This window comes from Pinus tabuliformis, chromosome 9, assembly GCF_031772625.1.
Source record: "Pinus tabuliformis cultivar Carrire ecotype Pingquan chromosome 9, CPIR1, whole genome shotgun sequence".
NCBI lineage: Eukaryota > Viridiplantae > Streptophyta > Pinopsida > Pinales > Pinaceae > Pinus > Pinus tabuliformis.
The window spans coordinates 184928175-185000263 of NC_142307.1; the positions used below are offsets into that span (position 1 = coordinate 184928175).

Here is a 72089-nt window from a genome sequence, read left to right on the forward strand (position 1 = left end):
GATGTATTCTACAATCTCTGTGTATGTATTTCCTGTTACTGCATCTGGTTATATTGCGTTTTGGGTTTAATTTACAATGTTTATGTGATGCGCGAATATATGTGATTATATTGGTTAATTGAACGCAAGTAAGAATATCAGTTTACATGGCACTAACTATGATTTTTTAGTAAGATAAGTAAAACACTTAAGATAACTTGGGAATCTATACAATAAACTGTCATAGGAGCGCGAAAGTACTTGGATTGCAGGTTAAGGTTGCGCGAAGGTCAATTGTACACCTTTGCAAAGGTATTGAAGGGCAGAACAAAGGGGTAGACTAACATAGCCCTAAAGCTTAGTGACCTGCATGAAAGTAGGAACAGCGGGTATAGACCGACATCACGACCATCTCAGGGTGTGGAAACTTGGTTCCAGCATCCCCCCATACTACTTCGAGTGAGACTTCGGTCTGCACTATGCTGGATGATGCTGAAAGGGCCAGTAGTGTAGGGATTTGTTTGGCTAACTAATGTTGAACCTAGGTCAGGCCCCACAAAGCCAATAGTATGTGTCGGTAATCTCAACCTCCACCCCTCTAATGTAATAATGGAAGCTAGATCCATAAAGGGTTTATTGCAAACTATGTATGGATGATGAACTAGGGGATCATCCTCTTGCATTTGATGATGCAACACAGTAAGTGGGTCTGTACTCTTAGTAATAAGTATAATTTTGGATTTTGGATCATTTAATCATCTACGAGAATTAACATAGACAGGGTTTTCTTGCTAAAATGTCATTTATGTGTCTCATTCTCTTTTTCTTGCAAGATGCATTATTAACTTATTTATAACAAAAAATGTGTACATACTTAATATATATCTATATCTATATCTATATATATATATATATATATATATATATATATATATATATATATATATATATATATATATATATATATATATATATATATATATATATATATATATATATATATATATACATATATATACATATATATATATGGTGTTTTTCCCAACGTTTCCATTTTGGGGAGGCCACGTTTCCATCTATACACGTTTCAGAAACTTCCAAATGTGTTGCATGCATATATTGACTCCTTTAATTTTGAAGGGATGGAATTCAATGAGGCATTAAATGCCTTCTTACAAGGCTTTAGATTCCCTAGAGAAGCACATAAATTTGTTTTTATGAAAGAAAAATTAGCAGAGCATTATTGTAAGTGCAACCTAAAGGTTTTCACTAGTGTAGACATAGTTTATGTGCTTGCATATTTTGCGATCATGTTCAACACTAATGCACATAATCCAATGGTGAAGAATAAGGTATTCCTTTTTCATCTGTGCAATTAGTTGGAAGTTCTCATGGATCATCATATTTCAAATTATTTTGGGATCATCCTTTGTCCAACTGCCTCTTTCCTAACTTGCAGTGTTATTGCAAATGTCAAAGGAAGATTTCATAGGGAATAACCGAGGTATATATGATGGAAAAGATTTACCAGATGACTATATGGGATCCTTGTATGATCATATTGTGAAAAATGAAATCAAGATGAAGATGATAATTTGATGCCACAAAATAAACTTCCCATAAATGCAAATAGAATCTTAGATCTAGATAGTATACTAAATATTTAAATTTGTAATAGGGGGAAGAAAAATCTCTCGAAATGAGTGCTGCACTTCTCATCTACTTCACCTGGTAATGGGCCCCCCTCGGATAGTTGGTTTCTAGGGCAAATCATTAGACCCACATCTATGAGCACTTATGTAAGTCATGGGCTCTCTTTTATGCATATTAGTGGTGATAGTCCCCTAATCTTGCACTGATCTAGGGGCAAGGGGCGTAATTTGAATGATCTGTCTCTGGAACATAGTCAAAAGATATTATTTTCAAGAAAAATATTGAAATGAATAGTTGTTGGTAAACCATTGATTTTTCAAAAATGGGAATGAATTTCTTGTTCCAGTGAGCATTCTTTATCTTATCTCTGATTCCATGTTGGCCTTGCATTTCTAGGTAGTTCCACAACATTGTTAGGCTTGGTGAAAGTCAACAGGATCTTGATGAGTGAATCCTGACTTAAATTGCCTTGAATAGTTTCATGAATCCTGACAAAAAGTATACAACATATATTTTGATTTCTATAAGACATAAATTAACAAAGTACTCAAAAAAAAGTAAAATCATGTGTTTTCAATCTTGACATATAACCCCAAGATTTAGCTACATATGATCAAATTTTTTCTCATTGTTTGTTTTGATTCCAAAATCAATAACTTGAACACCTTTATGTGACTCATAATTTATTTCCTACCAATGGCACTTGTGATTGTGAGCAATGACAAAGACTAATTGGTACAACTGTGATGTCATGAGCAGGAAATCAACCGTGAAACTTCTTAGAAGATTATAGTCTATAAAGACAGTTTTTGCCCCCCACTAATTATAAAATGTTATAGCATGAGAAACAAGAACTCTTTCTTGAAAATTCAACATGGAAACAAACTTTAGAGAAAATTGATATTGTTCACACCACCATAAATGGTAAACCCGATCCAATTGTGGTTCCTAGTTCTGGAATGCTTGTCTATAAAATACTCTGTGCTCTTCATGGTTGCAGGTGACATACTGGCTAGATGCAACATGTGTTCGAATGAAGCTCGATTATTTATCCAAGTCATGCGCAAGTCTTAACCTCATCATATATTTGAAACCCAACATTGTAGACACATGACTAACATTAGACACAATAAGTGAAAGCTCCACAGATTAGAATACAATTTATAGAAATGGAAATCTGATATTGAATATTCCCTTTATCCTAGTCATGACACATTATTCTTCATATTCATAAATCTAGGATTATTCTTGATATGAAAACTAAGAGGGCTATTGTGATTGAGCATACACAATATTTTATCATGAGGTGATTGATATGCACTGATCAACATATTTGGAGAAGAGAAATCTTAGAGCTAGAGGGAAGGCTTCAGAAAGGGCCACCAAGCCATTGACCACATTTTCACTTTACAAGCTATCATTGAAGAAGCTAGAAAAAAAACAATGCCAAGCCTTTTCCTTTGTTGTTGTTGTTTTCTTTTTTACTCTCGGTTTTAATGGATGGTCAAGATTGCTTGGAAATTGGAAGAAAAGAAAAGGAGAGAGATACTAAAATTTAGTATTGTGCTTCTTAGAGAACCCATTCTATTTGAAATAAATGTCTCTTGACAAAATGATAGTCATGTTTAGCTTAGAGCAATTCCTTTTTGTGGCCACATCTTATCACTTTTTCTCTCCAAACATTTCGGGTTGATTAATTTTCTCAGCAAAAATTACCATGAAAATCTAAAATTCTTATCTCTTTGGTTAAAATTTCCTACTGTGGTATGAGTTGTTTTGAAGAAATTGTAAAACTATGGTTTTGTGTATATAGATCTGGTGCTCTAATGTATAAATTTTATGATGCAAAAAAAATGTGCAATATGTCTTGATGCAATGAAACCAAGCCATGGTCATGCCTTATTTACTGCAGAGTGTTCCCACACTTTCCACTTTGCTTGCAGTGTTTCCAATGTGAAGCATGGAAATAGGGTATTTCCATTTTGTTGAGCCAAGTGGAAAGAAGTTCACTTACAAGGGATTTATTCAGAACCACTGTGTTGCAGAGCACGAATAAGTTCTTTGAATTGGCCACAAAAGCAAGATCATTGGACGACAATTTTACCCCATCTTCCACTTGCTCATCCTCCACATCCTGAAGCTACAAGTGTTACAAAGCCTGCTGTTTTTGCTGATGATGAGCCATTGGAGTATCAGTCAAGTGCAGATAATGGGTCAGGAAGGGAAAATGGGAATGAAACTACTTTGGTTGAAATTGAGATAGAAGTAGGAAATTCACAGGCTACAAATTTAAGAGGAAAATTGGCACAAGGAAGTGGAGGGCTTCAAGGCAAAGAAGTTGATAGTACATCTGTATAGTTAAAAATGTTTCCTAAGTTTTCTGCAATTCCATGCTTAGTTTCGTCAAAAGTTCAGTGTCCTAGTACATCTAAAAGCTCCATGCTCTAGTGCAAGACAACAAAAAATCCAAAGAACTTGGAATACTGGAAATCCATCCCAAATCCCTGATATACCCATAGATCGAGTCCCTATTGATCTTGTAATTGTTCTTGATGCTAGTGGAAGCATGGAAGGCATAAAACTGGCACTATTAAAGCATGCTATGGGCTTTGTGATTCATAATCTTGGCCCCATGGACCACCATTTAGTCATTGCCTTCTCATCAACTGCTAGGTGTTTGTTTCCCCTACGACGTATGTCTGAGGGGGGTCGATAGTTTTCTTTGCAAGTAGTGAATGGCCTAGTGTCCATCGGTGGAACCAGCATTGCTGAAGGATTAAAAAGGGTGCCAAAGTGCTGGAAGACTAGCATGAGCAAAATCCTAACTATAGTATCATTTTACTCTCAAATGGGCAGGACAGTTACAATGTGGGAAACCATATACAGGTTTCCATTTTGTCAAATTCTAGGAGGGTTTTTGATTATCAGTCCTTGTTGCCAAGATTAATAAGGCAACCTGCAGAGTAGCATAACATACAAATCCATGTACACACTTTTGGATTTGGGATGGATCATGATTCGACATCCATGCACTCCATATCAGAGACTTCTGGTGGCACATTTTCCTTCATTGAGATAGAAATTATCATTCAAGAATATTTTGCACAATGCATTGGTGGTTCACTCAGTGTGGTGATTCAAAATATCCAGGTTATTATCACATGTGCTAGTTCAGGAGTGAAATTGAGTGCCATAAAATCATGAAATTATGTAGGAAATATTCTAGATGATCAGCGGAAGGGATTGTAAAGATTGGAGACTTGTATGCAAAGGAGGAGAGGGACTTCTTGGTTCATGTTAAGATTCCTCTATTTAGAAAACTTGAGGAGAGAACTACTGTTATTGAAATGAAAATGTTAATGGTTATTTCTTCTTGCAGGGATCCTATTTCACACGAAACAATTCAGACACTAGTGACAAAACTATCTATTCGATGTCTTGAATATGTTAGCAACAATGAACAGGTTGTCTGTCTTGAGGTTGATGAGAAAAGAAACAAATTGTGCACTGTAGAATACATAGTAGAGCCTAGGGCACTGGCAGACATGGGTTATTTGACAAGTGCCCAACTTGTATTGGGGATCAGGAGAAGGGATTTGCAAGCATCCCAAGGCTTTATGGATCAGTTAGCAGCTGATTTTGTAAACTCGGTGGCTACTCTGACCTTATTCTAAGCGTTGAGGTGCTTAAACAAGGTTGCACACTTTTCCCCATCTTAATCAGGATTTACATTGAATCATGAGCCTGACTAGTTTCTAAAGGAGATGACACATGCCAATGAAGGGTGCATTTTACATCATGGTCTAATTACTTATTTTCATTGACTGATTTGGTCTTAATTACTTCCTATCTTGAGAGTCTTATGTCACAACTTGATTCATTGGCTTTCCCTTCGAAATTTGGGGTTGTTAATCTTAGTAAGGTTAGGAATACACTTTTTAGTGCAACCAAACATACTATGTCTTGGTTGCATTTCTCCAATAGAGGAGAACCAGTTAAGATCACCCCTACCTATTCTTATTAATTTATTTAGGTGTCCAGTTTTCAAGGCCACCTTTCAATTTGGGACCGGCTTCCCAAATGCGGCTATGCAAGGGATACACTTCCTTAGCTATTTTGGAAAATAAATTATTCCAATTTCATTTTCAAGACATACTTTAATGATGGCACTCTTTCACTATCTTGTTAGACCAATAGATCAAAGATATAATTAGCTCGAACTTGGGTGAGGCCAATTGAACACTTATTGAGAGATGATCATATGATGAATCAACCATCATGCACCACCATATTATTATATGTAAGAACATAGTCCCACATGCCATTATACAAGTTGATTTAGACCCCACACACTTCAACTAGAGACTTTGTTCAACTTACCTCTTACCTATAAAATCTTTGTAGTCTTGGTGATTTGGCCTTTGGAGAGGATAGGTACCCCTATATGGATCTTTTCTCTTCCAAGGAGATTGCTTCACATCCTTCTCAAAGCACATTGAGGAAAGAATGTTGTTATTTTAAAATTTTTGAGGTATCTACATTGTTGTAGTCTATAGTATTTTCACTGATCATCTTCCTCCCTACATGTCCTCTTTGAATCCCCCCCGTCTGCCTCCTTTGATGGTGGAACTCAATTGTGCAGTGGACAATATCTATAGGTAGTTAATTTAGGAAAAATGGACCTCCTTGTGCCACCCCCCCACTGAACAACCCTCTCATCCACTCAATCCTAAGTTGGGCTTCAAGGTTAATACCTTCATAAGAATCTTAGAGGTCATTCATATTCGACCAACATACCCACAATAGCATTGGTCTCATGAATTTAGAGATGAATTGGAAAATGAACAGGGAGAATTTACAAGAGTCCTAAAAGAAGCCTCTGATAGGTTGAGATAGTAGCCTGACTATTTAGTATGCACAAAAGACAATATGGAAGGATATTACAAAGCAAATCTAGGCTATAAATCAAAATGCTTTCCATCCTCATGATGTTGGAAGTGGAACCTTACGCTCCAAAAATAAAAATTTTCCTCTAGACGATCCTAGACTAATTTGGGATTACCTACAGAACGGGTCTTGACAAGGACCTGGTGTTTACTGTTCTTGTCCCTTTGGTGTTGCATATCATAGAATGATCATTGGTATTATCTCAGCAAGCTGGACCAAAAGTGGATGGTTAGTTGGAGGTTTAAAAGGCAGTGGAGTAGTGACTCGACACTCATCGGAGGGTTCCAAAGCCTAAATATAGTCTAAATCAGAGTTGCCTGAAGCGGGACCTATTCGGTTGAGCATCAAGGAGGGTTTCCAAGTTGCAGGGATTTGATTCTTGTCTCTGGATCCAAAGGAAACCATTGAGTTTGTCTTCCATTAAATCTGTGGAGAAGAAGTCATGTATAGGCTGGAAAAGACACTCCCTACAATTCATGATTGCCAACAATTCAAATCCTCCAATAAAAGGATGTAGTCTAGCAGGAGAAGACATATTGTGGTGAAGCCAACTCTGTAATAGGTTCAGAATTGACTTCTTAGACAGTGGAAAGCCCATGAATTGTAGGAAACATAACTAATTTAAGTTCTGACTCTTAGCTAGAGTAACTAATATTGTGTAATTTGGATTTACTTTGTGGTTTATAATTCTCATCAGTGAGGAACTGAAGTTGTTTGAATTGAATTTCATGTTATGACTCTGGGTTTTTATGATATTGAGTAGTGTATTGCCAAAAATTGTTGCACTGTTGTTTATTATTCCAGATACCTTTTTTCACTGTAATCACTGAAGGCAGTAGCAATTCAGAATTATAATTTACCCACTGTAATAGAAAAAGAAAGGTTAATTATCAAGAAATTCTAGGGTGAATTATCATAACACTGTATAGTAGTATCAGTGGTAGGGGTGCACTGTTGGATTTATTGTGTTAATATGTTGTACAAGAAGGAGAAATTTTGTTGAAAAGTAGGGAAAAATTACCCTAGCACATTACATAGAGGTAAAAAATTGAAATTTAAAATATGAAACCTGGAGGCCTGCAACATAAACTAGCTTAGATTATTTTGTGCTAGTATTCATGTAGATGGGGTTTCTTTTTATTAGCTTAATGTTGTTTTGTGCTAGTATTAATATAGATGGGGTTTCTTTGTATTAGCTTAATGTAAATATATAGAGATGTCTTTGAATTTCTATTTGTTTCTTTCTTTCTTGATGCTCCATAAGTTGCCTAAAGTCTTGATAGCTGTTTAGTTTTCCTTTTAACACTTATAAGTGATTTTATGCAATGGAATTCATGTTTTTCAAACATAGATACTAATATGAAGATCTTGTAATTTATTCAGGATATGAGAAGATGGCCTCTTCTTTAGGAAATGTGACAACAATTTCCATGTCTACCTCATTGGGCAACATTTGAAAGGAGAGGAAGTTGGGTGCAGTGTTTAATAATTATGGAATATAATTGTCTTCTTTTTCATTTTCTTTGCCCATTTCTTTCAATCACTTAAGAAAAATATGGAATTTGAGATTACACACCAGAGAGCATGTAGTTAATACAAGAGCCATGGAAAAGGAGTTGTACTTCAACTGGGATGGCTCATGACAAAAACTGCAGGTCAGAGAAAAATGCATGTTTAAAGGAAGGTCACCTGCACGTAAAACTTCATTGTGGATGATATTTCCTTTTCCACTTATATTTGATGTTAATGTGTGGTTTTAATTTTTCGTGGAGGGTTGTTTTGGCATATAATCCTACATTCAGTTGCACTCTTATTGAAATCCCATTCTAATTGTCTTGCAGGCAAGTGTGAACAAACTTGTTGATCTTGTTGGAGTCACCCTTGGACCGAAGGGCATAAATGTTGTTTTGGAGAGAAAGTATGGTTCTCCGAAAATAGTAAACAATGGCATGACAGTAGCTAAGTAGGTAATTTGTAGATGTGTGTTCTGGTTTTCTTTTTAATGTTGTATTAGTTTCCCCTTCCTAAATGTCTTAGATCTGGTAGGAAAAATTTGCAAACTAAAAGGTCAAAGACAATATATTTTTTACTCAGTGGTCTACTTGGCTTGTGGACTAGTCACATGAGAGTAATGAATAAATATTTTCACAACTGAAAACAAAGAGTTGTGGCTGAGTCAAGTTCTATTGTAATGGACAGTCTAATGAAATGTATTTCAATGCCATGGTTTCATCTTTTTGACAAGTTGAGTTAGAGGACCCAGTTGAAAATATTGGGGCCAAGTTGGTAAGACAAGCTACAACAAAGACAAATAATTTAGTTGGGGATGGAACTACCACATCTGTTGTTCTTTCATAGGGTTTGATAAGTGAAGGTGTATAGGTAACCTTTTTCCATTAGTATTGGTTTAAGACCTACTCATTTTTGTAGGGTTTTATGGTGATTTTTTCTTTAGTTTTAGTTTGCTATTTAATAAGTTTAAGATGGTATTTGAATGAAAAAAATTTCATCAGGTATTTGAAAATTTTGATCCTTTTATCAATTGTTATGCGCTTGTTAGGAAGGACCCAACAAACAAATATTGCATCCTAAATTTCTGAATGATAATTTGAAATGAAACATTTTTGTTTAAGCTGTTGCAGTAGGTGCAAATCCCATTCAAATTAATAGGGGCATTGGCATGACAGCAAAGGCCTTTCTTTCAGAACTCAAAAATCTATCAAAGGAGGTAAATCCTCATATTTTGAATCGGTTGGTTTTCTATTTTTCTCATCATTTGGTGTTGCATCTAATTGAATGAATTAGTTGCCTAATGTATTTTCGGTTGCAAAATATTTGTTCATTTTTCATACAATATTTATCTTTAGGAATACAATGTTTGGTTGTGTGGTTTTGTTAGATATTTAATAGTTGTAGACTTGTAGTTGTTTAGTCTTATGGTTGAGGTGCACTTTTATTATGGAAATAGTTGATGCAACATTATCATTTAATCCTTACTCTAGGGTATGTTGAGGAGTTTCTTGTGAAACATTTGTATTTTTGGAAATTTTGTTATGTGTGAATGGTTACACATGTTAACACTTTGTAATCTGTATTATTTTCTAGGTTGAAGACAATGAATTAGTAGATGTTGCTTCAATGAGTGTTATGAATAACTATGAAATAGGAAAAATGATAGTAGAGGCTATGAGAAAAGTTGGAAGGAAAGGTGTTGTGACACTTGAAGAGGGAAAAAGTGCATAAAATAATATGTATGTTGTGGAGGGAATGCAATTTGATCATGGTTATATTTCTCCACACTTTGTGACAGACAGTGAGAAGATGTTCGTGGAGTATGAGAATTGGAAGGTAATTGATGCAAAAGAAGTTTCTTCTTGTTTCTTTGTTGTGTTGTTATTCATTTGTTTTCTTCGTAATGTGAGAGAGAATAATTGAAAATCACACTCTTTTTTAAATAAAACCCTCAATCTTTCATCACCATACACACTTGGCATAAATGTAGGTGGAACTTTGATGTTTTGCTAGAACGTGGCATAAATGTAGGTGGAACTTTGGTGTTTTGTAAGGTTCCATCTAGGTAGAAACCCTGTTATATCAAGGTTCCAAGAAATTCTGTTTGGTTCTTAACCCTTGCTCTCATGAAACTGTGAAATGATTTCCTAGTCACTTCCATCTTACCAGTATGCATATCATACACCCTCGAGGTTGATTTTGGGTTGTGTTGGTTTGTATGAAATTGTATATTTTGTGCCCTAAGTATTTTTTTTGGTTTGTTTATTAAATTGAGAGTGTTGATTTAATGATTAAAAGAAAGATGAACATTGCTAAGCATAGGTTATGCTAAATATCTATTTGTTCATGTTTTCTTTTTCATTCTACTTATCAAGGACTGGAATTGAATCATTATTTATTGTAAATTACAACTTCTATTGGTTGATAAGAAGATCATGAATGCAAGAGACATGATCACAATATTAGAAGATTCCATCCGTGGGAGGTATCCCATTTTGATCATTGTGGAGGACATTGAACAAGAAGCTTTAGCTACTGTTATTGTCAACAAACTATAGGGTGCATTGAAGGTTGGTGCTTTGAAAGCTCATGGATTTGGAGAGAGGAAAATCCAATACTTGGATGGCATTGTCATATTGATGGGAGGTACTTTTTTATTTGAGCTACATTACTGAGATAACACATTATGACATTCTTTTTGTTTGATTTTTATCCTTTCTTATGGGGATGACACATTTCTTTAAAGGGTTCTACCTCAATGGAAGAGCACCTACTCTACAAGCACGAGATTACTGGTTCTATTCCATCACTCCCTAACATGATTTAGTCATTGAAGAAACAAAAGGATTCACATTTTATATATATTTTTTCTAAAGATAATTTTTTTATTGTCTCTAGAGAGACAATAACTGGGATTAAAGACATATTGTCCCTATATGTCTCTATCTTGTTTCTATAAAGACAATATGTCTTTAATCATAGTTATTGTCTCTTGAGAGACAAAAATGAATTCTATATTGTCTTTATAAAGACAAAATTTTAAGACAATATTTTGAGACACCTGCTTAAAGACAATATTTAAGACAATTTACAAGCCTTTTTTGTCTCAAGTTAAAATAATTTACTTATAAACCATATTAAATATTGTCTTAAAACCTCCTTCTGTAATAATGAGAATTATATAGATATATATATATATACACTAAGCTACATGACTCCCAACTCTCAACAAAATTTGTGTTACCTCATTCATACACAAAAAGGCAAACAGCGACCTCCTTACTCAGGGACTAATCATATAAAGCAGTTGAATACTAGTGTTAGAATATTTAGATTTATTTCTATTTTTCCAACCGTATCTAGCACAAGTCGCAAAACATTCGATGCATTCCAAGCCGACACAAGTTCTCATAAAGGAGCCTACTACAGTGTACTAAAGCACTCTGCTGAACAGTGCTTTGTAGTGGATGTGGACTTAATGTTGGAAGTACTACACACCTACATGCAGATTCTTAGTTAGAGCATCAGACTACATGCAAGATTCCTTCTGCATGATTTACTCCTTGATTTGCTCCTTCTTTAACTCTGCAACTAGTTAGTTCTTCTGCATGATTTACTCCCTAATTTTCTCCTTCTTTAACTCCGTAACTGGTTAGTTCTTCTGCATGATTTACTCCTTGATTTTCTCCTTCTTTCACTCTGCAACTAGCTAGCTCTCTCCGGAACTTGTTGTAGGTATTGAGTCTTCTCATTGATCACCACTATGCTACATTACCTTGGGATCTTCACCCAGTAATGCTATATCATGAGCATTGTAACCTATTTTCTAATGAATCATTCTTTTGTTCTTTTGATTTTGTTTTAGGGTTTTTGCTCTACAAAGCTGTGTGTTCAACCTTTACTAGCTAGATTCATTTGTGCAAGTTTTCTAACACATTTACATGGTATCAAAGCCCACAGGTTGCTAGATAAAAGGTGCACCAGTACTTTATTTTGCAGGTATTACAACTTGGAGATCGAAGATCGACAGAATAATGGAGTTTCCAAAAGCATCAATCCTAACATCATACAACTATCACGAATGGAAGGAACAAATGGCTTGATACCTTCGTCAAAAAGGGTTGTATAGGATTACCATGGTTGTAGAAGTGGAACCCACTTCAGCCATAGAGAAATACAAGTACCTCAACTGTATGGATGAGGCCCACGGATCCATATGCATGTGCATCTCTCCAGAGTTGCAGTTTCATCTATCTGCCTGCAATACTGCCAATGAGATTTGGAAAAAGGTTGAAGAACTCTACGGGAAATAGGATGAGATGAAACGACATCTTCTCAAAGTGGAGATGCTGTCATTGGATCCATGGAAGTATTATAGAATTCAAGACTTCTTCAGCAAATATAATGATCTATTGCTGCAACTCAAGGGTTGTGGAATTGACAAATCCAAGGAGGAGAGTCTCCTAGTTCTCTCTATTATGTCAAAGACCGGACCAGAATACTCCATATTTGTGTCTACATTTCATTTAGTAAGGCTAGAAATAGGTAAATCTTACACTATGCCTTCTCTCAAAGAGTTCATGGAGTCCCTTACTTTTGAGCAAGATATACTCATTGGCAAGGGGAAAATAAAACCTCCAAAAGCGCATGCACTTGCTGTGCATGATGGCATCCACAATAAAAATCACAGATCTGATTCAAATCAGAAAAATCAGCAGCAAAAAGTCAAGGGAAAAGCACATTCGCATCCAAAGAAAGAAGGGTACACCAAGCCCTTCAATGACTCCTCCGGCTAAAGAAATGAGAAAGGGAAGAAAGGAAATAGATGCACCTACTATCAAAGAGGATTCAATCCGAAATCCTCTTGCATGAAGAAAAAAAATTACCAAATGGTAGAAATCCTTTAGAAGCACAACCTTGGGGACCACATGCCTCAGAGCACCAAGAAGAAAACTGAGGATCCACCACATGGTAAAGGTAACAATTTTCATGCTTTAGTTGCAACTAATTCTTCCCCTGATGCATGGATTATAGATTCTGGTGCATCACATCATATGGCTACTGCAAAGGAAGTCTATTCCTCTTTGGATGCATGCAAACGACCTCCCATACTCATGGGAGATGACTCACCTATTGAGGTCACCGGAAAAGGTAGAGTGGAACTTTTACATGGAAGCTTTGAAGATATGCTTCATGTTCCAAAACTTTCGGTAAACCTGCTTTCAGTTTATTAGATCACTCATTCCAGAACTGGAAAGAGAGTGGAATTCACTCCAAATGTAGTGAACATATATGACCTACATAGCAGCTCCAAAATTGCAACCGGTGAGGTAAACAATGGAGCTAGACTGTATACATTTTCTGAGTTTATTGAATCTGAATCCTCCTTATTGCTTACACATGCTGATGATAGTAGTAGGCTTTGGCACAAGAGGCTTGGTGACTTAAATTACAGGTATATGCAACAACTAAGTAAGCATGAGATGGTAGAAGGCTTTCCAAAGATCAGTTTCTCCAATGGAGTTTGTGAAGGGTGTGTCCTTGGCAAACATCCTAGAGAAAAGTTTGACACTGGCAAGACTCATAGAGCATCATCTCCTCTAGATTTGATCCATAGTGATCTCATGGGGCCTTTTCCTCATCCTTCCATCAACAAAGCAAGGCATGTGATTACATTTATTAATGATTTCTCATGATATACTTGGGTGTATCTTCTCAGGAACAAATCTGAAGTTTTTGCGCACTTTGAAGATTTCAAAGCACTAGTTGAGACACAATCAGAGAGAAAGATCAAAGCCCTCCTTACAAACAATGGGGGGGAATATGTGAACACAACACTTCAAAACCTTTGCCTTGAGTCTCGCAAACAGTTGTAGTACACAGTTCCATACACTCCGCAGCAGAACTAAGTTGTTGAGAGAAAGAATCGATCTCTCAAAGAGATGGCTTCCTGCATGTTGCATGCTAAGTCACTGCCTCATAAGCTATGGGCTAAAGCACTTAATTGTGCTAACTACATGTAGAACAGATCTCCTCATAGGTCTGTCAAGGATCAGACCCCCTTTGAGGCTTGTGTTTTTGGCTCCCAAGCATGGGCTAGGATCCCCTCTGAAAAGAGGAAAGCTCTTGATCCACAGAGCATTGAGTGCATCTTTGTTGGATACCCTGTTGGTGTGAAGGGATACCAACTCCTGATTTCCTCTATGGACAAACTCTTCATTAAGCGAAGTGTCAAATTTGAGGAAAGTCTCTCGCATGCACCTCAATTGCTGCATGCAGACACCTTTTATCTACCTCATGTTTGAGACAATGACTCAGTACACTCAGATGCAAATACAGAGCATGCAGATGCCGCGGTAGAGCATGTAGATGTAGAGACAGAGTCTTCAGATACAAATCCAGTGCATGCATATGATGATCCACATCCAAGCCCAGATTGGGCTTCCAGCAGTGAATCAAATTCCCTGTCATAAATCAGAGAACAAGGAGCTTACGTGAGATATATGCACAAGACCACCTAGCTGCTAGAAATGCTCTTGTGGGGGGTAATTCTGATATGCAGAGGACTAGCTCAGAGTTTATTGAGCCTCCTCTTGTCCTCACTGCCATCGAACCATCGCCGTCCTGGAATTGTCATTTGGTTCAGTCTTCTAATCCATAGTCTTATGCTGAGGCTGCTGGGCATCCATCCTAGGAGTCCGACAGAGAACCAGACCTGGGATCTAGTCCCCCTTCATTTAGGAAGGAAACTTGTCCGATGCAAATGGGTCTAAAGGGCCAAGAGTGTTGTAGATGGGCAAATCACCAGATGGAAAGCAAGGCTAAAGGCTTCCAACAAGTGCATGGCATTGATTATGACAAGACCTTTGCTCCAGTAGCAAAGATAGATTCCATATGCCTTACACTTGCCATTGCAGCTACCCAGGGATGGGAAGTACATCAGATGGATGTGAAGAATGCCTTTCTTCATGGAGACCTATCAGAGGAGATTTACATGGAGCAGCCACATGGTTTCATTCAGGATTGATCTTTGGTGTGCAGACTGAAGAAATCTCTCTATGGCCTTAAGCAATCCCCGAGAGCTTGGTATGAGAAGATGGATTCTTTTCTCTTATCACAAAACTTCGAAATATGTAAGTCTAATCCGAATGTTTACATGCTTAGGACACGTGATTCTCTTCTTATCTTAGTTTTGTATGTGGATGATCTCCTGATCACCAACAGCTCGGTTTCAGCCATTGCTGCAATCAAGAGGGCCTTGCATGATAGATTCTTGAGGATAGACATGGGTCCATTACACTTCTTTCTTGGTCTTGAGATCAGCCAGGATGCCACAGGCATCAAACTCTCTCAGGATACGTATGCACGAGATCTCCTCGAGAGATTTCACATGACTGACTGCATGCCAGCACCAACTCCTTTTCTGTCTGGGGTCCACCTTGAGGATGGAGGTGACACTCCATTAGTTGACAACACTCTCTACCGACAGCTAGTGGGGAGCTTATTGTACCTCACCCACTCCAGACCAGATCTCTCATATGCAGTAGGGGTAGTTTCCAGATACATGCAAGAGCCGCATGAGCGACATTGGAATGTTGCCAAGCACATCCTTCGATATTTGCAGGGCACCATCACCTTTAGGATTCACTATGCAGTAGGCACTGCATTGAATCTCCTTGGCTTCACTGATTCTGATTGCGTGGACGACAGTATTGATCGCAAGTCCACCTCTAGATATTCACTCAGTCTAGGGTCTAGCCATATCTATTGGTCGAGCAAGAAGCAGGATGTTATTGCTCTCTCTTTAGTTGAGGCCGAGTATAGAGGAGTAGTCAACATCACCATTTAGGCTCTGTGGCTACAAAACTTCCTCACTGAGTTGGGCATCCAGTTCCACCAGCCCATTGTCATCTAGTGTGACAACTAGAGCACTCTCAAATTTTGTAGGGATCCAGTACAGCAGCAGTGGACAAAGCACATAGAGATACATATGCACTACATCAAAGAATTAGTACATGATCGGGTCATTGATTTGCAATTCTGTCCTTCAGTAGAACAAACATCAGACATCTTCACTAAGACATTCACTAAGAAGAAGTTTCGCTCTTTGCGCATCTTCAAAGATGTGCAGAGAAGCGTGACTCATTAGTAATCTACTACGGGCATGATTCAAGTTGCTACATACTTGAATCCATATAAATTTGCTACAGGTGTGATAAACATTTAATTTATCCTATATGTCGATTTACTATATTGGATATTTTAGTTTCACTTTGGTGCGTCTCTCCTCCAAAATTTGTAGATACCCAGTTATCCAATCTTGAGCTTTAAGTAAATATTTATCTAGACATTATATAAAAACAATAGTTTGAATGAGTGAATCATTAAATTGTGAACTTATTACCATGAACCTTTCTCACCAATCCATTTTCTCACATATAAGGTTTAATTGGTAAACCTTCGTTAGATAATGCAATTATATGAATTCATATTTGATATAATTGTAGATTCTCAATGTACCATCACAATACCATTACCATTTGCAACATGAGGATTTGCGATAGTAAATTAAATATTCCCATCCCCATCTAATGCAAGTAAATTTACCCTTCAAATGAAGTGGGTCACCAACCTCATGAATATGTTTTCTTGTATATAAGGTTTAAGTGATAGACCTTCATAAACTAATGTGGTTGGATGAATCCATATTTGAATTAACTATAGGTACTCTATGTGCCATCACAACACCATTACCAGGTGCAACATGAGGATTTACAATAGTAGGTTGAATATGTCTAGCCCCATCTAATGCAAGTAAATTTACCCTTGAAATGAAGTGGTCCACATCACTAGTCTGAATATGTCCATGCCATGAAAATAAATATTTGATCCATCCTCAAATGTAAGCAATCTATGGAAAAATGTTGCTCAAGCATGGTGACTATCTAATGACATCACATGAGGTCTAAAAGTTAGTCTTTTTGTAGCTGAAAATATAGTAACATAAAGTTTAAAGAAACTCTATTTATGAATCTTGTGCCAAAACATTATCAAGTATGTGTTATTTCATCCTTATCAAATGAAATTCCTCCAACATAATTGAAAAAAATATTTTGAAATTTCCTTTTAGATATGAATACAAGTGTTGTTTCAATTAAAATCCACCATTACTAGGTGCAATATGAGGATTTACAATAGTAGGTTAATATGTCTAGCCCCATCTAATGCAAGTAAATTTACCCTTGAAATGATGTGGTCCACGTCATTAGTCTGAATATGTCCATGCCATGAAAATAAATATTTGATCCATCCTCAAATATAAGCAATCTATGGAAAAATGTTTCTCAAGCATGGTGACTATCTAATGAGATCATCTAAGGTCTAAAAGTTAGTCTTTTTGCAGCTGAAAATGTAGTAACATAAAGTTGAAAGAAACTCTATTTATGAATCCCTTGCCAAAACATTATCATGTGTTATTTCATCCTTATCAAATGAAATTCCTCCAACATAATTGAAGAAAGTATTTTGAAATTCCCTTTTAGATATGAATACAAGTTTTGTTTCCATTAAAATCCTTAAATACTAGAGGTAAACCATGTTCAAGGGTTTTAAGGCCTCAAAATTTTAGATGACATCTAAATAAGTCATAAAGAGCTCCCGTGAACCACCCTAGAAGAGTAGATATATAAAATTTGAGCCCTAGGACACTGTAGGGGCCATATCGTTGTATTTTCCTTAAATTAAGCCAAAAGGTCTGCAAGCTATATCTTTTCAGGAAAGCATTCAAAACATTCTACAAATCAACTTAAAGAGTTCCTTTAAAAGGTTAGAAATATATGAGTGTTTTTTAAACTAATCAACAAATATATTCATCTTTTTAATTCATTTTAGATGAGATGATATATAAAAAAAATAATGAATATCTGTATCACCATTGCATGATCAAAAAAAGTGCTTCTAATAGAAAACTATAAGATAATTTAAATGGAATTTAAATAAGAACTACAATTATCCATATGCAAGAACCAAATCATATTATATCATGCTTTTTAATTCACAATATCTCTAAAGATGTGAACATATATATGCATTAACGAACCATGGAAATGAGTCAATGAACTAATACCTTTGAAAGTGTTTTTGCTCCCTATCACATTCCAAAATATCCTTATGTAGGAATGGATTCTACAAAAACTTCTTTTGTTGTAAGTTATTATGGAGTAGCATATCCTATTTTCTGTTATTTTCTTTAGCTTGTCCATGTTAACTACTTCTTTTGATTTGAGCTCTTATGGAGCAACACCATTGCCTTTTTTCATTCTCGCTATTGGTTCTTGTGCAACAGTAAAAAGGAATTTTATTATTGGTTCTTGTGGAGAAACAATAAGGCTTCTTGATGTTCATGCTTATGTAGAGTCATTAATGCTTAATGTAGCAGCATTAGCATATTTTCATAAGCAACTTGTAGTCCTTCTCTTTTCTTGGATAATTAGGGGATATTGGAATTGACTTGAACTATGGAAATAAAGTAAGATGATATCACGGTTTGGATGGAGTGGCAAAGACTTTGGATTGAAAAAACATTGTGAAGTTATGGTCATGAAGTTAAGGGTGATAATATCCCTCCTTCACTGCCCCAACTAAAGACATTTTTTTTCCCTGGAAAAATAGTAAATGGTAAGGAAGTCAGATAGAAAAACAAAAAAATAGCTTAAGTGACTTTTCAAACGCAAATCTAGAGTATTCAATAAACGTGATAAAGAAATAGAAAGAAGCAACATATTTATATATCAAAATAAGTCCATGAAATCTATAACAAGTATACAATCTTTTGTAGCTAGTTATTTATAACTTCCCATGTAGAGGAGAAAACATATCTAATATGGGATAGTAGCCTTTGTATCGTGGAGAATTTATTCAATTAATATCTTTACTATTGGTTCTTTTGTGTCAATGGTAGGGCCTTTTGAGGTTGACTCTCATGTGGAAACCTTAGTGATGGTAGATTTTGGTTCTTGTATGAAAACCTCAAGGATGATTAGTATTGGTTTTTGTGTAACAACACCATGTTGGGTTGTGTTATACTCTTTCCATGACTAGCCGACGTAGTTAACCGAGGGGTTAGAAGGGGGGTAGAGCCCCCCCTTCATTGCGCCAATTGCGTAGTGGGGGGGGAGGGGTGGTGGGGGTCACAGGGGGTTTGAGGGGTGTAGGTAACCCCACTCTATAGGGTCCAGGGTAGTACCCCGGAAAATTTTGTTTTTGGACCCTATATTAGGTTGGGCAGACCTACCTATGGGTTTTTGCATGATGTTTCGCACATGGTTTTGGACGTGATGGTTTTTGGTCCATGGTTTTGGATGCGAGTGTTTTCGGTCCATGGTTTTGGATGCTTTGGCATGTATACATATGTATTGTAACATTGAAAGGAACATAATGAAAAAATCAAACTAGTAGTCTCGGTTTTGGGATCCAGGGGAAAATCTCTATGTATATGTGTTTTATGTGTTATGCTCTCGCATTGTTTATTTTCTATGTTTTAGAATTCGTATGCAGGTGATTTCTGTACGGGGTTAAAACCTAAATTTGGTATCAAAGATGTTTTTGGCTTTAAGGGGATGCCTTTGTTGTTGAGGCGTTTCACTCGGGCCTATGGTAAACTCTATTCAGTGGGAGATCTGCAAGATCGATTCTAGTGGTGAAAGAAGATGGCCAGCAGTGGAAAGATAGAGATCGAGAAATTTAATGGTCAGAGTTTTGAGTTGTGGAAAATCAAGATGGAGGATCTGTTGGTGGATAAAGATAAATGGATTGCGGTAGATATGGGTATTAAACCAACGGGGGTGTCTGATGAAGAATGGAAGAAGTTGGATCAGAAGGCAAAGAGCACAATATGATTGTGTGTCTCAGATTCAGTATTGTTGAATGTATTAGGGGAAGATATGGCGAAGGCTTTGTGGGACAAGTTAGGGACTTTGTACCAATCTAAGTCTTTGGTGAATAAACTGTTCCTACAGAAAAAGATGTATAACCTGAGGATGAAAGATGGAGACTTGGTGACAGAGAACCTGAACACATTCAATACTGTGGTAAGTCAGTTATTATTTGTTGATATTAAAATTTCAGATGAAGATAAGTGCATCAGTTTGTTGTGTTCTCTACCAGATTCGTGGGATAATCTGGTTATTGCAATATGTAGTAATACAACTGTCTTGCAGTTTGATGAAACAGTCTCATCCTTGTTGACAAAGGAGATGAGATAGAAAAATATGGAGAGCCAAAATGGTGATGCCTTATCTGTACGAGGCTAGTCCCAGAACATAAACAAAAATAAGTCATCGAGTGGGAGATCTAAATCTCCAGGAAAACTTGTAAAGGTGGTGTGCTGGAAATGCAGAAAGGAAGGGCACTACAAAAGGGACGGTAAATCTAAAGCTCCTAATAAAGGAAAGGAATCTGATGATGCTCCTTTTGTAGAGGCGAAAAACACCTCAAATGAAGGTGGGAATGTGTACTTGGCTTCTTCAAGTACACATGTAGATCACGAGGCATGGTTGATTGACTTAGGTGCATCCTTTCACTTCACTCCCCATAGAGAGTGGTTCTCTGAGTATGAGAAATATGACGGTCATGATTTCTTCTTAGGGGATGATAGGAAGGCTAGAATTGTTGGTCGCGGAAAGGTAAAGTTGAAGTTTCAAGGTGGAAGGGTTAGAACACTTCTAGGTGTTCTGCATATTCCTGCATTGCCCAGAAATCTGATTTTTGTAAGTAAGATGGATGGTACAGGTGTAAAAATAGTGTTCAAGAAGGATACCTACGAGATGGTTCGAGGATCACTGGTATTGATGTGGGGAGTTTGGATTGGAACGCTGTGCAAGTTGAAAGGTAGCACTATTGTTGATGGGTGAAACAGCTCTGTGGTCCCTAAAAGTGGAGCAAAAAATCTAGTGATCTCTGGAGAGAATACCATGTTGTGGCATCAAAGGCTTTGACATATTGGAGAGAAGGGCCTTCGAATACTTCATGGTAAAGGTATGGTAGAAGGTATGAGTAATAGCTCTCTGGATTTTGATTTCTGAGAAAATTGTGTATATGGGAAGTAGAATCGAGTGAGTTTCCCCTCTGGTGGTAAGAAGGTGAAACATTATTTAAACTTATGCACAGTGATGTGTTTGGACCTACGAAGGTTCCATCACTGGGCAAGTCTGTGTACTATGTATCATTTATAGATGACTTTTCAAGGAATACATGGATATATTTCCTTAAGAAGAAATCTGAAGTCTTTGACAGGTTTAAAGAATTTAAGGCTTTGGTGCAAAACCAGACAAAGAAGAAGATAAAGGTGTTGAAGACAGATAAGGGTGGAGAGTTTTGTAGTAAGGAATTTGAAGAATTCTGTAATAAGTGTGGTATAGCATGCTAGAAGACTACTCCATACACACCTAAGCAAAATGGAGTTGTAGAAAGAATGAACAAGACGTCGATGGAAAGGGCAAGAAGCATGCTTAGTGGTTCCTGGTTAGGACAGGAATTATGGCTAGAGGCAGTGGACACAGCATGTTACCTGGTCAACAGATCACCTTCATCAGCGTTGGAGGATAAGACTCCACAAGAGGTATGGACTGGTAAGAAACCCTCTCTTTCACATCTGAGGGTATTTGGATGTGATGAATATGTACATGTTCCAAAAGAGAAACAAACCAAGTTGGATAGTAAATCTGAAAAGTTCATCTTTATTAGGTATAAGGATGATTTAAAGGGTTATAAGCTTTGTAACCCAGTAACAAGGAAGGTTGTGTATAGCCGAGATGTGGTGTTCAGAGAGGTAAAAGATGTTATTAAACATGAATTCTAAGGAACCTGAGAATATAGAGTTTGAGCTTAAGGAGGAAGATTCAGACTCTACAACAGAGGAGGAATCAGAAGATGAAGAGCCACAAACTCCAAGTGTGAGAAGATCAGTTCGAGAAAGAAGGAAGCGAGAAAGCTATAGTCCATCTGCTTTCTATTCAAATTTTGCTTTATCTATTACTGATGATGATCCCAGAACTATGAAGAGAGAAGTAGATTCATAGGATGACTAACTCTGGAAAGAGGCCATGGTTGATGAAATGGCATCTTTGCACAAAAATGAGGCATGGCATCTGGTGGAGTTATCGGCTACATGGAAACCCATTGGCAGCGAATGGGTGTTCAAGAAGAAGAAAAATGTAGAAGGAAAGGTGGAGAAATAAAAAGCTTGGTTGGTAGCAAAAGGTTATTCCCAGGTGCCAGGAATTTATTTTAGTGATATTGTTTCTTCTGTTGCCAAGGTAGCTTCTATTAGATTACTTTTATTTGTTGTTGTTGCTTTTTACTTTGAGGTAGAACAGATGGATGTGAAGACATTATTTCTTCATGAGGATATAGAAGAGGAGATCTGCGTGAAGCACCCTGAAGGTTTTGCGGTGAAGGGTAAGAAATAAATGGTATGCAAGTTAAAGAAGTATCTGTATGGGTTAAAACAATCACCAATGATGTGGTACCAGAAATTTGATACATTTATATGAGGACTTGGCTTCACCAGAAGCAAATAAAATCACCATGTGTATTCTAATTTAATTGGTGACCATGTTATTTATCTGGTCTTGTATGTGGATAATATGTTGCTGGTTGGAAATGACAAAGAAATTATCCAGGATTTGAAGACCCAATTGTCCTCCAAATTTGACATGAAAGATCTTGGTGCTCCAAACTATATTTTGGGCATGGAAATTAAAAGATATCGGACAAAGAGGAAGCTCTGGTTAAAACAGAGGAAGTATGTCTAGACAATACTACAGAGGTTTAATATGCAGGATAGTAAACCGGTGAAGGTTATATGCTGAACAGTGTCCCAAGACATAAGAAGAGGAAGACGGCATGTCTTGTGTTCCATATGCAAGTGCAGTTAGTAGCTTGATGTATGCGATGGTCTGTACTAGACCACACATTGCTCATGGAGTGGGAGTATTGAGCAGGTTTATGTCAAAACCAGGGAAGGAGCACTGGACAACAGAGAAGCATGTTTTTTGGTATTTGCGTGGCATTAGTGATTATGGTTTGTGATACCAAGGAAGACCAGGATTAGACAGAGTGTTGGATATTCGTGGCTTTGTTGATGCAAACTAGGCTAGAGATCTGGATCAGAGAAGATCTACAAGTGGGTATGTGTTTAACCTATTTGGAGGTGCAGTCAGTTAGATGAGTAAGAAACAATCTATAGTGACACTATCAACTACTGAGGTAGAATACATGGAAGCCACTCATGCAAGTAAGGAAGTAGTTTGGTTGTAGAGATTATGTTCAAGTATGAGGTTAGTACAGGGAGCTATAAGGATAGACTGTTCAAGAAAAGTGAAATTTTCTTGGTAAAGAACGTTGCATATCATTCAAAGACAAAGCACATTGATGTTCATTATCACTTTGTGAGGGATATAATAGAAGACAAAAATGTGTTGCTGGTAAAGGTAGACACTTTGAAGAATACTATAGATGCATTGACAAAATATGTGAGCTCTGAGAAGTTCTCATGGTGTAGAGAAACAATGGGGGTTGCAGGGCTAGATAAATGACTAAGCTCTCCTGTGGCCCCCTGTGGAAAGAAAACAACAAGTGGGAGAATGTTTGGTTGTGTAATATTCTTTCCATGACTAGCTGACGTAGTTAACCGGGGGGTTAGAAGGGGGTCGTAGCCCCCCCTTCATTGTGTTGATTGTGTAGTAGGGGGTCACAGGGGGTTTGAGGGGTACAGGTAACTAAGTTTTGTTTTTGGACCCTATATTATGTTGGGCGGACCTACCTATGGTTTTGTGCATGATTTTTCGCACATGGTTTTGGATGCGATAGTTTTCGGTCCATGGTTTTCGATGCGATGGTTTTCAGTCCATGGTATTGGATGCTTCGACATGTATAAATATGTATTGTAACATTGAAAGGAACATAATGAAAAAATGAAGCTGGTAGTCCTGATTTTGGGATCCAGGGGAAAATCTCTGTGTATATGTGTTTTATGTGTTATGCTCTCACATTGTTTATTTTTTGTGTTTTAGAATTCGTATGCAAGTAATCTCTGTATGGCGTTAAAACCTACACACCAATATCCTTTATTACCTCTATTGTTTATGTAGCAAGGATGGGTTTGTAAAGCATTATTAAGCATATAAACATACTACAATATTTGTACCACATCGTTAAATGTTTGAAGATGAAAATATTTTTCTTGGACAAGAATAGTTGTAGGAGAGTAGAAAAATATTTGATGAATTGGTAGCACTAGGTTCTTGGAAAATATTTATTCAACAACTACTGAGACTACAAGGTAGCTTAACAATGTAAGTCATTATTTCGTAGGTTAGGATGGTTGGAGCTTAGAGTGTTGGATGTTGCGATAGAGGAAATAATTGGGATGAAGTTATGATGTGATATCAATGGTTACATGAATGATATTCTAAAGAAATTATTGACTTTCAAATTTGACAACATAAGAAAATACACATCTAGTAACTTTAGCAAACAATTACCTTTGACTTGGGAAGAAGAAAATGCATGGGAATGCCATGGTGCTTTAGGTCTTCTTAAAAGGTTATTTTGTAAAAATGGTATTACTAACATAAAAATAGGAATATAAAATTAATATTCAATTAATCTTCAAAGCAATTCTATATTTTTCTTATTCTTCATCCAGCTCAAAAGTTACAATGCTCGTGTTAGTCTACATCTAGAACAATTCTATAACAAGTTCTTCAGAACTTAAACTTCAAACATGGCTTATTTTAAGGGCTCAACGTTACATTATAACACACTTTATTTGTCCACACTTTAATGACCCAACATTACATGCTATCACAATTTATTTATTTAGATCCCTGGGTGACATGCACTTTCCGTAAAAGTTGGACTTCGAAAACCACTCATTGTCTATTATCCCACCTTAACCTATAAGAAACTAACATTTTGCCTATAACACAAAGGCATATTATGGAGATGAAGAATTTTCTCCTCCTATAAACATAAAATATGGTTACAATTAATTCATGTAAATTAGATCTTTGGAAAGATGCATTAAAATATTTTCATTGTTACCTATTAAGGAGTTGTGGCCAACCTAGACTACTTGGCAATGTTCTAATGATAAATTACGTGTTCGATGTCTAATTCGAGTGATTCCAAAGCCAAATTAAATTAGATTTGTAGGTATATCTCTAGCTTAAATATGTTATTAAAATGGTTTTGAAATGATATGCTAACCATGCCAATAAATAGGATGTGGGAGTTGTTTTCAATTTTTAACCTATATTGGTTTTAGTATAATTTTTTTGTTTGATTTTAGATTGACTTGATTAAAATGCAAGATGAAAGAGATTCATGTAGATATCTCCAATATAAATAGGTTTTTCAACATTAAAGACTTGATGGGTCAAATATAACAATGAATAACCTCATAAATAAAGTTTCATTAATGTAGATTTAGGATGGGCATTTAGCATTTATGACATAAGATTATCATGCCATATCAAAATGAAATGATTCAAGTTGGGTCGTAAAATATATTCATAGTATAATATACCTTAAAACTGATTTTAAATATCTACCCATTAGGTCAACCAACAATAGACTCTCCATAAGGTCATTGATCCAAATTTCCGCAAAACTTGGATCACAAGTTATTTATCCCAAAAGATGACATGGGTTTGTGTGAATTTGTATAGATGTAAAATTTTCAGTGTAATGGATCCACATATCAAAATTTTTAATAACCCAATTCCTAGAATAACCTTAAAAGGATCTATAACGAATGAAAAATGCCTAAAGCAAGAATGAAATCAAACATTTAGTTCAAAATGTGAGATGATAGTATGAGATCCTAACATAACCATTGTGGGAACTTAAGAGAGTCGATGAAGTGTTCAATTATGTAAAATATGAGTGATATAAGGAGATCCTAACATAATCACCATAAGAACTTTACACATGTCTTATTATTTGTGAATTGTTTCACATTTGATTCATGAAATTGTGATTCATGTATGATATTGGCATGGATATTTCATAATAGAATAAAACCATCATCAACTCATTGAGTGGGGTGCATTTAATATTATACCTATTTGCTATTATACCTATAATCAAAGAAGCAAGGTATGAGTTAAAGATAATCACTGAGAAAGAATAAAAAATTGGAAGAAATCTAAAATGAAGAAGGCTCCTGGTCTAACGAAAATGATAACTAAAATAATGATGTGACAAGAGAAAAAATGAAAAGGAAAAGAATGAAGAAAAAAATAAATAAAAACAAAATTAGAATTAAAAATAATAAAAAAAATAAGAAAAAAGGTAAAATAAATAAATAAAGTTGAGGAAGAATAAAAAGTGAGAAAGATGAGAAAGTAGAAAATAGAATCCACATAGAAGTATCGAATCCTTTTGCAATACAAATAACATATAGGAAACTGCATTGCCACAAATGGTGGTCGCTGGTCCGCATAGATGATTTATCGTGTGGAAAATTTCGTGTGGAAAATTTCTTTAATTTGGCGCAGCTTTATGTACTTCCAGAATATCTAGACTGATTATATTAGTGTTAGAGTATCTGGACTTATTTCTAATCTTCCACTTGTATCAAGCCCAAGTCTGAAAAGATCGGATGCCTTCCGAGCGGATCCAAGTTCCTACAGTATTCTGCACTGGGCAGCGACTAATAAAGTGCTCTGCTTGAGCAATGGATGGGGACTAATAAATAAGCTTGTAAACGACCTTCATATTAGTGAGAATATCTTACTATAAATTTTGTTTTGATATGCTAATAAAATTGGAATATTTCTGCCATCAATTAGGCAAAAGCCGAATTTATTAGTGTTTTTACCTCGTTATTATTATCAAGTTATTTGACAAACTTCAAAAATTTTATTACGAAGTTATGATTGAACTTTAAGTAGCTTTATAATATTTTGTAATTAAGGGAATATCAAATAAATATAAATTTTGAAAATGTTGAGGTTGTAATAATAATATTTTTTGAGAGTGGGCTTGGAGTATCTCGAAAATAGGTTAACAACCCAATCCCAGAGGCATTAGAGTGAATTTTGCTTCCGTGCAAGTTATTCTAGGGGGCATGGTTTTATTTGAACAAACCATCAATGGGTTATTCTAAGGGGCATGGTTTTCTTTCAATAACAATGATGCATCATCCTACACTTGTTGATAGCATCTAGTGATGGTTTTCCTCATTTTTGGTTTCACAACTATGTTATTATAAGTTTTCCCACTCGAGAAGAAAAATAATGGTTTTTTTTAGAAATGTATGATCGTTAATATTCTAAATAGTTGGGAAAATTCCTCAAGTGCAATCCAAAACAAATTGTATAAATATATATGGTTATTAACCTTGTAGGTACATACAAATCCCACGAATTTTCTAAGCAATGCGATTATATAATCTTACCCTGTGTTAATTATTTGCAATTTCTCTTTTCAATCTCGTATGTGCACGTTGTGTATACTCCACCATTGTTGTGATATCCATATTTTACAGTGTTGTGATAAGTATGTTGTTCTATTGCTACAACACCCCTATTGGTTATTGTTACAGTGACATGTGTAAGACATGTACCTAAACTTAAAAGGAATTTAATTTATTTGAGAATTTTGGATTATGGATGTTATAGGTTTACAGGTCAAGGTGAAGTGGTGGATGTGGCCAAGGGAATCCTGGTGTTTATGAAGGCTACAAAGATTGTAAACCTATACAAGTTGGAAGGAATCACTCAAATAAATGAAACAATAGTGGTATCTGAAGAAGCTAATGAATTTACTCATTTATGGTATCATCAACTTAGTCGTATAAGCAAGAAAGGATGAAAGGTATTGATAAATTGCAAATTACTTCTACACTTGAAATATTTGACTGTCAATTTTTGCAAACATTGTGTCTTTGGGAAGCAGTGTACAAAAAGGTTTAATATAGGGAGTCATGCAAGTAAGTTTTCTTGATTATCTCCTTGCATATGTGTTGCAATCATCTCCTACAATTTCTTTTGGTGGAGCCTTTTATTTTGTGACATTACAGAGATTTACTTTGGAAAAGTGTGTGTCTTTGTTCTAAGAAGGAAAGATGATGTGTTTAATGTATTTAAGCAATTTAGAGTTTTGTTCAAAAAGAGAATTGGAAGTGCAATCAAATGTTTGAGAATAGATAATGAAGGTGAGTTCACATCTTTGGAATTTGAATGATATTGTTAGAAAGTTGGTATAGAAATGCATAAAACTAATGTCTACACTTCTCAACAAAATTGCATGGTAAAATACATGAACATGACTCTTACAGAAAGGAGCATGCTCAACAATTCCAATTTCCAGCAAGGGTTATGGGAAGAAGCAGAGGTTATTTCTTTTTATTTGGTGAACTATTCACCATTAACTTCAATAGATTGTAAAATTCTTAAATAGGTCTAGATAGGTCATCCTTGTACACTTAATTTCGGATATTTTTGGTTGCAGAGCTTATGCTCTTACCCCTAAAATATAGTGTTCTAGTTTAGACCCCAAATCATATAAGTATTGCTATTCTAGATATGATGATGTCATTAACGAATATATATTGTGGGATCCTACTCCCCACAAAATCATGATTAGTAGATATGTAGTATTTGATAAATACTCTCTCATAGAATTAGACAATGTAGAAGTTGAAGTGAAATTGGAATGGGTACCACACCATCAAGAAATTTAGTTAGACAATTAGCCATCGACAGATACAAGGAAGCAAGAAGAAGTTTGTGAAGAAGAAGAATATCAAGATAAAGGAATTGTACAGGGAAGTGTTGATGGGAAAGTTGAGAGACACAATTTAAGAATAGTGTGGATGGGAAAGTTCAGAGATATAAATCAAGACTCGTTGCAAAAGGATATTCTCAAATGGAAGGTATTCATTTCCATTCAACCATCTCATGTGTTCCAAATATAGTTTCTATTTGTGTTGTATTATCACTAGTTTCTTTATTTAACTTTGATTTGGACTAATTGGATGTTGTTGGGTTATTGATTTGTCATTCTCTTCACCACTTAAAACACTCGTTATTGGTCTTTTTCCCGCATGTTGTCACTCATTTCTTTTCCTCCTTACTAGGTTTTCCCGTGAATGTGCCGCAATAAGACTAAGAATGTTGAAGTAGTTAATTATCATCAATTTACTTTATTTTTAATGAATTGGAAAGGATAATGCTCGATTTACTACTAATGATGGTTTGTTGAGCTTAGGCCTTGTAACCAACATGAAGGTTCAGTAACCTACATCATTGTTTGTCATGGTTCCAAAGTCCTATAAGGAAATTCATGGCACATGTTTTCTTCTAGCATCTATGACATGGTCCCATGTTCTCTACTTAACACCCAGTTCGTTTCTAGAAGCCTCTAAGTAGTGGTCAACAATTATGACAACTCATTCAAGGAAAATTTGAGTCATCTACTTTGTGCACAATTTATGGGGAAACGGAGACAAAATTGGAAAAAATAAAACATGGGTTTTTCTTAAGACATCCCTAATTAGGCTAGTCAAGAAAATTTTCTCTAGAAAGTCTACAGATCGGGAAAGTTATTCTTAGAGGAATTCATGCGAAACTAACCCCATATGATCAAATCTCTAGTTGAATATGTGTTGTCACTGCTACAACACTCTCCAAAATTTTGGCCTTCACCTAAATTTCGGAGCCTACTTTCATCTTGTATACTGTCTTTGTAAACATGAATACTTATCAGATGTGTTTTCTCTAAGTGTTTTTCTCCCATTTGTAAGAAAATCAAAGTGTCAGCTTTTCACATGTTAAGTGTTATGTAACATACATAAGTTGGTTTTGGTAGTTTCAAGAGGTTATATTTGTGTAAATGAGTTGATATTACCATATAAACACCTATCACACTCATTTCCAAAATTTTAAGCGTTGTTGCACAAGTGTTGTCACGATCGTTGCAAAGTGTATCTTTGGTGTCACACTTGTCGTAAGTTGTTGCAAAGTTGTCACACTGAAGAAAGTATGTTGTTCATGTGTTCCAGATGATCTATGTTGTGTCGTTAAGTGTTATAAGTGTGTGATCGCAACCACGTCTTATCATTGTTCACATCAGCTTCATCGATCCCTCACTTAGCCAATTCGGAAAAATTCCTGATTAAGAAACTTAGCCTAATCCAACCATCCTAAACTTCACATTGTGTAGTCTCAACCCATAAGCAGCAACCAGTCACCTTGAAACTACCCAATGCACAGTTCCTACCTCCCAATACTACACATTACGCAGTCTCAATGCTCAATCCCAAACCCTTGAGCTCCAAAACTATGTAATCTTGCCCTCCAGCCAGACCTAAACTATAGATTGTGTAGTCTCATTCCTCAAGCCCAGCCCTTGATCTCCTGAAATGCGCAATTGCATAGTCACTTAGCATCTTTTTTCTTCCAGCATTGCACAGTGGGAAACTTTAGTCATCAAGCCCTTAGCATAGGTCCTTGAGCTCCCGAACTGTGCAATCATCATGCCTAGTCTAGCCTGAGCTGCGCATTGCACAGTATTAAGGCTCAAGCTTGACCCCAGATTGCTTGAGTTGCACAATTGTGCAATCACTAAGCCTCTCCCTCAGCTCACCACCTAGTCTGGCTCAATTAGTGGATCATCATGCAACATCTCAGACTAGGGGTTTATCTCACTAATGTTATCTTGTCATGAGTGAATTGTAGATGCATGTACTCTATCATACCATGACAGGACAATGAAGAAGGATATAGAGAAGAATATACCTCTATAGCTAAATATGCAAGTCGATCAATAAGAAGAAAGAAAAGGGACATGAGTTTGCAACTTCCGCTCAAGACATGATATCACTAAAGACTCCTTATCTCTAAGGCATATGGAGGTGGACAGAAGAACATTATGAAGAAGAAACATAACAAGAAGCAACAAGAATGAATTGACATTACCATGTCATCCATGTCATGTCATGTCATGAGTCTCCATATGCCACATCATTTTTGTGGATTATCTAAATTCCTATTCAAAAATGTATTGTAAAGTGGAACTCCAATGGACATGTACAAAATATGAAGGGTCATGTAAAGTCAAAAAGTCATGAGAGTAAAGAGTCACAAAGGAGGTGAAGCATTACCCATTAGTTATATATACACCCTCATTGTATGAGAAAATGAAATTTCACCTTTGCTCCTCCCGCAAGGTGTCAAGGAGACAATGATCCAGATTTAAACAGGAACGCAACAAATTACAGAGATAACCATATACACAAAGATGCAGCGGAAATAATACTTCATTTCATTAATGGAAAATACTGAAATATGCTTACAACCAGAAATGGAAATAAACCAGCTAGGGCGATGGTAGCTTATCTCTGAGAAGAGATGTGGTGGCTACATGCCTCTGAACTGTTCTAAAATTGTATTACAATGAGGCTCGAAGGCCTATTTATTATTGAGAAACAATGGAAAACCCTTCACATCCCGAAACCTAACCCTAGAAGATGAAACGCCAAATTGTGGGCCCCGTTTGGGTAAATTGGTACATCAATTTCCCAGGGTTGTAACTTTGGCATACGATCTTCGTTTGATGTGTACGATAGCTCGTTAGAAAGATCTATCCGAGTACTACCACTTTGGGAGGCAACATCGGTCCATGGACCCATGTTGCCCCAGATTCCCAAAAAAACGACGTTTAGGGCCTCAAAACGGCTCCGGAAGTTCAGGACCCGAAAAACTGCTAAAAATAGTAAACTGTGCTACAATTTAGGAAATTGAAAAAGCTGAAAGAGACAGTTGTGGGGGTCCAAATGGGATAGGTGGGTGGCCATCAACATCCACCTGGATCATTCCTCCCCCCTTAGGAAGCAATGGTCCCCATTGCGTTGAGTTCCTCCATCTGCTGAACTTGTCCTGCAATCTCTGATGTGTCCAGTGATGGTGGGAAGCATGGTCGATGATGGTCCACATTGAACATTTGGTGCAGGCGAAGGAATGGAGGAATGATGTGCTCCAAAGCATTGTTCCCCATAGCCTTGGTACTGCTGTAAGGACCATGTCGGAGTGGTCTGAGCTTCTGATGGGTTCTGGTAAGGCGTTATTTCTGTCGATGCAACCAGACTTTGTTGCCCACCTGAAACTTGTGTGGTACCCATGTGGGTGAGGAGAAGTTGTTCCTGTGTTTTGTCATGACTGTATCCCTTTGCTGTTGTTGCTGCATGGAGGAACCCTTTGCAGGGGTCATGGATGTAGCAACGATCTTCCCTTTATTTTGGGAGTGAACCAGACAGATGAATTTCCTGGTCTGTGATATCAACTTGCTGCCTTTCTTGGTAGTGATCAAAGATATGGCGGTAGGTGGGGTTACCTCCGGTATCCTGTATAATGAATTATACAAAGAAATAATGACAGCACGAGGCCTTGACTCATACACAGCATGTCGCCTCCACAAGTATGGCTGGCCTAATAATACATCACAAACATCCAGAGGTGTAACATCACACAATACCTCGTCTATGAAGGGTTTGATGCTGTAGGGAAGGCGGCACTGCTGGCGAACTTTCATATCTCATCCTTCGTGAAGCCAACCGATACTATACGGCTGTGGGTGTGGTGTAGTCGGTAGGCCCAACCGCTTCACAACCTCTGCTGAAACCAGGTTCTTTTGGCTACCACTGTCGACAATGAATCGCAGGGGTGAACCCTTCACCCACATCTGTGAGTGGAAAAGACGCTCCCCCTCCTCTGGATCTTTGGGCTCATTTTTCTTGATCTTGGCGGTGGCAACAGTGGCATTGGGATCCGCATCAATGATCTTCTTCCCTTTGCCATTTCCCTTGTCGGGTTCTGGCTCAGGATCGGAACATGCATCTGATTCGGAAGCCTTCAACTCGACCACTAGCGACTGCTTGGTCCGACACTCACTTGTGTTATGAGTGGGACTGTTGTGGAACTCACACCACTTTCCTGTGTCCTTCTTCGGCTTCATGGTGTTATTCTTTTCTTGCGGCTTCGACGGGTTGTCTTGGGTCACCCCGCCTTGGCTTTGTCCTTTGGGCTTCGGATTTGCAGATCCAAAGTCTCGCTTCTTCTGTTTGAACTTTTGCTCGATTTTGACAGCGTATCGGTATGCTGTGCCGAGTGAGGGGATGTTCAAGAACCCCATCTCTTCCTGGATGTATCTGTGTAGGCAGCCATGGTATTTGAGTACCAGATGTAGCTCAGAATCTTTGATACCCAACTGTGTGCGAAGGGTATGAAAACTGTTTGTGAACTCCGGCACATCTTGGTCTCGTCCCTGCCGCAGTGTGGTCCATTTGATGTATTTGTCCTCATAGCTTCCGACAGGGTAGTACTGCTCCTTGATGGCATCCCGGAAGTCATTCCAAGCGGGTGTGGCTGAAAATAGTGAGCCTGTACTTTCATCCTTCTGCTCACAGTAGGTTTCCCACCAGTCCTTGACATGGGGGGCTGCTTTGAGAAGAGCGAAAACAATCTTTTCCCGATTTGAAAATTCATGAACAGAAAAATACCCATCTAGCAGATTTAACCATTTATCTATGGCATCTGCGTCTATTTGACCCTCGAAGATGGGGATTTCAAAATTAACTTGTACCTTGAAGGGTGTGCATTTCCAGAGTCGTTGTTGGAAGCTGATGCGTCGCCTCTGGGTAGCCGCTGAAGAATCTGCGCAAAGCTATCCATCATCGCGTTCCTTTGTCGCTCGAGGGCTTCTTCGAGCAAGATTTTGATAGGATCTCCTGCTCCCTCGTCTTTCTTCTCATCCGCAATGGGAGGTCGTCGGGATTTGCGAGGCTGGTCTTGCAAAGGTTCGACTAGTTCAAGCCCTAACTCCTTATATCCCAACCTCGTTGGGGACATGCAAAGAAAAACAGAGAAAAAGCAGACCGCTCTGATACCACTGATCCAGATTTAAACAGGAACGAAACAAATTACAGAGATAACCATATACACAAAGATGCAGCGGAAATAATACTTCATTTCATTAATGGAAAATACTGAAATATGCTTACAACCAGAAATGGAAATAAACTAGCTAGGGCGATGGTAGCTTATCTCTGAGAAGAGATGTGGTGGCTACATGCCTCTGAACTGTTCTAAAACTGTATTACAATAAGGCTCGAAGGCCTATTTATTGTTGAGAAACAATGGAAAACCCTTCACATCCCGAAACCTAACCCTAGAAGATGAAACGCCAAATTGTGGGCCCCCTTTGGGTAAATTGGTACATCAATTTCGCGGGGTTGTAACTTTGGCATACGATCTTCGTTTGACGTGTACGATAGCTCGTTAGAAAGATCTATCCGAGTACTACCACTTTGGGAGGCAACATCGGTCCATGGACGCATGTTGCCCCAGATTCCCAAAAAAACGTCGTTTAGGGCCTCAAAACGGCTCCGGAAGTTCAGGACCCGAAAAACTGCTAAAAATAGTAAACTGTGCTACAATTTAGGAAACTGAAAAAGCTGAAAGAGACAGTTGTGGGGTTCCAAATGGGATAGGTGGGTGGCCACCAACATCCACCTGGATCAGACAAGCTACTTCTTTTGAGTAGCAAGTGGTGGCTCCAATGCTCCACTATTGGAGATAGTGGTGTTCAATGTATAAATGTGTCTTGGGACGTTTACTTAATATATGAAGCCTAAATTCCAACATGTTCTTCATGCGTTGATTATGAATATTTGTAACATTGTTTTGTGAATGTTTGTAATTCATGTTTTTTTTCACCTGTACTAAAGTAGTTGAACTATTTCGGTTATTTTATTGCTTATCATAATGATAATGTGTTGTAATGGTTGCAATGAACGCTGCATCTTTGTGGAATATTTTGTTGGATGTTAGATGGATCTCTCTTGTTTGGGTGTGTCTCCACGAGAGTGGTACTATTACCTCTCTCTTAGAGGCCCATTTTATTTTCCTCTCCACAATAGAAAAACCTTAACACACCTACAACTTAACACTCACTAGGCACACTCATTTGATTTTTGAAGGCACACATGTGTTCCTCTTTCTTGCTGATAATTAGAGCCAAGGAAAATATTTAAGAAAATGGTAATTAGGTCACATTCTGTATGGGGCTCCTATCCTAAATGGTGTGAGGTCTAATTGGGACCACATATCGATGAGACCCATTGAATGTTGGTAGGTATAGTACTTTCAACATTTATGGTGCTAGAAGGAGGGAAACCGGAATTTTATGGATGATAACCTCACCCACCCTCATCATACTTCTTCCGGTTAAGGCAACAATATTTCCAACACCTCCCCTTCTCATATTCCTGAAGTTGGTGGATCTTCTCAACCCCATATTTGACAAACATGTGAAATATCTTACGAGTCGATTCATTCCATTTGACCTATAACCCATAAGTTTGTAAAGGCTAACAGAATCATCCCTATAGTACACAACCTTCCTTATTTTATAAAGAAGAATGTCACCACTCGTACCAGAATAGTGGTTTCTACAGTTGAAGATTTGGTTCTCGCCACCCTTGAATATTTAACAAAGATTGCAAATAACATAGAGAAATCAGAGCAACCTCCATCTTTTAATGGTGGTGATAGAGATGGCGTTGTAGTCTCAGACAATAATTTTCACGGGTTAGGCGGTTACGAAGAGGAGGAAGAAGATCCATCAGATTATGACGAAGAGGAAGATCATAGAGACGAAGATATGATAGAATAGGATCTGGATTGGATTTCTCAGGGCCCACTTGCTCTGTCGGGTATTTTACACAAGATTTCGAGGCACCTGTAGAAGTTTTTAACGAAGTACAACCGTAAAAAAGTAGTGAAAGCGGAGGACCATTTGGAAAACTTCTATCTACATCTGCAAATGCTTGAGGTACATTACGCTGATGTTGCATGTAGAATTTTACCTTGTACCTTAAGATGGAATAGCAACTATATGGTGCCACAATCTTCCTCCAAACTCAATCCATAATTGGAAGGGGTTTAAAATGTCGTTTCTTGAAAAGTTTGCTGACTACAAAACTGCTGCCATGTTATTGAAAGAGATATGAGATTTGAAGATGGAGTAGAAGGAAAAAGTTAAAGATTTTAATTAGAGGTTCAATCGCATATTGAAGAGATTTCCTACAGATACAAAACCTCATGACTCCATCACCATTGATTATTTCATTTCTTCCTTACTCACAAGCTTCGCGCAATTTGTTAGGAGAACTGCGAAAGGAACTTTGGCCGAAAATTACGAAGAGGGAATTGTGGTTCAAAATGACTTGCGTGCAGTTGGAGTGATCATGGAAGATGAATCATCCAATGACTCCAAGGATGTGGGAATTTTTTTTCAAGCATCCTTAAGTAAGGCCAAGGATAAATAAGCTATCGATCTTGAAAGGTTGACCCATTCCATCAAGTCTCTTTCCAATCAGTTGGAAGAGTTGAAACAGAGGTAAAGCGAGAACACCATCAACAAAAATCCCCCAAAATTAAAATTTGGATTCCAATTTCAACAATAACAACAATCAGCCAACCAAGTTTGCATAAATCTCAAATATTGTGTTGAATGTTGGGAGCATGGGCATGGATCAATATTATTCGTTTAATCAAGAATACCATTCAAGAAAGACATGACCATAGTGGAATCACAACATGAATTCTCAAGATGCACATATCACTGATATAGTACTTTCAGATGAGAAGATTAAGCCAATGGAAGAGAAGGAAGAAAATTCTACAACTAAAGAAATTGTGAGTGTTGGACATGTAGTGAATGCATTCAGTTATATGTATGCAGCTAAAAAGAAAAATGTCGAAGAACTACCACTGGGTGGGGACTTGGCTTAAAAGTAGAATAATCATTATAAGTTGAGAAGCCAAGGGATGGTTTCCGAAAAAGAGTTAACGAGGAATAAATTGAAAGAACATTTATTAAGGAAGATCACACCGCTTGTTAACTTAGCTCAAAACACTTAGAGTATGTGTGGAAACACTGCTATTGTGAAAAGTACTTCCACCAACAACAAAAGTAAGCCTACTATTCTGGAAGTATTATATCATGCTACTCCTCCAGAAACTTCAGCAATTCCCACTGCGCTTGATTATAACATAGTCAAAGACATGAAGAAAGATTTGGCTAATATTTCACTCTTCGAACATACAAGGGTCACGAGTTGACGTGAACTGCTTGTCCATGCTCTTGAACAACCTGCCTTATGTAACAATGATTCTTCATAAAATGGATCTGATAAGTCTTTGAGTCCCTAAGAATATTTTCTTATTGCGTTAACATTAGATGCTAACACACTCCGCCCTCAATTTTTATTGAAAATCAAAATTTTTAACTACAATCATGTACATTATTACTTAGTTGATTCTGGTGCATATGTAAACGCAATTCCACTATATGTAGCTAAGAAAATCAATAAAAAAATGGGATAAGAAAGATGCATATATTATTCAACTAGACAAGACTCTTTTCCATGCTATTGGTGAGCTCATAAATTTTCTTATTCTTCTATCATCCGATCAACGAGTTCACGAGTGCATAAACATAGTAATACTAGACATCCTGGAAGCCTATGGTGTATTATTGAGTAGGGATTGGTCGAAAAAATTACAAGGGTATTTTTCTATGACTCGTCGTATTTATGGCTTTTTTACAAGGGAAGAGACAACCAAATCCAGGTAGACTAAAATTTTTACATGAAACACATTGTCACACCCTTTGAGGGAAAAAAATGAACTAGTTGATTTCATAGAACTCATATTTTGGAATTGCTTCTTAGAGACTTACCTAGGGTCATATCTTTCTCAACCTTCCCCAGTCCCACTAGACACATAGTTGGAACTCCTTCCTAGTCCAACTAGAACAAATGATTTTTTTACAATAGATACTAGTAGTAGTAGTAGTATTAGTGTAAGGCATAGCTCTTGTACATATGTGTTTGGAATTTTTTTATAGTTTAAAGACATAAGAGAGAGATAGATCTGGTTGTGTTTTAGTAGACCCATGAAAGAAAAAAACACCTGACCTCAAGTTTCCTGGAATTTGAGTGTGCTAATAACATAGTGGAATACGAATCACTTGTCCCAGGCTTACAAAAGGCCATTCACCTCAATGTTGGATTTCTTAAAGAAATAGGTGACTCAAAGATCATCGTGCATCATGTACACAATACTATACATTGAGTGTTACCTAATCTTAAAATATATTAACAAGAGATATGATGTTTAATATCTCAATTCCACTAATTTAACATTATATCTATTCCTAGAATGTGTAACATAGTTGCAGATGCATTAACAAATGCTGCTACTAGGTTGTCACTGCTTAGGGACGTTTTTTCTGTTGAAATTATTTATAAACCATCCATCCAAGATAATATCACTAATTTACACATTTTTAATGATGACCAATTGATACATCATTTCATGGGGAACACTGATGTATTTAAAGATGCATCTATTGATGAAGACTAGCACAAAAAAGTGTTGCAAGATGCAACAAGCGTGAACAAGGAGAACCCCATGCTGAAGGGCTTGGTATCATTAGAAAGTTGTATGACTTTCAAAATATCTTTAAAGGTCCAGTCAATGAAAAAACCCACATTTCAACATTGTCGTATGAACAAATTAATATTGGAGCAAAGATAGAACTGAAGTTTGTTAATCTCGGCACTTGTTGCACACCATAAGAGTGACAAGATTTTATCTTATTATTCAAGTAGTACCAAGACCTTTTCGCATGGATATATGATGAGATAAAAACTTACGACATGCAAATAATATAGCAAATTTTCACAATTAAGAAAGGGGCCAAGCCTTTTCAGCAGAAGTTTTGAAAGGTACATCCAATGCTTGAGCCCCTAATTCAAAAGAAGTTGAGGAAGCTACTAGATTCTCAGATCATTTATAATGTGTGACATTCAACCTGGGTGTCAAATCTGGTCCTTGAAAGGAATAATTCCAGAGAAGTATGCTTATGCATAGATTTATGAAATCTTAACCACACCTGCAACAATGAAAACTACCATGTGTCCTCTATTGAACAAATATTGCAAACAATATTGAGTTCAGAAATGTTCTCTTTTCTTGATGGTTTTTCAGGATACAATCAAGTTCTGGTATCGTATCTTGACAGGCTTAAGCCTATCTTTCGAACTAAGTGGTGCACATTCACATTTAGAATAATTACTTTTTGGGTAGTTAATTTCAGTGAGACCTTTCAACGTGCGATGGATGTCACATTTTACAGACTAATCGGGAAAAATGTGGTGGTGTATCTTGACTATGTCATGGTGTTTTCAAAGAATATATACAACCACCTAAGCCACCTGAATTAAATCTTCGAGCAATGTTGGAAATACAGGATATCTCTTAATCCCAGGAAGAGTATTTTTGTAGTTGCCGAGGGAAACCTCTTGGGCCATATCATCATGAAAAGTGGTATTAAAGTGGACCCTGAAAGGGTTAGAGCTATTACATAGATTCCCTTCCCAGTGAAAAACAAAGCCACACAATCCTTACTAGGGAAGGTCAACTTTCTCTGTAGGTTCATCTCCGATTACGCTCAAATGGTCAAAATAATACAAGAGATGGTAAAGAAGGATGCAATATACAAGTGGGATAAAAGGGAGAAGGATTATTTTTCCCATATTAAGCAAGCTATCATAGAAGTACCAGCCTTATATATCCCATATTTCAATAAGTATTTTCTTCTCTACACCTACACTTCTAATAATTCTCTTGCTACTGTACTTAGACAAAAAGATGATCAGAATAATGAGCGACCATTATCTTTAATGAGTGCCAGTCTACAAGGACCCGAACTTAACTTTCCTGACGTTGATAAACATTTGTATGAAGCCTATAATGTGGTAAATCACTTCCAACCCTATCTCTTGAATATCATTGCATTATCTTTTTTTTTTTTGCACCCAACAATCAAATCATTGTTTGTCCAACAAGAGTTGGGTGAGAGAAAAGCGAACACGATGAAAGATTTACAAGAGTGTGATCTAGAAGTTAAACTAGTTCACACCATCAAGGGCCATGGCCTATGTTGTCTAGAAGAATAAGCAGTGGATGCAATAGAAGATGATCCATCTGGATGGGAGTAGGAAATTGAGATGTACAATGTTGAGTGAGCCACCTGCACTACTATCACAAAATCTTGGTACACAGATGTGCACCAATATCTCCAGCATGGAAATGTTCCCTCTCACTTATCCACATAGAATGAGAGGGAAACCAGATTAAAATCATGATCTTACCGATGGGTGCATAGGTTCCATTTCAGAAAGCACCATAATGGATTATTTCTTAGATGCTTGGAAGCACATGATTAAGAGAAATTGTTGTGTGATCTCCATGATGGACTAGCCAAGGGACACTTTGTGGGTGAAAAAATGATGCACAAAGTTATGTGGGATAATTCTTATTGGCCCACATGATTCAAGGATGCTCACTTATATGCCCAAAAGTTCCCGGTCTATCAGAAGTGTGCTAGCCGAGGAAAGAAGTCATCTACCCCCTTACAACCTATGACAGTGAAAGAACCATTTAAATATTGGGGCCTAGATGTCATCGGTGAAATTTTTCCACACTCATGGAAGCAACACCACTATATTCTCACTGATATAGACTACTTAATGTGGTGGACATAAGCAGTTCCACTCAAACAAGTGAATGATTAGGAAGTCATGAACTTCCTCAAGTAGAATATCTTTTCTAGGTTTTGTGTTCGGAATTTACTTGTTTTTTACAACAAAACACACTTTTCATCATTAAGTTTATATGATTTTTCATTGGAAAATGGTATTGTATTGAAACATTCTGCTAATTACTATCCGCAAGGAAATGATATTTTTGAGTCTATCAATAAGAACATCATCCTCATCATTAAGAAGATCATTTTCTTTGAAAAAAGGAATTGACACTTCGCTTTGGTGAATTCCCTATGGGCTAACCGAGTCACACCAAAACCTTATCTAAATAAATCTCCCTACTTCGAGGTGTATGAAAAGATGCTATCCTACCCCCAAACATTTATTTTTCTACCCTTCAATTTTTGCAAGAGTCTCAGGGAAAACCATGCTTATTGGTTAAGAGTAGGATAAACACCCTCTGCAATCGGCAAGAAGAAAGATAGAAATCAAAATAAAAATTCCCTCTCCACCAAAGTCATATCAAGAGGTGGTTCGACAAGAAGTCTGTAGGAAAAAATGAATTTAGTGTGGGCGACCTAGTCTTAAAGTGGGACAAAGCCCATGAGGACAAAGGAAACCATACTAAGTTCCAATACTTGTGGATCAGACCATTCACTGTGCATGAAAATCTTGGCAAAGACACATATCATCTTCAATCTTTAGACGGGAAGATTAAATCTCTTCCTGTTAATGGAAAACATTTAAAACAATATTTTTAATGATAGGATGGGGATGTGCGCTGCCCTATGTACATAGTTTGTTTTCTTGTTTTCTTTTTCATTTTGTGTTTCATTTTATTTTTTATTAATATAAGTAAGCATCACATGTGAACATGTTTTTTGACTTTTTTATATGTGGCCCAGTTGAAAATATTCTTGTGACACTACACATTTGGCTAACCTATGGTCCTCCTTCTTTGTGTTGGTTACCTATTTTGGTCAATGATGTTCTGATCGAAAATATGATCTGTCTGTAATGAGAGTTTTTTGTCAAATTATGATACCTGTGTCTATTCTAGAAACCTTATGGCCATACTCAGCTCTTTATGTTTCAATGTTTTCATGTTGATACAATCAGTAGACGAGGAAAAGGGGAAAAATCCAAACGAGCAAACCTAAATCATAGGTCTCTATATTATTTTTTGAAGGAACAACCTCTTCTCCTCTCAATAAGTTAGGATCCCTCTTCTTTCCGTGAAAAGAATAAGTTCCTATGCACAATCTTACATAAATATATAAATAAAGGATAAAGAAGAGAAAGGATTCATACGGAGAGAGGTGAAGCAAGAAAATCTATCAGGGTATTGTCTAGGCTTGTTGGAAGCAGAGCAATGTTTGTGTTCCTATAGTGACTCTGCTGAGGTTATTGTCCAGGCCCCCTCGTAACGGAGCAACACTAGAAATGAAGAAAATATACTCTGTAAATCTAAAGCTTGTGAACTATACTACCCTTTCTGATTCGAAACATTGCAATATTGTTGATTTTATTTTTGTGTTCAACTGAGAAGGAACAAAGGGGACCATGTTTATTCATGGAGTAAGTGGGGAAGCCAAAGGCATCTGCAAGATGAATCAATATTCCCTAATGAACTAATACCCTACACAAAAGAATCAACCTAGATAGAGAAGATGCAATTCTATCAGTTTATCGCCAAGTGTCGTCACTACTACAGAACCCTCCAAAATTTTGGCCTTCACCAAAATTTCAGAGCCTACTTTGATCTTGTATACTATATTCGGAAACATTTAGACTTATTGCATGTGTTTTCTCTAAGTGTTTTCCTCCCATTTGCAAGAAAACAAAGTGTTGTCGTTTCGCATGTTAAGTGCCCCACGATGTACATAAGATGGTTCTGGTGATTTCAAGGGGTTATATTTGTGTAAATTAGTTTATCTTACTGTGTAAACACTTGTCATACTCATTTCTAAAGTTTTAAGCACTGCCACACAAGTGTCGTCACGGTCATCGCAAAGTGTATCTTTGGTGTCGCACTTGTCATAAGTTGTCACAAATTTGTCACACCGAGTGAAGTATGGTGTTCATGTGTTATGGATGATCTATGTTGGGTCATCAAGTGTTCTAGGTGTGTGATCACAGTCAAGTCTTATCACTATTCACATCATCTTCATCGATCCCTCACTTAGCTAAATTCTGAAAATTTCTCGACCAAGCAACTTAGCCTCATCCATCCCTCCTAAATTATGCATTACAGGGTCTTCGCCCTCAAGCATCAACCTTGTCTCTTGACACTATGGAATGCGCAATTCCTACTTCCTAGGACTGCGCACTACGTAGTCTCAGTGCTCAATCTTCTCACTTGACCTCCAAAACTATGCAATCCTGCCCTCTAGTGAGGCCTTAACTGCAGATTGTGCAATCTCTGTTCTCATGCCTAGTCCTTGAGATCCTAAATTGCGCAATTACATAGTCACCTAACTGCCTTTTCCTTCTAGCACTGCACAGTGGGAAAATTCAGTCATCAAGCACTCAACCTGGCTCCTTGAGCTCCCCAACTATGCAATCATCATTCCCATTCTAGCTTGAACTATGCATTGTGTAGTCTCAAGGCTTAAGCATGACCTGTGACTACCTAAGTTGCGTAATTTTGTAGTCACTGAGCCTCTCCCTTAGCCTACGACCCAGTTCCGGCTCAATTAGTGGATCATCATGCAACATCTTAGATTAGAGGTTTATCAGAGATATCCCATCTCCTCATGAGTGAATTACAGATCCAGGTACTTTATCATACCATGAGAGGATGATGAAGAAGGAGATGGAGAAGGGGAACATGCTAGAATACACCTCTGTAGCTGAATATGCAAGCTGATCAATTAGAAGAAAGAAAAGGGACACTGAATTGCAACCGTAGCTCAAGACCTGATATCACTAAAGATTCCTTATCTCTAAGCCATATGAAGGTGGACAAAAGAACATTCTCAAGAAGACACATAGAAAGAAGAAACAAGAATGACTAGAAATTTCCATGTCATCATGCAGTCCATGTCATTAGTTTCATGCCATGTCATGTCAGGAATCACCATATGCCACATCATTTTTGTGGATTATATAAATTCCTATTTGAAAACGTATTGTGAAGTGGAAGTCCAAAGGACATGTACAAAATATGAAGAGTGATGTAAAATTGAAAAGTCATAGGAGGTCAAGCGATCATGAGGGTAGTCAAAGAGTCACAAGGGAGGTGAAGCATCACCCCATTGGTTATATATACAACCTCATTATTTTAGAAAATGAATTTTCACCTTGGCTTCTCCCACAAGGCATTAGAGAGACAAGTTAGTTCTTTTGAGGTGAAAGCGGTGGGTCCAATGCTCCACTATTGGAGCTAGTGGTGTTTGATGTATACACATGTCTTGGGACTTTTACTTAATATATGAAGCCTGATGGCCAATACATTCTTCATGCATGGATTATGAATACTTGTAAGACATTTCTATTAACATTTGTAATTCATGTCTTTTTTCACCTGTAGTAAAGTAGTTGAACAATTTCAGTTATTTTAGCTTATCATATTGAGAATGTACTGTAATGGTTGCAATCATCATCGCATATTTGTGGACTATCCTACTAGATGTTAGATGGATCTCTCCTATTTGGGTGTGTCTCTATTATAGTGGTATTAGTACCTCTCTCTCATAGGCTCACATTATTTTCCTCTCCACAGTATAAGAACCTTGACACACCTACAACCGAACACTCACCAGGCACACTCACTTGCTTTTCAAAGGCACACATGTGTTCTTCTCTCTTGTTGACAGTTAGAGCCAAGGAAAATATTTAAGAAAATAGTAACTAGGTTGTATTCTAGATGGTGCTCCTATCCCAAATGGTGTGATGTATAATTGGGACCACATATTGGGGAGACCCCTTGAATGTTGGCAGTTCCAACATTGTCAACACGTTTTCAACTAATTAATCTTGTGTAAGATCAATCATGATTTGATGAGCATATTTTTGGGAAATTGTCTAAATTAACCCTTGACCTTCATTGTAAAAATAATAGGGAAAAATACCTGATTTAGGAGTTTAGAAGAGTTTGTAAAAGGAGAGGTTTTCTAATTGTATTATGCTTTTGGGATGATCCCATGTGGGGACCACTGGGATCAAACTATGTTGTGTCATTTTTGATGTAAAATATTCTGGATATTTTAATGAAAAGGTCGATGACCAGGTTTCATTGTTCACTGTTGTAAGATTTGTTATGGTGATTTAGTTTAACGAATGCAGCAAGCTGATTGGCTTCAGCCCACCAACTTAGCCTGTTTCCATTATTTTGTTCATTTTTTCTTTGGCACATAGACATTCTTTTTCATTATTTGATTTGTAAGGGTGGTGTGCTAATTAAGTTCTCATTTCTAAGATCTAAGTCAATTTGTGCCAACAATATGTAATATTTTATACCTTGTCTTCTTCATATAACATCACTTGCTGAATGTTTAAGTGAGTGCATACAAATTTGGAAAGGGAATTAATATGGTAACCTGTTGTCTCTTTTATGTTTTGGGCTACGGATCGATTGAAGTGAGCCACACATCAATAATATGTGTGTGTGCATGTGTTGCTTCCCATTTTGTAATTTAAATGTATATGCTTCATTTCACATAAATGATTTGGAAAGGAACACAACCTTGAAGCTAGTATCTTGTAGCATTCATTAAGAAATTTAATAAAATATCTTTCAAACTACTATAACTACAGGGTATTTATACAATGATCCTCTTTTATTGCATTATTTTTTTTGGTATATTTGTGCCAACATAATATATTTTCCAGAGCTTGTATATCCATTAGAACTTACATTGATTTAAATTTTATGTTAAAAGTACATGCATATGTCTTATTAAATGAAAATTGAGCCTTAAGAACTGAAGGAGTATATTATGTTTTTGTGTGTAACACTTTGAATGAATAACCAACACACAAAATCGATTTATATTGAGTTAATGATTGATTAAAGCAAGTTTTGAAATCACTTTTATGTTATATTAGACTTGTATCGACACAGAGTGATTGATAACCAATGATTGTGTAAGGATTTGAAGTTGGATTCATTTGCCTTTTTGCCTTTGTTTAAGAAAGTTTCTTTATTATGTTCGATGAAGAATTTAATTAAGTTTACAATGCTCCCTTTTGATGGTGTCATGAAGCCTATAGCCCTTTATCCCCTAGATAACTGAGATAGACTCTAATGTTTCTCAACCTAGTAGTGAGACAAGAGTAGGGTATCAACCTTTCTATTGCTTTGAGGGTGTGAATATCACCAAGGTTTATGACTCCTTTTTCCTTTGAACAATTGAGATAGACTTCAAAGGTTGACCAACCTAGTATGGAGCCAAAGTCAAGAAATTCTAGTGACCAGTAATTAGGTTTTGTTTTTCAAATAATTCCATTAGGATTATAGGATTAAATAGAGTTCAAGGGCTCAATTTGTTTTTTAGAATCCTAAAAGTGTTGATGGAAAAATTTCTATAGAAAGATAAATATTGGGTTTACAAGTACATGAGGTCTTCTTCTCATCCATATTCTGTTGCACCTTGAATATTAGGACAACTCAAATTGTCAGATTAATGTTGGATTGTTAACTTAGCATATATCACACCCAACATATATTAAAAAAAATGCATGGATATTTCGATGACGATATTTATATGGAGTATCTGGGAGGGTTTATTTAGGATCTCACGAAAATATTTTTTTGCAAGGTCAAGAAGGCATTGTATGGTCTAAATCAACTCCCTAGTAATGATACAAGAAGTTTGATTCTTTCATGGTGAGACAAAATATTACTAGAAGTGATTATGGCCATTGTGTTTACTTCAAAAGTGTTAATGGAATATTCATTATCTTGGTTTTATATGTTGACGATATGCTTGTTGCAAGAATAATCATGGTTGAGATGAACAGGTTAAAGGTTTAATTAGGTAAGACATCTGATATCAATGAATTAGGAGTAGCAAAACAAATATTTGGCATGCAAATACATAGAGATTTGAACATTGGTTTTTTCCTCTCGCAACAAAATTTTGTTCTGAAAATTATCATGGCATATGATGTGAATAATGTAAAACTTGTAAAAATTCCTTTTGCTTCCCATTTTAACCTGTCTTCGAGATTTGGTCTTAATAGTAAAGAAAAATGGATTATATGTCTCTTGTACCATATGTTAGTGCAGTCGGATGTTTAATGTATGTGATGGTATGTACTGGACTAGATATTTCACATGCAATTGGAATTTTTAGTAGATAGATGAAAAATCTAGGAAAGGATCATTAGAAAACAATGAAATGGATGGTTTGTCATATTAGAGGCACAAATAATTATTGCATCACCTTCGATGGTTGTAGTTATTTAGTTTTTTGTTATGTTGATTCATATTTTATAGGTGATTTGGACAAAATTAGATATACATCAAGTTATATCATTACTCTTGCAAGAGGGTATATCAGTTGTATGTCAAAGATTCAAGAAATTATTGCTTTTTCCACTATTGAGGTAGAATATATCGTTGTTTGAAATGCATGAAAATAGGCAATTTGGTTAAAGAGTCTTCTAGATGAGTTTGGAAATAAACTGGATAATTTATATGTATTATGTGATTAACAAAGTTCCATACATTTTCCGTATCATCCAATTCTTCATAGTAAGACTAAGCACATTGACATTAAGTATGATATTTTAAGAAAATTTATTGAAGCAGATCTTAAGAATGTTCATGCTTGGGAAAATTGCGTAAACATGTTTCCAAAACCTATATTGTTAGATAAGTTATTCCTCATTTTGGATTCTCTTAGCTTGTAGGAAAGGTGATGAAATGGTTTTGGGTAGGGTATCAGATAAATTGTTATCAAGGTTGAGATTGTTGAGGTTGTGACAATAATGCATTTTTCATAAATGTGTAATGGTTCACCTTTTGGATAGAAGGGTTAGGGGTTCATAATGTTTAGCTTTTCAAATCCCTCAAGGTTATAAAACAAATTGTATAAATACCTATGGTTGTGAACCTTTTAGGTGGATACAATTCCCCACAAATTTCTTAAGAAATAAGGTTAGCAAACCCTTCCCTATGCTAATATTTTTTAGTGCTATGCTATATTTGATTTCTCTATATTTAATTTCCTATATGTAGGCTATGTATACCCAACTATTGTTTTGACACCCCTATTTTATAGTGTTGCGACCACTCTACTATTTGGTTGTTGCAACATCTATATCATTGTGATGTTGCGGTTATTGTTGTTGCAACACAATTTATGGAACACATTTACCCTATTTGCTATTATTGCGACCACACACTATTGCTATTGTTACCCTATTCTAGTGTTATCACTCACTATGTTGTTGCAATATCTGTTGTTACAATATTTATAGAACACATTTGATGGGTTCTACACATGCTATTATTATGTTCCTACATCATTGCTGAAACACATTTATTGCTATGTGTTATGACTCCACCATAGTTGCAATGGCTCTGTTGTTACAATATTATAGTTATTATTGATGGGAAATCTCTATTATTACAGAGTTGTTGCTATGTGTTGTAACACATCTACTATTGTGTGATGTGATATATATATGCAACATATATGTTATAAATATAATTATATATATATATCACAAGAAATATAGTAATATGGTTAGAAACATAAAATATATATATATATATATATATATATATATATATATATATATATATATATAATGTAAAAATTCATATAACTACATTCATATTCATCTAATTAAAAGAAAAAAAACACTAAAAACATCAAATACAAGTGTGTCTAAGACCAACCTCATATCTATATCAGAAATATAAAAGTAGAAGACATTTGATATTCCTCATCATCAATTCATGTGCCTAATTTTAGTTAAACTTTTCATCTTCTAATATTCAGAGTTCAACCCATTGAGTAGCATCCTTTCAAAATGGTGCATATTGTGATGTTTTAAACAACTTAGTTATTTTGTACAAACATTCAAATGAATATTAATTGTAACTAATATGCAATATAAGAAATTATCATCAATTACATTTACATTTCAAAAAAGATTCACTTAGAAAACAATTAATTTCATTTTCTTATATTTTCATTTCTCTAAAACAACATTTTACAATAGTTAGGGTCATACACCATTTCATAAATAAATAGATAGATTTCTATGTATGGAGACAATCTATAAAAATTAATGTATATGTAGTAATGTGAAAATAGTAATTATAGGAAGACTTATTGGAAGGTTCCACCGACTCGAAAGTTCCTTTTCTAGAATGATTCTAGGAGGCATATGGAACTATATAAATAATTGTAGTGTAATTAAATATTTTGTAAACTATATCGTAGTCGGAGTTCCACTCAATTTGAGGTTTCCCCCTTAAAGAGACAAGTGAAAATTAGTCTCATCAATAGCATTTTTTTAGGTTTTTTGGTTCTTTACTCAATTATTATGGTTACAATCTATTAACTCAATAATAAATCTAGCTAAAATATATTACTTTTTCTCTACATCTTCCAATTTATTAATTAAAGAACACTACAAGTGGTATCAAAGAACTTTTCCAAACCCATATTTTAGAACACTTTTTGTTTTAGGCTAGAGACATATTTTAGCATCTAGAAATAACATAGTGATTTGTCATTCAATATATAAACCTCTAGCAAGGAAGAATACAAAGGGGAATGCATGTGGTTTCACTTGGTTAAACACATTTGTAATTTTTGTAGCCCCCCTTCAAGTAGTATCATATTAAAAAGTACCGGTATAACAAATTTTACTTATGTGCAACTTACATGTCACTTGAAAGCAAGTTAAAATAATTTCATTCACAATATCATTTCTATAGTGGCATTGAGAACAACACTTTGAAATATTATTCTCTAGGACCTATGTAATCAAGTAGTATAGCTAAGGGCATGATTGAACCTTCTTAGTTAATGGCCTAAAAATTGGTTCAAGTACCATTGTCGGACCTTACACATACATCAAATAAGTATAGAACATGACACTCCCTTACACTTAAGTCCCTTGAAACCTTGTAATCTATTTCCAATTCACAAACTCCCTACATTAATATTCATGTTGAAAATTTGTACATTCTATCTCTAGAAACCTCACTACTAGTACATGAAATTCATAAATAAACTATACTATTTAGAAGATGGGTATTATGTTAAGATGGTATTATTTAGGAAAGCATATGAATTTGTAAGAGCACAAAAATATTAGATCCTAATCACACCATTATTTGAGGACTATCTGAACAATATCCTTGTGTTGAGGTGATCATTGTGGTACCAACCACTAGTAAAGCTCGTCGGTGGACCCAATCGTCTCTCTATCTAGGAACTATCTCAATAATCCTAGAACATATCATCGATCACCTTAACAGCACACTCCTATAACCCTTCTCTTTTAGACGCGCATTTATATGTCTACTAGAGCTTCCAAGGTGGCCACTAGAGTCTCCTCCTTGGAAACTTAGTATGAGGAGTTGTAACAAAAGATTGAGTGCAACCACCCCTTTTCACAGCATAATTCTTACCTCATAAATGTCAAGGTAGCCAAACTAGACTTGGTACCAAACTAACTATCCCAACTAGTAGTAATGTGTAATAATTCGAAAGGTTATTGGTAGCTAGATCGACTATCCTAAAAGGAATGAGTTCAACTATCAAATCCCTTGATTTCTACCCATTTTTTTGTGATCCTATAACTTAAATGTGTCATAGAATCCATAAAGTGGATCTCAACAAGTTTTATCACTTTGACCCCATATTTTGGGTCACTTAAATCAAACATTATTTTTCCCTACATGGAATCATAAACAACTTAATGAAATTGGATGTAAGTATATTATATTTAGATCCCGAATGTTGGAAATGCAAGCAATGACGTGAGAATCCATACCAAGGTTATATGGAATGGACATAACTTTTGTCAAACCTATATGAATGAATTGAAAAATACAGTCACTATTTTGGCTTCTTAACTAATATTGGCATAGTTGAAGAGTTATCCACTTTTTTGTAGTTTTCCATATACACCAATGGCATGCCATATACCATTTCAAGGAATAATTTAATAGTTGGATAATTAGACACCTAGGAGTTAGTCAAGATCAAATTTGTCTAATGTTTTGATCCGAATTGGATCCATGAAGAATAATCAAAGCACCATGACTGTATCAAATCAGGAAAAAAATTTGAATTCAAGAGTACAGAGTGATCAGGAAAGACCTCTAAACAGTGGCAATTGGCAGCCAGCGAGGAATGATGAGGACCTAGGTCAAAGCACGCTGACCGAGGCCCATGGAGACTGCGCGGGAGGCGAAACTGGCCATTGGGAAGCCTGGATCAGGAAACAGAGGGCATTTTTGATGCGTGATTAGTGAATCATGCATCACTGGGCAAAACCCCTCGAGAAGGAAAGCCTCAAAGCGCTCAGTCACTTGGGAGCTGGGAAAACTGTGGGGAGAGCACTAAAGGATAAAGGCAGGACCCGCACTCCAAAACCGATAGTATATCATGGGCACCCTTGGGCGGTAAGCAGATTTGGAGAAAAACAAGTGATTCCATTTAGCACCCGACATGTGGCAGGCAAAGGAGAGAGAAAACCGCCGCTCATCGCGTGCTAATTGTCGAGCAAGTCAACCACGCGAAATGAGCGAATGTCGTAGGATCTGGGGGCTCCATATCTAACGGCTGAGATCGCGCCCGATGGAGAAACCGGATTTGACAGGGGATTAAGCTACGATATATAAGGATTTGAGGTCCAATTTGATTGCTGAGATGGCAGATGACTCATTCCATAGTGTAACTGGAAAACCAAACCGACAAGGAAGAGTTGGTGCAGTTTGCGAAAGGAAAAGTGGCCACTCCCTATGAGCCGTTGATGATGACACAGAGACAAGGAATTCCAAGTGAACAGCAGTAGGCAATTCGACGGAGGTGGAAGGGGAATCAAGCAGTCATGAGATCGATTGGTTTTAAAGCCATGAATATATAGAATATAACACACAGAGAATAGAGAGAAGAAGATGAAGACAGAGAAAAGAAGAGACAATGAAGCAAAAATCAGAAAAGACAGAGAGCTGAGCTGACTTGCAACATAAGGCAGCATCGAGCAATCCCTGAGAGGGATTGTTGGAAATTGAGCACCACACTGGGCTCTTTCCATTAAAGACTAGCAAGGTCAAGACTTGGAAAGGAAAAGAGTTTGTGCACTCTAGTGGCTTGGCGAATCCAAGAACCACCTTGCCAAGCAATTCTATTTTAGGAGACTCAGTTTGAGCTCCTCATTGTAATTCTTTGCTTTAAAGTCACAATGAAAGAAGGCCACCACTGAGAGTTGGACCAGAGACATAGCCCTTGAGGATAGGGTGAACTGCTTATTAATTGTTGTGTTCTTGTGTTTGCTTACTGTGTTTCTCTTGCTGTTTTCCATTTTCTAGTGTTCGTGTATGTTGCAGTATAATCGAACTGTTGCCTAAAATAACATGGACACACACCAGCACATGAGTCTGTAATACCTTCATTCAATAATCAATTAACTGAGGTCACTTAAGAGTGATTTTCAGATCAATTGGTATCAGAGCTTTAGGCTGTTAAGGTTAGACAAGCTTGTGTTGGTTTAGCTATTGAATGCTAACTAGATCAAAGCTCAAATTAGGAGGAGAGTTGGTCAAAACTAATCCTGAGATTGGGAGAGTCTATCCTCCGAAGACAATGTTAGAGGAAGGTTCTATGGGGCTAGACCCTCAATTCATAGAAAGTTTCCTAGCCATAAATTCCATGGTAGAAGAAATGTATAGGGACTTTAGAAAACACAAGGATGAAGATTGATCAAGCTCTAAACAGGACAAAGGAGAAGATAAGTCACATTTCCATGACCACTCAAAGGGCAAAGGTAAAGAAGAAAGCTTTCTCACACCTCCTAATAGCCTTGTACATAACAAGAAGGCATCTTTGATTAAGCTAGATGTTAAATTTTATTTGCCTATATATGATAGAGAGTTGAATGTAGAAAAGTTGGACAATTGGATTAGACAAATTGATGTTTATTGCAGAGTACATAACATTGACTCAAACAGGAGCAAGATTCAGCTGGCAAGCCTATGCCTTGGAGGCACTGCTTTGGTTTGGCGGGAAGGTAGAACCCAAGCTGATATGAAAAGATATGGTAAGACTATCTCTATCTGGAGTGAATTTTTTTCTGCAATAAAAAAGCAGTTCTATCCATTGGCCTACATGTAGCAAGCCATGATGAGTTGGAAAACTCTTCGATAGTTGAAAGGGAAAAGTGTGCAAGGGTACACTCAAGAATTTAGGAAGAGAGCATTGATTCTAGGAATCTCATTAGACTCACCTGAAACTCTATTGAAGTACATTGGTGGTCTACACAGCTACATGAGGCACACCATCCTCATGTTTAATCCCACTAGTATAGATGAGGTATCTGTACAAGCTATTCATCTAGAGGCTAGAGGAAAGAATTGAAATCTAGAAGTTGGGGGACCATCCCAACCCACTACAAGCAATAACAAGGAGGAAAGAAAGAAAAAGTGGAAAGCAAGGAAGGCTAACACTGCACAAAAAAGCAAGGCTTCATGCACTCACTGTAAAAAGGATGGGCATGATGATGAGCATTGTTGGATTCTGCATCCAAAGCTGAGACCTAAGAAGTTCGAGGGCAAGAAGAAGAAGACTGTTGTTGCTATTCAAAAATATTTGGGGTCAAACTCAGGAGATGAAACAACCATTGTAGCCACAGGTATAAAAGGTAAGAATTCTGAAGCATCTACTAGTAATTCTGCTCAATCTATTATTGATGAAGAAAATGAGAGAAAAAGACATGAGCTTTTCCATATTCAAGTTGTTTCCAAATATCAAAAGATTGATACTTTGTTTGATAGTGTCTCACAACTAAATCTAATTTCTGAAGCAAGTGTAAAGAAGTTGGGATTAGTAACTACACCTCACAAGAAACCATACCCATTAGGATGGTTGAATGATAAAGCACAACTACAAGTGACTAGACAGTGCAAACTCAAGTTTTCTTTTGGGTCAACATTTGTAGATGAGGTTGAGTTAGGCATAATTCCTTTGGATATATGTGGAATTGTTTTAGGAAGTCCTTACTTGTATGACAAAAAAGCTATTTTCTATAGAGCTGAGAACAAGTATCTACTTGTTAAAGATGGAATCGAATGCTTTGTAAGAGCTCATAAGCTCAAGAATAATTATACTCTCATAAACTCAGGGTAGATGAAAAGACTGATAAATTCATGCAAACAATTCTTACTGATGGTTGTAAAGGAAAAACAATCTGATAAAACCAATGTATTTGAGGGCTATAATGCTAAATAGAAAGCTGATTTAGAAGAGGTTGTTTCAGAGAATGATATCTTTTTTCAAGAACCTAAAGGTCCGCGACCCAGAAAGGAAATAGTACATGATATTATTTTTCAGCAAGATGCTCCATTGCCTAACATTGGAGTAAAGTTGTCTGCTTTAGAGAATGTTGAAATCAAGAAGCAGGTGTAGGAGTTGCTCGAGAAAGGGTTCATTAGGCCTAGCACATCACCATGTGCGTCACCAATCATTTTGGTGAGAAAGAAAGATGGCTTGTGGAGAATGTGCATTGATTACCAAACACTGAATAAGATAACAATAAAAAATCAGTATCCCCTCGCTTGTATAGATGATCTTTTGGATCAATTGAAAGAAGCTGTTTATTTTTCCAAGCTAGACTTGCACAGTGGATACCATCAGGTCAGAGTTGCAGAACAAGATGCATGGAAGACTGCTTTCAAAACAAAGCAGGGATTGTATGAATGGTTGGTTATGCATTTTGGCTTAACTAATGCTCCTGCTACTTTCATGAGATTAATGAATGATGTACTCAGACCTTTTCTTGATGATTTTGTTATTGTATATCTGGATGACATTCTGATTTTTAGTAAAATGTGGGAAGAACACTTAAATCATGTTAAGAAGACATTAGATGTTTTGAAAAGAGAAAAACTTCATGTTAAACTCTCAAAATGTGAATTTGGAAAAACATCTCTAAATTATTTGGGTCATATAGTAGGGGGTGGTGAATTGAAGATAGATCCTTCTAAAGTGGCGGTAATTATGAACTGGCCTAAACCCAAGTCTGCTACAGAAGTGAGAAGCTTCTTAGGAGCAGCGCAATATTGGAGGAATTTCATTTCTAACTTTTCCTAAATTGCGGATCCCTTACATGCTTTGAAAATATTGAACAAGGTGTTTCAGTGGGGAGGCAAACATCAAAAAGCCTTCAACACCTTGAAAGAAAAAATTAGTACAACACCTGTACTAGCACTGCCTGATCCTCAAAGACCATTTGAGATCCAAATAGATGCCAGTGACTATGCCATGGGAGTAGTTCTTACATAGCATGGTAAACCCATATGTTATCATTCTGATACTTTTAATCCCGCAGTAGTTAACTATCCTACATATGATAAAGAATTGTATGCATTAGTTCAGAGTGTGAAAAAGTGGAAACATTACGCAATGGGAAAGAGAGAGTAATACATAATGATCATCAACCACTTCAATATCTACACTCCCAAACTAAGTTGCAGCAATCAAGACACTACAGATGGATGGGTTTTCTACAATAGTTTCATCTAGTCATTAGATATAAAAAGGGCATACATAATAAAGTTGCAAATATGTTATCTAGACCTATTATAAATGCATCTACTATACTTAAGCATAATTCTGTGTTTGATGAAAGCTACATTGAAAAATATGCTCAAGATATAGACTTTAAAGATGTATATGCAACTTTAAGTCAAGGCAAACAAGTAGAAGAATTGGATTATCATGTAAAGGACTGACTCTTATACCATTGTGGGAAGTTATGCATTCCACAAACTGAGAGAGTAAAGGTAATTAGAGAAGCACACACTTCTCTGATATCAGGTCACTTTGGGGTAATTAAAACAGTTACACAGCTGCAAAGATTTTGTTATTGGCCAAAAATGAATGAGACAGTTTCTAGATATATAAGGGGATGTACTATGTGTGCTAAAAGCAAGCCCAGCAATAGAAAACTAGGTTTTTACACTCCACTACCAATTCCTTCTCACCCTTGGGAAAGTGTTTCCATGGATTTTGTTAGAGGACTGCCTAAATCTAGGAAAGGTCATGATTATCTATATGTTGTTGTGGATAGGTTCAGCAAAATGTGTATTTTGATACCTTGTAATAAACAGATTACAACTGAACAAACTGCAAAACTGTTTTTTGAACATGTATGCTTTCATTTTGGATTACCCACTTCCATTGTATCTGTTCGAGACACCCAATTTGTGGGGAAGTTTTGGTCAAGTCTATGGGAACTGATGGACACCAAACTAAAGAAAAGCACAACTTTTCATCCACAAACTGATGGCCAGATAGAAGTAGTTAACAGGACAATGATCTAGTTACTCAGAGGATATTGCAACAAACATCCTAAGCTTTAAGATGAACATTTGTGTTATGTGCAACATGCTTACAATAGAGTAAAATATTCTTCTACACAGAGATCTCCTTTTGAGACCTGTTTTGGTTTCACACCAACGTCTCCTTTGGATTTTGTCTTTGGTAAAGACACCATAGTTGAGGGACAAAGTGATGTGGACAGGGAAACTAGGTTCATTGAACAAATCCTTGAGATCCACCAGCCAGTGCAGGAACAACTGGAAAAGAGCCAAGCCAAATATAAGGCAAGGCATGACAAGCATCATATGGAGCATAGTTTCCAAGTTGGTGACCAAGTCTGGTTGTACATCAGCAAGGACAGGATGCAAGGTGAAAGTAAAAAGATAAAGCCCATCAGGTATGGACCTTTTAGGATACTTGAGAAGATGGGTGAAAATTATTTCTACCTTGATCTGCCAACTTACATGCACATCTACTCAGTCGTAAATGCAAATTGCTTGAGATTGTTTGAACCCTCACTGATTCAGGATCCCAAAGAGTAGAGTCAATTGCCTTCTATCGATGACCTACTACCTGAATATCTTAATGAATTGCAGGAAGACACAGTTCTGGACAGGAAGGTGAGGATGACGCACAGGGGAGATTTTGAGTACCTCATAATTGGGCTCAAAGGTTCAAAGCCGAGCAGTGCAAAGTGGATAGAGATTTGACAAGTGAGACAGTTGTACCCTCACTTAGTCGATGCTTGAAAACGAACTTTTGGTGGTCCCAAAGCTTTTTCAGTGGGAAGGCCGTGATCCAAATTGGATGCATGAAGAATAATGAAAGCACCATGACTGTATCAAATCAGGACAAAACTTTGAATTCAAGAGTATAGAGCGATCAGGAAAGACCTCTCAACAATGGTAGTTAACAGCCAGCGAGGAATGACGAGGACTTCGGTCAAAGCGCCCTCACTGAGGCCGATGGAGACCATGCAAGAGGCGAAACTGGCCATTGGGAAACCTGGATCGGGAAACATAGGATATTTCTGATGCGCGATTAGCAAATTGCACATCGCTGGGAAAAACCCCTCGAGAAGGAAAGCCCCGAAGCACTTGGTCGCATGGGAGCTGGGAAAAATATGGGGAAAGCGCTAAAGGCTAAAGGCGGGACCCACACTTCAAAACTAGTAGTATATTGGGGGCACCCTTGGGTGGTAAGTGGATTTGGAGAAAAACGAGTGATTCCATTAAGTGCCCGACGCATGGCAGGTGGAGGAGAGGGAAAACCACCGCTCATCATGCACTAATGGTCGAGCAAGTCAACTGCGTGAAATGAGTGAATGTCATAGGATATGGGGGATCCAGATCTAATGGTTGAGATCGCGCGTGATGGAGAAATCAGATTTGATAGGGGATTAAGCCGCGATATATAAGGATTTGAGGTCCGATTTTACCGTTAAGATGGTGGATGACTCATTCCATAGTGTAACTCGAAAACTGAACCGACGAGGAAGAGTTGGCGTAGTTCGGGAGAGGACAAGTGGCCACTCCCTGTGAGCCATTGATGATGACGCAGAGACAGGGAATTCTAAGTGAATAGCAGTAGGCGATTTGACAAAGGTGGAAGGGGAATCAAGCAGTCATGAGATCGATTGGCTTTAAAGCCATGAACAGACAGAACAGAACACACAGAGAACAGAGAGAAGAAGACGAAGACAGAGAAAAGAAGAGACAGTGAAGCAAAGAGCAGAAAAGACAGAGAGTCGAGCTGACCTGCAGCATAAGGCAGCATCGAGCAATCCCTGAGAGGGACTGTTGGGAATTGAGCACCACACTGGGCTCCTTCCATTAAAGACCAGCGAGGTCAAGACTTGGAAAGGAAAAGAGTCTATGCACTCTAGTGGCTTGGGGAATCCAAGAACCACCCTGCCAAGCAATTCTGTTTCAGGAGACTTAGTTTGAGCTCCTCATTGTAATTCTCTGCTTTAAAGACATAATAAAATAAGGCCACCACTAAGAGCTGGACCGATGACGTAGCCCTGGAGGATAGGGTGAAATCCTTATTAATTGTTGCGTTCTTGTGTTTGCTTATTGTGTTTCTCTTGATGTTTTCCATTTTCTAGTGTCCGTGTATGTTGCAATCTAATCGATCCATTGCCTAAAATAACATGGACACACACCAGTGCATGAGTCTGTAATATCTTCATTCAATAATCAATTAACTGAGGTCACTCAAGAGTGATTTTCAGATCATGTTTCCTTAGTTAAACATATATTTTTTAGTGTATTTCTTTAGTATGCATTCATAGGCATTTGTAACTATCATGTAATTTGATAGTCATTATATGTTCTATACTTAGATTGATATGATGATTAATATTATCCTCAATACTAATGGATATTTATCTATTGATTAGCACTTAATTGCTTCATGATATGTATTTAAAGAGAATGGAGGGTCATTCACTAAGAAACTCTCTTAAATAAAAAAAATTCTTTTGCATTAAAATATTATCTCAATTGGCCACATTGGATGGGGTAGTACATTGTTTCCATCTTAAATGGACTTAAACACATAAAAACATTGACATTATGATATTTGATTATGTTGTGTGACTAGTTACTAGGTTTTCATCTTTTGTGGAATACCCTATTTTCTTAAACATCGTAACAAGGCTCATTTGAAAAGTTGCTCCTATTGTTGATGGAGATCCTAAACTTGTGTTGCCACATTCTAATTTCTAGTTTTTCTATGCATTTTGGGGATAAACATACCAATTGATTATGTCCATAGGGTTGATTTCAATTAGAATGGTTTTTGTTTCACTTTCAAAGCTTTCTATTTTCGCAAGATACAACTACTTTTGTCAGATCCAGAGGTAGGAAATGTGAATACACCATTTTAATAAAAAACTATAGAGTTAAAATTTTGATTTTCTATTTTTATTCGTATTTTGTTACTCTTTCCAATCTATGTACTCTTATTTATATGCACTATATTTGATCTTGACAAAAAAAATATAGCAAAAAATGTTTCCTTTTTTCATATGTTGTTTATCATGCACTTTGTGGCAATCTTGGAAAATTAGAAACATAGAGTAAACATGCATTTTCCAAGTGTTTTTTTTTAATTCCTAGTTTTTTGCTTTTTCCAATATATGCATTTTGTTTTCTTTGTGATCTATATGATATCAATAAATAAAAATGTAGAAAAAAGTGTTTTCCTTTTTCCATATGTTCCTTCTCTTGTGATTTGTACAATCTTAAAGAAATAGGAACATAAAGAAAACTTGCATTTTCCAGATAAGCTAGTTAAGTACTAATTCACTTATTATCGAGAATAAAGAATATTTTTCATAATTTTGTTTGTCTTTGCATGCAATCAAATTGAATTTTTTTAAGGGAATTTTTTTTTTTTTTTGACTAAGAATGCAATTTGAGGAAAAGTGATAGAAAAACGATCCCCTCCCCTTTTCATCAAAGTTCCTAAATATTTTAACATAGGATGTGAAAGAAGTAATTCTTAAGTTCAATCTTATTTAATGCTCAATAAGAAATGTACATTCACCAAGTGCCATCCTCTTTTTGTACAATTGTGATGGGTGACCTACAAGAATAGGTGCTTGGTTGAATTACACCTTGCTCCAACTGTTGCTCCAACTACTTCTTCACTTCATTTGATTCTAGAAAAGATGTATACAACACAATATTTGGTAATGGGGAATATTTAAACGTTGACGGTGCTATAAGTTCGTCAACACAATGGGTCTCCCTGTTGTGAATTCCTAACTAGACTTCACACTATTTGGAGTAGGAGACCCATTTGGATAATGGGGCTGATCGCTGTAACTTTAAGATTTGCCTTCGTTTCAATAAACCACATAAGAGAGTATGCACATAAACTTTGAAAAAAGAAAGTTGACATTGTGAACAATGCAATTGCAATGTTTATAAGGTAATTTCATGGACAAAATAGAGAAAGTGAACCTTTAGAAGAAAACTAATAGTACTATTCTAATAAAGACACATGGGAGCATAGAAAGAATCATTAATTAACCCGCAAAATAGTTCATAAGGTAACAAAAATAATAAAATCAAGTAGCAAAACACATTCAATAAGATGTATAATAAAGACAACAAAATACTTTATTTTCTTTAGTATGCATGAACATAAACATATACCATAAACATTAAAAGAATGGTCTTACAACGTTCATGATACATGCATGAAAGTGCATTGACTCTAAGAGCTTCAAGATATTAAGTGAAAGTTCCAAGTACACAATTACAACAATGCAACACTAGCCCCAATAGTGGAACATTAAACCACCACTCTCTCCTCCAAATAATGGTATTCTCTCTTATGCCAAGCTAGAGAAGCCAAGGTGAAAATTCCTGCTTCAACTATGAGGTTTTATTTATAACAAATTTAGTGGCTCCCCACCTCCCATGTGACTCTTGATTGCCCCCCATGACTCTTGATATTTCATATGACTTTTGAGCTTCTATGTGACATTTGAGCTCCTACATGACTCTAGGAATTCATAGTGACTTTACACATTCCATGTTTGACCCTTGGGCTTCCAAACATTTTACATTTTCTTAGTTTTGGAAAGAAAAAATTACATTCCACAAATTATGGAAAAATACATGGACAACATAACAATTTTGTAATGACACTTTGAGAAGCCATAATTTGGTGACTGTGACACAAGACTTCATTGTAATGTATCAATGCAAAGTTCCTCTCTTTGATTCCATGTATTCACTTCTTCAAGATAGATATTGTACTTCATCTTTACCCTCCAAAGAGTTTACATAAGTATTGGAATCTTCTAATTCAACATGAGTTTCCATCTCTCTGTTGTGGTCCAAGATTCCTTTACTCTTACATGATAGCATCTTTGTGTCTCATCTCAACACGTGTCCTTCTTGTAACCTCTTCTTGCTGACCTCCTTGATCATCATATTTATAGGATAGGATGATATCAAATGGAAATGAATTTCACTCATGACAAGATAACATGAACACCAAAATCACCTATTCTATCTTTTCTTACTCATGTAATATGTTGACTATGATGGGACCATGTGAAAGGTTTGAGGGAGAGGCATTCTTCGGTGTAGTGTATAGTGCTAGGACACAAGGATTGGATGACTAGGAACTAGTAGTGTTCAATGCACAATGGCAAGGGAGGAAGATACATGATTATGTGCAGTGTGCAGGTTATAGAGGTAGAGATGAGAAGCTTGCTCACTGTGAATGTGCAGTACATAGTGCTTAAGGATGAGGATCTAGGTATTTTACAGGTAATCACTACAAGGGTTGAACGATGGTCCTACTATCAAGTGAAAGTGTGCAGTGTGCAGTGGAGGCAAGGATGGTGAAGGAATTGCACAGATGGAAAGTCTATGAGACAAGGGTGGCAAGCTTGGGCTCTATAAATGCACAATGCACAATGATTGAGGAGGAGGCTCTAGGGATTGTGTAACCTTTCACTACAGGGGTCAATAAATGGCCGTTCTATCTACTGAGCATGTGAATCCACACTATAGGGTAGGGTGGATCAAGGATTTCACATTGGGAAAGTGTAAGCAGTAAGGTTAAGTGGCTTTTCTCTAAAGTTGCTCAATGTGCAGTGAATGAGGTTGTACTCTAAATGCACTCAATGCACATGTCTATAAGGTAAGGGTATCATTAATGAGGCTTAGAAATGAATAATTCATTCATCACATAGCTAGAGGCTAAATGTGGCCATGACTTGCGCAATATATGAGGACAAGGATAATCTCTAAAATTGGCTATGTGTTAGATCAATAGGATGAGAGAGGGAGATTAAGAGCATTCAAACAAGTCCTAAACATGATCACACACACATACTCAATTAAGAACATGAAATGAATATGAACACCAACCAAGACCAACATGTATTCATTGAAGTGACAATAAAACAACACTTATCTCCAAGTGCAACAATTAGGATACAAGTATTTATGAGACAAGTGTTGACTGCAATTAGAATATGCTTTATGCCATTGGAGAGTGTCCAACAAATGTTATTATGATAGATAGCATCAATTAGTGTAAGATATTGCACTGGAGCTTCCTATTAAAAGTGTTTCAAGGTCCTCTTAACAAGATATGAGAAAAAAAGTGGAAGTGACACATGCAAGAATGAAAGAAACACATGCAAAACAAGAGAAAGTACAAGTGACACATGCAAGAATGAAAGTAGGAAAAAGTGACACTTGCAACATATAGGACAATAAAAAATGACACATGATAAAGAAAAAGTGGCATGCAAAAGAACAAGAAAGAAAAACAATAGTTGAGAAACTCACCTAGAAGATAAGTGATGCTCTTTGTGCTCCAAAAGTACGCAGAGCTGAAAAGGGAAAGATAAGTTTGAAATGATCTCTCACCTAGAATCTTTATATGGGGTTTGAAAACATGAAATTAGGGTTAAGGTTTGTGAGTGTGATCAATGCATGTTGGGAATCTAGAAGTCAAGAGTGAGTTGAATTCTTCTAGAAGAGTGACAACACTGACTTGAGAGATTGTGTAGTTACTATCAACAAGGATTGTGTACTCACTATGAGCAAGGTTTGCATAGTCACTGTGGGTAAGGATTGTGAATTCACTGTTAGAAAGGATTGCGTAGTAACTTTGAACAAGGTTTGCACAGTCGCTGAGAGAAATGATTATGCAGTGAATTCCTCTAAGAATTTTGCAATGACTGTAAACAAAGGGTGAACTTTCTTGAGTTCTAGGAGTGTGCACTTGACTGCTAGTCAGGAAATGTTCTTTGCCTAGTGGAAATGAGTGTGCTATACTGTCTCTAAGAAGTGCACAAGGCCTACTTGGAAGATATGTGCAAGAGTTAGGCATGTGAAAGCAAGTATCTTTGAAACTTAGGTTTTCTTAAGTAAGACTTGAACACTTAGACAACATGATCAAGAATGACATTAATGGATTGAAATGAAGGAGGACATGACCATAAGCAAACTCCAAAAGTTCAAGATAGGAAAAATTTTGGAGGGAGTTGTAGCAAATACAATAGGAAATAAATGGATTTTGTGCTCTACTTCCCTCTTGTTGGTAACTCTTTAGGCTCCTAGAACACTCCAATGTGTGCCCCTAACAAGTCCTCTAATTGATGACCCTTTAGCATACCTCTCGAGGGATGCCTTTACTCTTATTCGCTCATGATTAGATTGTTTTTCCCTTAAGAAAAATAAAACATATTTCTTATTGAATGTAATCAATTTCTTGCCATTGGTTGAAACTTATTAGCGATATCTTTGACTTGCCTTTATTTACATGGATGACATACTATTTTTGTGTCATTGATTAGGTTGTGTTGATTAGACCTCTACATGATGATTGAATCCCTCATATACATGTATGAAATACTATTCCACATATGTCAGTGCATACTATGTTCAATTCCACTTCATCAATACAATCAACACTTATAGTAAATTTTATATTTCATTTTTTCATTACTTAAATATCTACATACTTGTTTACCCATCCTACTGGATATGGGATAAGATTATTGTAAACCCCCTATCTAGGATTTTTTAGTAGCTCTAATGTTATGAGATTCACCTATGAATCGAGGTCATATAGAGTATCTACCTTGCTCTTCTTGTCTATGATCGATTTTTGGAAGATGTTGGTCATATCCTTATTTTCTTGGTGATGAAGTCTACCAAGGTTCACATCCTTTTATGCATATGTGCAAATAATTTTTTTATTCATATCAAATGCAATTTTGACCTAATTACTTGAAATTGTGGTTAGACGATTTTTTTTCTTTGCATCCTTTTTATGATTCTTCAAGTTTAGATATAGATGTAGTTTCCAACAATTTTCCTTAGTGTGATCATCATTATTGTAATGGTTACTAGGATTCTTCCACTGGTATGTAGTGGTTTTCATATTCTTATCCTTCTCCCTTTTCCTCCTCTCATTCCCCTCCTTGGAAATTTCCTAGAGGTATTTCTACTTGGAACTACTTGGATTCCCCTTCTTTTCATTTATTCTTTCCAGATGTTATGCTTATGAACATACCTCATTCACCATGATCCTTGTCTTGGAAAAAATCACTTCTTTTCATAGATGGTCATGTAAACTACAAAGATACTTGAGGCGAACATATGGGATTTTGGGAGAGATACCTAGCACGATGGTTGTATTTTTGAACTCAGTGGTGTAATTATGGACACTTTGTCTCTACCTCTATATATGAAATATCGCACAAGGTCTCTTGGTCTTATACATATCTAATAGGATAAAATTGTGTATTAATGAGGGTTTTGATGTCCTCCCACCTAGTTATTGTTAAAGCACCCTTGAATCTAAGTGGTTTCATGTGGGTATCCTAGTAAGTTAAAGCATGGCCCTCTAAGTTCAGTCTAGAAAATGATATATTTTGTTCCTCACCTATATGATCAACAATAAAATAAGCTCCTAGTTGTTGCAACCAATGATTAAAGTTTAATGCAACAATTTGTTGGGGCTAAGGGAGAAAGGGAAGAAAATTTTAAAAATTTCACCAAGTATGGAAAAAGAACGTTGTAAGGAGGAAATATGGAATAAACATATAGAAAAGGCTGGTGGACGCAAAACATAGCATATATACAAGAACGAATACCACACAAATGTTCTATAGACCACACAAATGTGCAATGGAAGCTACGAAGAATGTAACATAATAGAAAGATGTGGTTGTTGTAACACCCCATCCCACATTTACCCACTTTTACAAGATCCCTAGGGTAAACATGAGCTAAGAATTACTATAACATGACCCAAAATTTAAGTTCCAATTATGGAATTGGGGTCTACAAACCATAAACATACTGCAGCCTCTCAAGAGCACCACATCACCTAGATACCAGACAACATCCACTGATGATGTTGCCTTGGGCTAGAACTATCTTTCTCCTAACCATACATCCTAGCCACACACATGTTGATCTATGCATGCATTTGGAAAGCTAAAACTACATGAATAAGCCTTCCTCCATGCTATCGGGAAAACTAGTGTCCATTCAGAGCTGCTGGTCCCACTAAGACGGGTAGCTATCTTAGAAGCAAACAAACTAAAGCTACTTGTGTTTTCCTTTATGAGAGATAGATGAGAGAGAATCAGAGAGTACCAACCTCAGTCTTTCGCTAGTCTCCTTGCTTGTTTCCTCTCTCCTTTGATAGAGATTTCACCACTCCTTTTTCACTTGCCTGCTTCAAAGAACACCTGTAGAGTCAAATCATCAAAATACCATCAAAGCATAGAGATCTATAACCATAAACAATGTAGGATTAGATGTACATTAACTATACAAATGCATATACAAATACAAGATTCAGAGATACACAAGTATATGGAGGAAAACTCAAATAGCTTTATTGATAGAAGTAGTAGAAGAGAGGATTACAACCAAGCTGTCTGATCCAGTGTCATCCTCCCAGCATGAAAGCCCTCTTCACCTCATACAAAGCAAGATCACCCAACAATACAATGTCTTCGAAGAGAAACCAATAGCACTTCTTACAAATTACAAAATTCCAGCCTTTGGATGTCTAGGATGAGGGATCCATATATAGATGTTTACAGGAGAGTGAGTCAGCTTCTGGTATTTTGATTAGTGTCATTTCACTGATAGTTCTTGGTTCCACTTGGAGATTTAATGATCTCTTACTCATCCCTGGGCGAATTCAGAGAGGCAAGTGTCATATGAGCAGTTTCTAGAAGATTCTTTGAGTTTTCACCTAGAAAACTGCTTCTACCATTTGTCTGCTCTCGCTCATTGCACCCTACAGAAGGGCGTTTTAGTATGCATCGCACCCCCCGTGTGTAACATGTGAGATGCATCACACCCTCAGCATGGAGCAGTCTGTATGGTCCAGTTTTGACCAGTTCTGAGTAGTTTTCAGGGAGAACTTCTGGAAATGATGTAATCAGTTCACCTTGTTCCTTTAGGGTTGAGACAACACTTTTAGGGGTTTAGAAGCCCTTGGTTTATGGACATATATGATTGGGGTTACAGTGCCCAAATATATCTATAACAGTTGCCCCCTAAAGCATGAGGTCGTAAATCTTCTGATGTCAGGTGAAATGCTTTTTCATGATAATCTGAGGTTTTTCGAACAGGAAGGTGACCTGTAATAAGATACAATACAAAACATTATCTTCATGATATTTTCATGATCTAGCTAAGGTAGGCATTCCCATGCTTAGCTTTATAAATTAATTTTCATGTACATAGGACAGACAACCGTCTGTGTGGTAGACTGATGATTCTGGTAGAGCGATCATCCCTTAGCTTGGATGATTATCTGTGCAACAATGATGTACATTTGATGTCTTTATTTTCTTGAATATATCATAGCCCAGATGGATGAGACTAGATCCGGGGTCTTCAAACTCATTCAATCTTCACCCGAAGTACAGGTCGATCCATGTGAAAAGATGTTCTGATGTCGAACATGGAAAGAGATCGCTTGATTACCAGCCAATGATGTAAGATGTTAATAGGCATGAGAGGAATCACCGATAATGATGATGACCCTCAAGGTACTACAGTACAATTCACGTGGTGTGAATACATGAGTCGATGTCGAACACCACGCAAAATCTTTCGGTCAAAGGCCATTGATGTAAACCTATCGCTAGAAGTGAGAAACTTGCCATTGAGGTATGCAAGCTTCAAAGTATTGAAAGGGTTGTTACTAAGTCAACTTCTTGGATAATGAGTTGATGTTGACAAGAACCGTCGTAGGAGGGCCTTAATGAATCCCACATCTACGACATGGAATGGAGCAAATGATTTTGTGGAGGTGAAAATGATCTGATGATACAAGGTTCATGGTGGCGGTCATGAAAGAATGGAGCGTTAAGGTATTGCAGCAGATGATGCGTTAGCTAGGTTGGTGAGTTCTCTGAGCGACTTCTCTTGAAGATATCGGTGACACTGAAATGGATTGGTAGCATTAACCCCAAAATGGATGGTACGATGGACCAATGGTGATATGACCGGTGAACAGAATAACCCAACCTGACTCAATCATGGTGATTTAGTGAAAGTGTCATGTTCAAGAGCGATCTGCTACCAATGAAGTTATTCAAGTTTTCTTCCCTTTTTCCCTAGTCATTACTGACTAGTACCTCTTTATTTTTGTCAAGCTTGAGGAGGATAACATATGCTTGTTCTATAATTTTCCCTTCGGGCAAACTTGTCGCTATGTTTTAACGAGCCTAGCGATAATGAAACTCGTTCTTGTCTGCATGGACAAGTTTGTCGCTATTGTTTTAATGAGTTTAACGATAAAAATAACTTGGTCCTTTTCAATTTTAGAGATTCTAAAAAGAGACAGAAAGGCAAATCCAGTAGTCCTTTTTCTTAATATAATCCCTTAAGTCCAAAAAATTATAAAATAATACGAAAGGGATGACTTTTCGATAGTTTTGACGAGCCGAACAAGACAAACACTCGATCTTTTTGTGTAATGATCCCTCAGGTCCAAAAGGATTAAAATCTAGAGGAGGGATGGCACTTCTGATCACTTTAACGAGCTGGAGAGGCCAATTGATTGGCAATCTTTTCATATTTTATGAGTCAGATGAAAATATCTTAAATGAGACTCGTTTTTTGAGGAACGAGTGATGTTTTTGGATAGCAAGTGGTTCCAGGTAAGGTTTGGAACTTTTCAATCACAACAGTGTAAAGAAGGTGGCTAATAGAATCACTCGTCGCAGTTGTTCCTCAAAAGGGTAAACAATCAAATGGAGGTGTATGATCAGCTAAAAAAGAGTGGAGGTGACGGTAAGAACACGACCAAGGTTCAAAAGTTGATAATTATGCGATCGCAATGGTTACTTACCGAAGGAGGGTTCATTTTTTAATGAGCTTGAACTCTGGGGGAACATTTGCTCATTGCTAGGTTTATTTTTTAATGAGCTTGAACTTCGTGTAAAACTTCTCATACCAGTCATATAATAAGGATGTCTTTCATCGATAGGTTCATTTTTTAGGGAGCTTGCCCCATTCGAAACTTTGCTCTAGAGTCTTTTGTATGCAAGCTAGGAACAACCAACCTACGAGGTTAAAGGGTTGAGAGCCTACAAACTAAGAAAATAAAAGGTCGTTTTTTACTCACATGCAAAAAGGTTTGCATGGCCCCAGATATAACGAAGTAGAGTTTCTAGGTTACCATACGGAAGTTCTTGGATTAGCAATATTGTTCCATCCGCGTAGCAGACAAAACACTTCCTTGGATTTGTCCATCGAAATGGACGAAGGTGATTGTTGTTAGTGCCAATCACATAACCTTTGACGGGTGAATTATTTTCCAGCCTATTCCCATTTTTCTAAATGGACAGGGGATCGGACTAGTCATATATCCTACATGGAAACCTACCTTATATCTAGGGTTTTCCTGCCGAAGCAGACCAGGGCACATGCCCCTTGGGTTTCAATCACAATCACCGAATCACTCACGATCATCAGGTGGATGGACTGGAGATTGATGAGACATTCCTTGTGCAAAAATACCAGTTAGGGATGGCATTTGACTAATAGCTATGTTTGAACCAGGGAATGAAAGCTGGTCAACTAGGTGAACCACTCTGCCTTCATGCAGAAAACACATCACTCGAAAGAGTGAGGAAACAATAGCTCCCATGCTATAAATGTAGTCACGCCCAAGGAGTAGATTGTAATCTAGAGGCCCTTGGACTACCATCACATTTAGATGAACGGTTTTCCTTCTCAAAGTTATAGGAAAATTTGGAATGGTTCCTAACGGTCGACTGGTTCCTTTCTTGAAGCCTGTTAGATTTCAAATCTTAGGCAGAAGTGATGGCGAACCAAGCACTTTCCAAGAAGTTGAGGAAAGGATACTCACATAAGCCCCTTCATCTATGATAGTACCAACCATGACCATTCTGTAAGCTTGTAATATGATTCGGAATGGTACATTGGATGGTAGGCAGGGTCTCCCTAGTAGATTCCAATTGAAGGAAACGACTAGATTGCTTGGAGGAGGGACCGAATAAATGACTGGATAAATCTTTGACGAACTTCCTTCCTGCGGTAAAGGAATGGGTATATTTCCCCCATGTTCATCGGATTCTATGTTAATGAAAATAATTTGAACGGTGTTGTTCTCATTCTCTTTGGTGATAGTATCATCTAAAGGTGGACCTTCTCAAGACAAGAATGGGTCGACTAACGTCTCGACCTGTTGACTTTGGTTCAGTGTGGACTCAGAAGTTTTATCCTCAATGATAGGTGGTTCGACCAACAACAAAGGTGTGTCAGTCGGATTTTCAACTAGCGATGGACTCGGCAAGAGTTTCTTGTATCCAAGAGGAAGTCGTTGCGGTGAAGCAGGATAGTTATCCAAGACTCTTTTAGCTTCATCTAAGAAAGGACAATGGTGGAGGGCATGATCACCTTCATACAGTCTACAAGGAAATTTAGATCTTCCTTTCTTTCCACTGGCTTCGTTTTCACTAGTTGATGGTGTGCTCTCAACATGATCGTCAGAGGTTCAAGACACCAGATTGTGCAAGTGGGGAGACTAGTCCCTCAAGATCCATGGGATGTAGGGACAATCTCGATGATAGTGGTCTCCCTTACAAATGACACATGGAAATTTAGGTTTGGAAGGGATAGTGTGTGGATTTTCGCCAGACGATGCATGGTTGCCCCCTTTTGCCATTGGCTTCTTCTCCTTTTTCTCCTTCCCTTTCTTCTCCTTCTCAGTTACTTAGTTTTTAGTGTTACTAGTTTCACCAAGAAAAGAGGAAGAAGGAGAGTCAGAATCAAACGAAGTAGAAGTTGGGGGAGAGACTTTAGGATCATCTGGTTGCTGATTTGATTGCTGAGGAATTGTGGTGTTTTGAACGACAGAAGTCGAGAAAAGCCATACTGGCAAGCCAATTATGAGTCCTGGAAGGGACAATGTAGCCATGTTTAGAGCACCAACATCTCCCCAAGAGGAGAAAGGACTAGGATTTCCCCCAAGGGGAAATCCTTGATTGGTAGACTCCATTTTCTCAACTTAATACCAAGGAGGGAATAGTGACCTTATTTCGATTAAAATAAATTTTATGACACTTTGACACAACTTGCTTTTTCAATTTTTAAGGGTCAAGAAAAAGCTAAAGATGACTCTAGTCACCTTCGATTTTTAATGAGCGTGAAGTGACAAGTGCTCTGATGGACCTTTTCTTTTAAGGATTCTGAAAAGGAATGAATGTGACCACTCTGGAAATCTAGACAGAGGGATTACCAAACCAATCACAAAACTACAAAATACTTTTTACGGTACGACAGTCAATCTTCCCGAATGCTATGTTCAGTGCATTGCGATCGATAGGGTGGCAGACACATATTCCTAAGGATAAATGATATAGCCTATTGTGGTCTCCCAATATACACTTGACGGTACATGGGAGCACAAGTCTGTACTGGCACTTGTCGTCTCAAAGAGGAGGAATCACCCAACATACAATGAAAGTGATAATTAACAGGCTTTATGACGCCAGAATACGTCTCTAGCCTAGACTTCTAAATGTTGTGCGTTAGGTTCCAAAGCATTTTTATGTTCATTGAGGTTTATTTTACATTTGATCTTTCTTAAGAAGTTTTCCTTCAAGGTTCACCGTGTGATGTAGATATACAATTCCTAAATATGCAATCTAAGATGATAAAGAGTCATTTACTTTCTTTTTGCAATGAAAATCCTAGCTACTAAGGAAAGAGAAATGAAGTTCTTTCAACATAGAGCAGAGATCATACACTAGATGCACTTTTCCTAAATCAATTATCACATGCAGTCTAAATGAAAATGCACATGCATGTATTGTTTTTTAGTTTCATTAATGTGAGAATGACAAAAGAAAACTAAGTACAGATTTGAACTATCTTCTTTCAAAGCGACAATACTAAAAATTTTCTCTTCAAAAAACGAAAGGAAGGCTAAGATGACACTTTGTGATTTTGAATTCAAAAAATGAAAGGAAGACTAAGACAACACTTTGCGACTTCGAATTAAAAAAAAAAATTGAAAGGAAGACTAAGATGACACTTTGCAATTTCGAATTAAAAATTTCTTTCGACACTTGAAATACTATTAATTCAAATCAAATACAATGGCATAAGTGTAATCGACTATCTAAAAGAGGAAGGCTTTACGACACTCTTTTTCTTTACTGAAAACAACACTCGCGACACTTTCAAATCAAAAGACGGTAGTTCGATTAAGCTACTATTTGCAAAGGAGAATTGTAAATGATGAAAAATACATAAAAACATTCATAATTCCTAATTGATGGAGGCTAAAATAATGTGAAGGAAGATGGTTTCAATAGTGATATACTAATCATAGATAGAAAAACTACTAAATAAAGGTGAAGACAATGAAGAAAAGACCAAAATCTGGAGGCAGAAACAATCTTACTCAATCATCGCACTTGTAACATAGGGAAATAGGGATGCATCTCACCTGCAACACACGGGAGGTGCGATGCATCTAGATTTTCAATGACAGATAGTGCGATGGTCCAGGGACGAGACTGAGCTTGGTTTTCACTCACAGTTTGCAACTAAGTTTAGGGATTTAGGCTGAGCTAATGATTTTCAGTAAACACAAAGTATAGGGGCTGACCTAATGAGGTTATTTGAGCTACCACTAGGGCACTTAGGATGTTTGCAGGTCAGATGTTCAATTCATAAACCAACTCGAAGATTGACTGAAGCAGCATTGATCTACTTTATAGTTGCATAGCAAAATCAGTTAGA

At 36.9% G+C, this 72089-nt stretch overlaps 2 pseudogenes; both read left to right on the forward strand.

Annotated features, from left to right (window-relative positions):
* The first annotated feature begins 3474 nt into the window (after positions 1-3474).
* LOC149147747 (E3 ubiquitin-protein ligase WAV3-like) lies at positions 3475-5306 on the forward strand (annotated as a pseudogene).
* Positions 5307-8211: 2905 nt separating this feature from the next.
* Positions 8212-35832, forward strand: LOC149147748 (chaperonin 60 subunit beta 2, chloroplastic-like; annotated as a pseudogene).
* The last annotated feature ends 36257 nt before the right edge of the window (positions 35833-72089 follow it).